The sequence below is a fragment of the Vigna unguiculata genome, chromosome 9, assembly GCF_004118075.2.
Source record: "Vigna unguiculata cultivar IT97K-499-35 chromosome 9, ASM411807v1, whole genome shotgun sequence".
Lineage (NCBI taxonomy): Eukaryota > Viridiplantae > Streptophyta > Magnoliopsida > Fabales > Fabaceae > Vigna > Vigna unguiculata.
Genome location: NC_040287.1, coordinates 31,200,121 through 31,272,021, shown reverse-complemented (window position 1 = coordinate 31,272,021; position 71,901 = coordinate 31,200,121). Strand labels below are relative to the sequence as shown.

At 32.3% G+C, this 71,901-nt stretch overlaps 8 protein-coding genes across 18 annotated transcripts in view; 5 read left to right on the top strand and 3 right to left on the bottom strand.

Annotated features, from left to right (window-relative positions):
• Positions 1-1,480: 1,480 nt before the first annotated feature.
• Positions 1,481-4,044, top strand: LOC114163797 (pentatricopeptide repeat-containing protein At3g49240, mitochondrial). 2 transcript variants are annotated; one of them, XM_028048122.1, is made up of 2 exons: positions 1,481-3,464; positions 3,629-4,044. In XM_028048122.1, exon 1 carries the CDS (start codon positions 1,554-1,556, stop codon positions 3,432-3,434), a length of 1,881 nt encoding a protein of 626 aa, XP_027903923.1. In that variant the 5' UTR covers positions 1,481-1,553; the 3' UTR covers positions 3,435-3,464; positions 3,629-4,044. The 2 variants fall into 2 exon arrangements, 1 of the variants encoding a protein (XP_027903923.1); XR_003599427.1 differs by having other exon boundaries at positions 1,482-3,499.
• An 817-nt stretch (positions 4,045-4,861) lies between these two features.
• On the bottom strand, positions 4,862-8,526 carry LOC114164221 (E3 ubiquitin-protein ligase SINAT5-like). Its single transcript, XM_028048807.1, has 3 exons — positions 8,001-8,526; positions 5,794-6,180; positions 4,862-5,396 (listed from the first exon to the last, which is right to left on the bottom strand). Exons 1-3 carry the CDS (start codon positions 8,223-8,225, stop codon positions 5,034-5,036), a joined length of 975 nt encoding a protein of 324 aa, XP_027904608.1. The 5' UTR covers positions 8,226-8,526; the 3' UTR covers positions 4,862-5,033.
• A 9,702-nt stretch (positions 8,527-18,228) lies between these two features.
• LOC114163922 (CLP protease regulatory subunit CLPX1, mitochondrial) lies at positions 18,229-24,787 on the bottom strand. The gene is made up of 15 exons (XM_028048313.1): positions 24,141-24,787; positions 23,980-24,044; positions 23,761-23,864; positions 23,333-23,412; positions 22,936-22,986; positions 22,266-22,340; positions 22,096-22,173; positions 21,909-21,965; positions 21,507-21,577; positions 21,313-21,412; positions 21,110-21,214; positions 20,720-20,782; positions 18,933-19,055; positions 18,636-18,791; positions 18,229-18,555 (listed from the first exon to the last, which is right to left on the bottom strand). Exons 1-15 carry the CDS (start codon positions 24,504-24,506, stop codon positions 18,487-18,489), a joined length of 1,563 nt encoding a protein of 520 aa, XP_027904114.1. The 5' UTR covers positions 24,507-24,787; the 3' UTR covers positions 18,229-18,486.
• Positions 24,788-26,076: 1,289 nt separating this feature from the next.
• On the bottom strand, positions 26,077-31,550 carry LOC114195872 (protein DEFECTIVE IN MERISTEM SILENCING 3-like). 8 transcript variants are annotated; one of them, XM_028086291.1, is made up of 9 exons: positions 31,370-31,547; positions 30,792-30,864; positions 30,463-30,636; positions 30,171-30,285; positions 29,522-29,759; positions 29,032-29,223; positions 28,617-28,937; positions 27,823-28,048; positions 26,077-26,545 (listed from the first exon to the last, which is right to left on the bottom strand). In XM_028086291.1, exons 2-9 carry the CDS (start codon positions 30,840-30,842, stop codon positions 26,510-26,512), a joined length of 1,353 nt encoding a protein of 450 aa, XP_027942092.1. In that variant the 5' UTR covers positions 30,843-30,864; positions 31,370-31,547; the 3' UTR covers positions 26,077-26,509. The 8 variants fall into 8 exon arrangements, with proteins under 8 accessions (XP_027942092.1, XP_027942097.1, XP_027942098.1 ...); XM_028086296.1 differs by having other exon boundaries at positions 30,752-30,864; positions 31,370-31,546; XM_028086297.1 differs by having other exon boundaries at positions 30,763-30,864; positions 31,370-31,546.
• An 11,195-nt stretch (positions 31,551-42,745) lies between these two features.
• LOC114196186 (protein IQ-DOMAIN 1-like) lies at positions 42,746-46,435 on the top strand. 3 transcript variants are annotated; one of them, XM_028086747.1, is made up of 4 exons: positions 42,746-43,185; positions 44,346-44,690; positions 45,000-45,371; positions 45,513-46,435. In XM_028086747.1, the coding sequence occupies exons 1-4, from the start codon at positions 43,096-43,098 to the stop codon at positions 46,134-46,136; spliced, it is 1,431 nt and encodes a 476-aa protein (XP_027942548.1). In that variant the 5' UTR covers positions 42,746-43,095; the 3' UTR covers positions 46,137-46,435. The 3 variants fall into 3 exon arrangements, with proteins under 3 accessions (XP_027942548.1, XP_027942547.1, XP_027942549.1); XM_028086746.1 differs by having other exon boundaries at positions 42,749-43,185; positions 45,510-46,435; XM_028086748.1 differs by having other exon boundaries at positions 42,750-43,185; positions 44,379-44,690; positions 45,510-46,435.
• Positions 46,436-47,682: 1,247 nt separating this feature from the next.
• On the top strand, positions 47,683-54,348 carry LOC114164096 (soluble starch synthase 1, chloroplastic/amyloplastic). Its single transcript, XM_028048611.1, has 15 exons — positions 47,683-48,123; positions 48,397-48,761; positions 48,893-48,970; positions 49,060-49,184; positions 50,005-50,086; positions 50,646-50,819; positions 51,018-51,099; positions 52,045-52,136; positions 52,218-52,280; positions 52,352-52,441; positions 52,748-52,872; positions 52,979-53,087; positions 53,162-53,217; positions 53,342-53,381; positions 53,867-54,348. Exons 1-15 carry the CDS (start codon positions 47,841-47,843, stop codon positions 54,020-54,022), a joined length of 1,920 nt encoding a protein of 639 aa, XP_027904412.1. The 5' UTR covers positions 47,683-47,840; the 3' UTR covers positions 54,023-54,348.
• Positions 54,349-55,798: 1,450 nt separating this feature from the next.
• On the top strand, positions 55,799-57,151 carry LOC114164837 (phytolongin Phyl2.2). Its single transcript, XM_028049608.1, has one exon. The coding sequence runs from the start codon at positions 56,182-56,184 to the stop codon at positions 56,836-56,838; it is 657 nt and encodes a 218-aa protein (XP_027905409.1). The 5' UTR covers positions 55,799-56,181; the 3' UTR covers positions 56,839-57,151.
• A 12,906-nt stretch (positions 57,152-70,057) lies between these two features.
• Positions 70,058-71,901, top strand: part of LOC114164501 (PP2A regulatory subunit TAP46) — a 4,326-nt gene continuing 2,482 nt past the window's right edge. Inside the window, exons 1-3 of the mRNA XM_028049199.1 lie at positions 70,058-70,290; positions 70,368-70,490; positions 71,824-71,901. The exon at positions 71,824-71,901 is cut by the window's right edge and continues 9 nt beyond it. Coding sequence (XP_027905000.1) covers positions 70,210-70,290; positions 70,368-70,490; positions 71,824-71,901 — 282 coding nt within the window. The 5' untranslated portion in view covers positions 70,058-70,209. The remainder of the gene's footprint in view (positions 70,291-70,367; positions 70,491-71,823) is intronic.

Here is a 71,901-nt window from a genome sequence, read left to right as displayed (position 1 = left end):
CTTTACTTATTTTCTCTATTATTAGCAATATTTTATAACAAAAACTTAATTAAACTTACATCTTATTAGAGTACTTTGTTGTTAAAAATATATTTTTGAAAAGAGTAATGAATAGAAAAAGTATTTTATCATTAAGTTATAGTATTAAGACTAATTCAAAATTTGCAGTCATTCAATATTTAAAATTATATTTTTAATTTTTGAAAAGACTAAATTGACAACGTTTGAAAAGTCAAGTTGATGATTTATCCATAATTATTTTTACCCGAGACACCTTGGATTGTCGATAAACAGAAAAATGGGTGACAAAGCAAGGATCATAAAATTTATTTATAATACCCCAACTAGCTTCAAACAATACTACAAAGGACCATTGATTTGCTTATTCCATCTTCTTGCTTCTATTTTTAATACAACACCCACTCAGACAAAACATCTACCATAAAAATATTATACATACGTAACATCAACACACAAATAAAAAGTTGCATATACACAACCTCTCTTATCAACACACTCATATTTGTCATACATACATATAAGTAGGGAAAAATGGGGAAACCTAGCCGTTTTCTCAACTCCATTCACCATCAATTCATTTCTTTTGTGTAAGACGTTTTTGTCTTTTTTTCAGTGGAATCAATACCAAAAGATAGAGATGTTGAACCCTTATTTTATACTCACACGTTTTTCTAAAAAAATTTAACTTTAATTAATGTCTAACTTTTAATTAAACGGTTATAGTATTTTTTTTTTCTCATCAGAAGAGTTTTAAAATACGTGTAAAGTTAGATTTTATATATGTGTATGAGAAAGGAGTAAGAAAATTACTCACCGCACTCCAACAAATTTCTTGTCTCACGAATGTTTGCTTTTTGAAAAATATTTTTCGGAATTATTTATTATATTTTAGAAAATAAATTCAAAAGATATGGGTGCGTGATGTGGTGCAGGAAGTAATTGCCAATAAGTAAATGTGGAAAATTTTCTCTCCTTCGGACCAGGTGATATAGCCCCTTAGGAGCATACAAGTTAGTACAAAGTTCTAACTTTTAAATTTCTCATCTCCTTTCTATGTTTTGCTATTACATTTTATTTTCTATTTTTTAAATTATATCTGTGTAGTTTAAAAATGAATATAGAATAGGACGTGCTAGATTACATTTTATTTAAAAAAATTAACCCATATTAAAGTTACTTTTAATTTTAGTTTAATGAATTACCAAACTCCTTAAAAAAAAAACAATTTAACACTTTATACAATCATGTGTCCGGAAGCGTAATATATAGTTCCGAAAAAAAAAAAATTCATAATATTATTTATGAGTATCTTCCGGAAAGATATTTCCGGAATCGGTGTAGTTCCAGAAAGTAAAATTTGGAAATTTACATGGGTGCAGGAAGAAAGAACTAGTTTCTTAAGGTTAAAAATAGACCAAAGCCCAAAGTTCAAAGCCCAATATTCCCCTTTCGTCATCTTCACCATCCTTCTAACCAAACTAAACCCTGTCTGAACCCTATCCAATTCCAAACCCTATCTCTCTCTGTCTAACATGGCTCTATTCAAAGCCTCATTCTTGACGCACATCAGAGCCGTGGCGAACCCTCGCCGGCGCCCTCCATTATGCGTCTCCACCCGTCTGCTCTCATTCTCCTCCCCGGAGGAAGCCGCGGCAGAGCGCCGCCGCCGAAAGCGGCAGCTCCGCATGGAACCCCCGCTCTCAGCCCTGAACCGCACACAAACCGCCCCAAAACCCCAACAACAGACCCCGTACTACCTGAACCCTAACAACCCGAAGCTACCCGAACACGTGTCCGCACTCACCGGCAACCGGCTCAACCTGCACAACCGCATTCTCACGCTCGTCCGCGAAAATGACCTCGACGAGGCCGCGCTCTACACGCGCCACTCCATCTACTCCAATTGCCGCCCCACCATATTCACCATCAATGCCGTCCTCGCCGCCCTCCTCCGCCAATCCCGCTATGCGGACCTCCTCTCCCTCCACCGCTTCATCACCCAGGCCGGCGTCGTGCCCAACATCATCACACATAACCTCATCTTCCAGACCTATCTGGATTGCCGCAAACCCGATACCGCTCTCGAACACTACAAGCAGTTCCTCAACGACGCCCCCATGAACCCTTCCCCAACGACTTACCGTATTCTTATCAAAGGCTTGGTCGATAACAACAAGCTTGAACGCGCCATGGAAATTAAAAGCGAAATGGATTCTAGAGGGTTTGCGCCTGACCCTCTTGTTTACCACTACTTGATGTTGGGTCACGCTAGGGTTTCTAATGGTGATGGCATTTTAGGGCTTTATGAGGAGCTGAGAGAGAGATTGGGTGGAGTTGTGGATGATGGGGTTGTTTTTGGGTGTTTGATGAAAGGTTATTTTATAAAGGGGATGGAGAAGGAGGCTATTGATTGTTATGAGGAGGCTTTAGGGAAGAAGATGAGTGCTGTAGGGTATAATTCGGTGCTTGATGCACTCTCTAAGAATGGGAGGTTTGATGAGGCGTTGAGGCTTTTTGATAGGATGATGAAGGAGCACGGTCCTCCCAAAAAGTTGAGTGTTAATTTGGGGAGCTTTAATGTGATTGTGGATGGGTATTGTGGTGAAGGGAGGTTCAAGGAAGCGATTGAGGTTTTTAGGAAGATGGGGGAGTATAGGTGTAGCCCGGATACTTTGTCGTTTAATAACTTGATTGAGAGGTTGTGTGATGATCGGAGGGTTGTGGAGGCTGAGGAGATTTATGGGGAAATGGAGGGGAAGGGGGTGAGTCCTGATGAGTTTACTTATGGGTTGTTGATGGATGCTTGTTTCAGAGAGAATAGGGCAGATGATGCAGCCGGATACTTTAGGAAAATGGTGGACTCAGGGTTGAGGCCTAATCTGTCTGTATACAATAGGTTGGTTGATGGGTTGGTTAAGGTGGGGAAGATTGATCAAGCCAAGGGTTTCTTTGAGTTAATGGTAAAGAAGCTCAAGATGGATGATGCTGGCTATCAGTTCATGATGAAGGTGCTGAGTGACGCGGGGAGGTTGGATGAGATGCTTCAGATTGTTGACACGTTACTGGATGACAATGGGGCTGATTTTGATGAGGAGTTCCAAGAGTTTGTTAAGGTGGAGTTGAGAAAAGAAGGGAGAGAAGAGGAGTTGACCAAGCTGATGGAAGAGAAAGAAAGGTTGAAAGCTGAAGCTAAGGCTAAGGAGGCCGAAGCAGCCGAAGCTGCCAAAAGAAGTGCAAGGGCTGCAGTAGCTTCCTTACTTCCATCCAAGTTGTTTGGAAACAAGGAAACGGATTCAGAATCCAAATCAGAGGGTGATATTCAAGCTCTCAATGAAGAGAGCTCTGATGGTACTGCTCCTGAGGCAGAGTTGGCAGAGAGAACGACTGAAAGTGAGGGTGATAAAGCAGCTTGAAGTTCCAATTTCTTGGTGCTTCATGTGGAGGTATAACAATAACTTAATGATACGTAGATGAGGAGGTATGATGTCTGTGTCTGCCAAAATAGTTTTGAATCATAAATTTATGTTACCAACATTTTGAGTCATACTATCTGTAATTAAATTTGTTGGAAAGGTTTACGCAATCTATGGTTTTCCCATTTTTACAGTGCCGTACTATTGGGGTGATGGTCCAAACCTTCTTCTAAGTTGAAACCCCCTGTACTGGGGAGCAACAAGATCAGCCATTGGAACTATGCCATGTTTTAATTGTAAAATGGAATAGTGTTTCTCTGGGAATTATGATGGATTTTCTTAAATTGCAAGTGAAGTAATATTGACATTGGGGTAGATGACATGTTAGAACTTCGAAGCAAGATGAAGCAACTTATTTTCTATTGTACACCGTAACCGCAGTGAGTTGGGAACATTATGGTGTGCGTAAAAAGCGTAGTTCTTTTCACTGCTTTGCAATGAGCTCGTTGGTTCAAGCAGTCCGCTTTTCCAAACATAACAAATGATGTTGAAACAAATCTAACAATTCAGTGTGGGTTGATTGGGATAGTTATAGTGATTATTTTAGTGATCCGTTATTGTCAGTCGTTATGATTAATTAGTGTATGTAAAAATAGTGTATGGTAAAGTCGTTTTATGAAAATATATTTTGTTTAGATTATCCTACATAACAAGCTTTTTATGCTGATATTATGAAAAATGGCATGCAGTTATTTTCGATGGTTAATTTTGCATATACATTGATCAATTGATTGGGTGGGGAGATAATATGGAAAATGCAGATAATACGAGAAATGACTATACCAAAAGAGGGTGTGTAGTATAACTGATACGGGCAATGTTTAACTAGAATGGGAAATTAAAACTGTAGCATTGGAGGAGAAAGAAGTTATGTATTATTGGCAAGGGAAAAAAAACGTATTTCCTATTTTTGGGTAAGCTTGATCTTTGTATTGTATTTTAAAATTGATGAATTAGTTTTCTAATTTTAAAATACATGGATTTAGTTTTGTTCATCTTTGTTTATTTTAGTTCACAACTGTGATAAGAAATACTATATTAATTACAGTATTGAAAAAATTAAAATTATGTATTTCTAAAAATTATAAGATTAATTCATCAGTTTAAATATACAAAATTCAAGATCAAATTTATACTAATATTAGGCTTTTGGCTGTAAGAGTCTTCTGATCAAAATGTCTTCTATTTAACACCTTTTTAAAATAGAACTGAATACTTGTATGATTTATTTTCATGCAGTTTGAACAGTAACCAACCAGATATATATATTTATCACCCTAAAAATGACAAAACTCTCTCATCTACATCCTAAAAAACCTAATGAAAAAACCCATTAAGCTAGTATAAGCCTTAGCTTGACTCAGATGTTCAGAGCAAGAGTTAATTGAAATTCCAATCAAACAAATTTCAGAGGAAGAAAATCTGGTTCATTACACAGTTTATGAAAACTGGACATTTCAGAGGCACTTGGATGGTATAAATATATAGCCTAAATGAGTGAAGAAACAGAACTGATAGAAATGCCCTTCAAATAACATGTCAACTACAGAGATTTGGCATGCACACACCAGCATCCGAATTCTGTTGCTCCTTCCATATTCTTCCTGTAACTCTGAGTTTCAGCTCCTTTCTGTCCCCACCAGAGAAAAATAGAGCCATATTTCTTTGAATGATGAGCCCATCATGGCTATCCCTCACTTTCCGGTGACTATCTCGAACACTTCGTGGCGTACCCTCCCAGATGAGTTTCCTACCATTGGCCCCAACCTCTAGGCTATAGCTATAATTCCGAGCCTCATTCTCATCACCCATAAAACGAAGGAATGCCATGTAAACAGGTGCCATGCCAAGCTGGAAAGCTTCAAAATGAAGGCAGAAATATTGACCAAAACAATGAAACACCTACCAAACAAAATGAGTATTCAAACAAAACAATCAGGAAATTATTAGTACAAGTTAAACTCAGATAAGATTACAGTTGCAGCAACATGATGAATTAAAATAAAAAGTTGTCATTAGCCATCACTCTTCAATATGGGAAAAGAAAATATTAATCGGATGGAACACACAAATTTCAGTCATGTAAGTGACAACAATTATCTTGAGCATTTAATATAAAGCAACTAGCCCACAGCATCAGTTCCCTAGGCTCTTTCCAAATCAGAAATTGAATCCCTACAAACAATTTTTGAACTGCAAATATATAATGAATGGGGAAAACAATCTCCCGCACCCCACCCTCTTCAATATTTCAAAAATGAGAGAAAAATCAGAAAAAGGATGTAATAGATACACTTACTGTGAGCATCCAGGTTGCATTCTCCACTTCACGCGGATTTGACTTCACGTAACGATGGTTGAATGTGCATCCTGTGTGCATGTCCACTTTATGATCGTCCCTTAAATGTGCAACAAGGAAGGGAATATCTCCCACGACAGAACACTCTGATCCAGCATAAGGGCAACTATATGGTCTATAATTGCATACTGTCTCATGCTTAAGCTTGCTGTAGTATGGAAAGATTTCTGAACATCCAAGGGAGAAGTACTTGCAAGGTAGCTCAAGTGATTCAGCCACCTTTTCCAGTGCCAAACACCTAATATCTCCAAGCTCTTGTCTACAAGTGGGACATCGGTTGTGCACCCTTGTTTTACAAGTGGAACAGAGCGTGTGGCCATTGTGACACTGTAAAAGTAAACTAATTTGTTACATGTTTCCCCCTTTAAGGCATATATACAACAATACACTTTTTTGCAGCTTCAATAATGACAAAATCAACTTTTAACTTGATGAAAAAATGAAAACAAGAATTGTAGAATGAGAGATTGGATCAAGTTTCAAATACGGGAAGAAACTCTCTAGCTTCATTTCTTATGCCTGAAGTTATCAAAATACAAAAGCATTGACTATTGAGCACCTATGGACCAAGAAGTGTGAAGAATAAACCTCATTATCTACCAGTATCTATTTCATATTCCAAGACGATTTGTATCCACCAAATTAAAAGATAATCTCATCTTTGCATATTCCAAGAGACAAACCAGATGTTGTTTGGATGAATTGAAAGATAATAGAAATGACTGGAAAGTAAAATAATTTTATTTGTTACTAATAATTTTATTTACTATTATTCATTATTTTTAATACTTTTGATTATTTATTATTACTATTATAGAAAACACAGACAAATTACACCCATATTTGATAATGGGTGTTCCTCTGTGGTTGGTCTGGTTTAATCAAGTCAACTGATTCACATGGAATACGAGGTGAGTTTTAACCGAGCTGATCGCTTGAGTCTATAGGGTACCTCTCCTATCCTCTTCTTTACCTTTATACTTCCTTCAAACCAGGCCAAGCCTTTAGTTTAAGTTAAGTCATTGTACTCTCATAACCGATTATGTATACAAATAACACTTCAAAATACCTACTGTCAAACTAATATAATCAATTTATGTTACATCTTCACTTACTAGCCACAAGTCAACCTGGTTTTTCTCTTCGTTTCTTCTAAAATCTCATCTCTTCAATCCAGAAATCATGGACTGCCACATAATATGCCCTCTACTTTCCTAGGTAATTTACCTGTTCCAAACCACCAAAATCACAACATTTTTACCCCTCTCCATCTGTAGTAGAACTCCCAAGTAACACTTACATTTAAAAAGGGGTGATGCATCTGTATTTATTTTATACCAATGATTACTTCCGCAGTTGAGCTTAACTTAGGTTGTAGCTGAAGAAAGGTTCATTAGGTATGAGAACATTATGCAACGAGGTTGGAGATCCTTTTTGAGTTGATGATCTGCTCTTTTGGTCTATGTTCTATTTGGCTGTTTTTTCCATTTCTAGTAATATTCTATCTACCCTATGAAATTCCTGATAAAATCTTCTGAGTTTTTCAGTCAGATATAATCACATAAAGACACACTGAATTAACCACTTTCAACATTATCAACAAATTTCAACAAAGGCAAAGCTTCTACTGGTGATAGTAGCATAACATGTGTTCTTCATTCTGAAGACAACGACATTGTGCAACCCCCAAATATATTCAACATGAAACATTTTTCACAGGACATAGGCCTTAAACGAAGGCTAGTTACAATATTGGGTCTTGCTCTCACTAGAAGAAAACGATAATTCTTTAAAGATCATAAAAATTCAAATACAACAGCATGCATACAAATGGAAACAATGAAAACTAATTTGTAATTTTGTATGCACTAAGCTGAAACAGGAAGTGTTAAACATTACAACGAAGCTCTCCGTAGCCATATACGAAGAACCAAAAGAAGATTAACATTTGACAACACAACAAATCCCTCTACATGACACCATATTACCAAGAATTGCAAGTAATGTCACAATTCCACAATCATCACTGAAGACTAAAACCAGTCAAAACCATATCTTGATTGTCCTTATCCGCTCACAAGAGCCACCAATCGAATTCACCAAAAGAAGCCAAAGACGAGATTAGAAAAATTGGAGAAAGAACATACCTGGTGGATTGGAGGGTACATTGAATTAGTACACACAGGACATTCCAGCAACTCATGGACGCTGGTTGCCGGAGGAAGAGCGGTGGACCCCACAGAATTAACGTTATTGGTGCCTCCATTGCGAGGCTTTGTGGAAGAAAACTCAGAGTGATGATGATTGGTGTGGATCTCATCCTCATCCATGCCATCCGAGGATGACACACACTCAACGCTTTCCAAGTCCATCAACTCAGAAAACCCCCCTTTCTCCCACTGAAGGTAAAAAGATGAAAAGAGAAACACCCAGTTATCAAAATAAAAAATTTAACAGAACCAATTACCTGGGTATTCCCCGTTCTCAATCTTCCTCCTTCAATTCTCTATGTTCTTCTTCTTTTTTTCTCAAAAGAAGAACAACAAGAACATGAACAAGAAAAAGAGAATAGGAGAAGGAAGACGGTGATGGACGTGGATCGGTGAATAAAGAGGATTGCTATAAAACCAAAGTCCATTCTGGTGACCAACGGGTTCTTTTCTTGTTGTCTCTCTCTTTCTCTCTCTACCGTGCTGTGAAGAGAGAGAAAGGGAACGAGGACCGTTAATTTCAGAAATTAGATAGTACATGCGTTCATCCAACGGTAACTAAATTTCTTCTATTTCTTTTACTAAAATAACAATCTCAATTTCACGTAATATATTTGTTATTAGTTATTTTGTTAGGTCACATGTTTGTTTTAAGAAAAAAAAGATAACTGACTCCCCTTCTACTTCACAATTTTTAATTTCATTTTTTCTACTCAATAACGTGTTTATAGTTCCTCTATTATTTAATTTTTATACCAATTATTTCCAATTCGAAGTGAAAACTTGGCATGCAATGGAAGAACTGAATTGGGTTATCCACTTCATATTTTTCTTCACCCAAACTTTACTCAACAATTTTCATCTAAAAGAATGAGAAAAAAAAGGTTATTTGATTCGAACTTCTTTTTATTTTTTTTAATTAGAAGCAATGATCATTATGTTGGTGGTGTACTCGATTATTTGTCCATTTCTTCTAAAATAAGTATACCGTACGTGCCTAAAAATAAAACAAGGCTAAGAAACAACAAAACCAAATGAAAATATTGTGGTTAAGTTACATTACACCTAATCAAGTTATTTTACAAAGCATTTTAAGAGTTAAGGGTTAATTAGCAAGTGTTAATACAATTGAAGTTTGAGAAATGGGGCAAAATAGAAGAGCAAAAGGAGATATCTCATTCGTGTGGATGCAAAGCCATAATCAGAGGGTGAAGATCCAATAGAAAGAGGTTGACACAACGAAAATGAAGTGGATTTACTTCTCAAGTTTTGCACTCTCACCCACTTTTTTGGAGTTTTTTTTTATAGAAACAATCGTATTTTGATAATTAAATTTTTAGTTTTAAAATATATAAAAGTTAAAAAATAAAAAATAAAAAAATATTTATAAGATATCATTTCAAATTATAAGAAAAAGTTGTTAAAATTTAAATTTTGTTTTGTTAAAAAAAAATTATTAAATAACACGGTGAGAGATAAAGACTTTGGCAGGAATGATGAAGCTTATAGGGTTTAGGTAGCGTTTCACAACTTGAATTGGGGGCACGTGGTGGCTTCGCTTGCTTTGGTGTTATATTATTATGTACTATGATTGATTCATATTGTGATAGCAAATAATACCAAATCATAATTCTAATAAATATGGGCATCATTAAACAATGAAAATAGTACAAAGAAAATAATGAAAGAGTCAATTATTTCGGAAGAAATATATGTTTACACTTTCTCATCTTTCTTTTTCTCCTTATTTTAAAATATGTGTTTTTCATAAGAGATATTAATGAGTAACACTTTGTGATTTTTTTAGTTTTTTTTTTTTTTTACGGTGGTAGATAATTATAGATGTTTCTTAGTGATATTTTTAATATCTTAATATTGGTTTTGGTGATTTTGAAGACAAAGTAATCTTATAAATGTATTTTTGAAATTAAGATTTCATTTGAAACCTTTATTGTGCTTTTAAGGACACGAAATTGACAACGAAAATTTCAAATGAACAAATAGTCGTATTGAAAATTATCACAAAAAATCTATATGATAGGATTTTTTGTTTTCGTGTAGTAGATCTGTTGGGATTTAATTATCTGAGTAGACCACGGATTTTTTTTGTTTTGTTTTGTTTTTGTTTTATCTCAATAGACTTAAATACTGTGTAAGAAATTCGGTTTAGATGATAATTTGTACAGATATTTATGGATTGATTTGTTGAAATTTGACTTTCCAGGAATATATGTTTTTTGTTTAAAAAAAATGTTATATACAAAAGATATATCAATAAAAATTTAACAAAAATAAAAACATAGAAATGTTTAAAATAGAAAAAAAATATATAATTTTTTTATTATTATAATAGGTAAAATTAAAATTTGAAAATAGATTTTAAAACATGGAATACTACATATAAAAAGAATAAATCACAATTCAAATTTTAAATAACTTAATTAATTAATTAAATTTTAAATCAATTAAAATAATGAAATGTAAATAAAAAATTTATATACAAGAATGAAATTTTAAAAATAATTGAAATTGGAGATATTCATTATTTTGTTTTTTGAGAAAAAAATTAATTTATAAAGTATTAACTTGAAATTTGTCCTGACATAGCATGAATTGCTTTTTATTAAATAGTATATTTTGAAATGAATGTCATTATTTTTATTGTATTTGAATATTTAAATGTAAAAATAAATTTAAAATCAATTTTAGAAGTTGATTAATAATATTGATGAAATATACTTAAAGAGATGCACAAGAAATAACTTCGTAGAATAAAATTCAATTGGTTTGAGACAGATAAAAAATTTAAAAACTATGTGAGGTTAAATGAAAAATATGTAGTACCAAATATAAGATGATATATATATATATATATATATATATATATATATATATATATATATATATATATATATATATATATATATATATTGTAAGACGTAAATAATTTTTAAAATTTTATTTAATTAATTTCAAGTAAATAAAATAAAAATTTGTTTGTAAGAATACAACTAAAAAGTATGTTAAAATATTAGTTTAGTCTTTATTTTTGTTTCATTTTGTCAAATTCTTAGAAAAAATAGATCCTATTAGTTATCAAATTTTCTTAACTCATTTTCTTTATGTTCTTTTAAAATTTGTTATGTATTCCAATTAAGAAAATATATTTTTAACCATTCACATGTAATAACACGGTACAATTAAAAGATAACGTTATATTTAACATAATACTTGTGAAGATTATGGAGAGAGAAGGTCAAAGAATCGAGATACACACAAATTTCGCCTTTAAAAACCATTTGGATTGAAGTTAGTTACTACTTGTGAATAGGGATGGCAACGAGGCGGGACGGGTTTCGTTATCCCATACCCATCCTCGCATAAAAAATTCATCTTCATTCCTATACCCAAACTCAACGGGTATCAAACTTTTGTCTCATCCCCATCCCCACCGAGTAACGGGTATAATCTCGTACCAATACCCGTACCTGTGTTCTAACTACTTAATATTAATTTTTATAAAAAAAAAATTACGGTAAAGAAAACATAATATTATCAAATATTCAATATTAGAAGGATGATTGTTTCTTCCATATCAGATACTTTGAAATAAATTATAATTGTCTAAATTTTAGATTAGAATACCAAATAAAATTTCATGAGAACCAAAACATTTATTAAATTTGCAAACTACAACATTGATTAACTTAGTTGATAAAATTAAAAAATATTTCAAAAAAATATAAAAGGAAAACAAATATTCAAATTAAAATATATTTTAAATGTTTTTTTACTTCAATTTTTTAAATTCTAATGAATCTCTTTTTTATACACTAATAAAAGTTATAATACATCACTTGATCAAAATGACACAAAGAACAAATAATAAACATAATAATAAAATTTTGACATAGATTTTGTATCTTTTGAACTTCCATATATGTTGGATAGTGACAAAAAAAATATTCATAGTAATTACATTAAATTTTTATATTGTAGTAAATAAAAGTTATTTATACAATTAAAGTGAAAAAATTACAGTATGATTAATAATGAGTTATAAAATAATAAATAATTAGATAGAATATATCAAAATATTATTCTATATAATGAAAATAAATAATAAATAAAAATATTAAAAAACTAACAAATGTGTGTTTACAAATAATTTGAGAGACTATTGAAAGAAATCGCACAAAGAAAACCAAATGTATGATTAAGGTATGATAAGATGAAAAATACCTTAGAGAACTAATTATTAAATTATGTTTGAAGTAGTTAAAATTAAATAGAAATATCATTAGTGACCAAAAAAATTGTCATTAAATTACAAATAAATTAGTAATTAAATTGGTCACTAAATCAAGTACTGATTCGATCATTGAATCGGTCACTAATTTAATCATTGATTCAGAAAATAAATCAATTACTACCACAAATGACGAAAAATAGTGACTGATATGGGTTACTGACTAAATCAGTCACTATTTCATGTTTTTCTTGTAGTGAATTATTATATTTATTCCTAAATATCATTATATATATATATATATATATATATATATATATATTATTTTAACCACACATAATTTAAAGTGAAAAAATTACAGTATGATTAATAATGAGTTATAAAATAAAAAATAATTAGATAGAATATATCAAAATATTATTCTACATGATGAAAATAAAAACAATAAATAAAAATATTAAAAAACTAACAAATGTGTGTTTTAGAAATAATTTGAGAGACTATCGAAAGAAATCGCACAAAGGAAATCAAGTGTATAATTAAGGTATGATAAGATGAAAAATATCTTAGAGAACTAAGAAAACTTTTCAAATATCAACATATATACTTAATGGTTGAAAAATAACGAAAATTATTTTAATGAAACAAAAGAGTTCTTCAAATTAAAGAATTTTTTTTATATTACCTTAAATTAAGAGTATAAACATTCTCATGTGAAAGGAAAATATATAATAAATAAAAATATTAAAAAAATAATAGAAATATTCAAATGTGAGGCATAATTTTTTTTTTAATTAACATACATCATTTTAACATAATTACATAAAGGTTATGATAAGATAAAAAATATATTGGAGATGCGAATGAGCTTCAAATAATTAAAATAAATAAAAAATAGAATATATATATATATATATATATATATATATATATATATATATATATAAGGTTACTTAATTAATTGTGAATATTTTAATAATTTAAACGAGAATGGAGATATGGCGGGAACGAGTATTATGGCGGGGATATGTACATCTCATCCCATCCCCATACCCAACTGAAAAAGTCGGGGATTCTCCATACCCATACCCAGTCAATGCGGGAATTCTCCATCAAAACGGGGACGGATTCGGACAATACCCACGGAGACGGATTTATTTACCATCTCTACTTGTTAATTAGAAGAAAAAAATAAAAAAATTATCCTCATTTCTTTCAGTCAAAATAAAAACAAAATTTCTTGACGAAATTTTTATTAATGGAGAAAATTGTAACAAAAAAAATCATAATGCAATACTTTTAATATACAACGTATTTCCTTTATAATTTTTTTTATTTAATATATATATATATATATATATATATATATATATATTACTAGAAATAATAGTAGACATAAGAGATAAAAGAAGAAATTATAAATAGTAAAAATGATAATAACAGTACTAGTAGAATAATGATAACAAAAAATCAAATAGAATAATATAAATATGTTAACAAAATAATATGAATATTTAGATATTGTATATAATGTATCTATTATAATAAATTATGAATATATAAATATAACAATTATAAATATACGAGGAATCAAAACTAATTAAGTATTTATAATTAAAATAATTATGATAAAAATATTACTACAAAATAATATATTTCAAATAATAAAATAAGTTATAATATTTATAACATAATACATGTATATATAAAATTACTAATAAGTAGGCTATTTCACAGTTAAAACAATCCTATCTATCTTTGAAATTAAACTATATTTTATACTTAAAAAATTTTATGGTCAATGACTTACATTAGGCAACAAGTGAGAACATTCCATTAAATGAGATAGTTGTACAAATAGTTTTAATCATTATATTTGAAGGTAGAATAATTTGAAGGTAAGTAAGGATAATAGTAAAAATAAATAAATAAAAAAAAAGAAAAAGAGTGTTACAAGAGGAGGGAATATGACTAGGGATGTCAATGGGGTGGGTAGGGTACAGGTAGTAGCTCTCCTGCACCCTATCCGTTGGATAAATATTTGCTCCGTACCCGTATCCATATCCGTCGGGTATCCGTTATGCGGGTATCCGTTTATTTTTTTCATATCGGGTATCCACGAGTACCCGCGGATATTTACAAAATTATTTAAAAAATAAATATTTAATCATAAATTCAAATAAAATAAAATAAAATACATCATTGTCATAAATTTTAAATAAAGTTCAAACAAACTCAAGTCCATACATGTCCAAATAATCATAAAAATAAATATAAAATGGCATTCAACACAATGAAAATTCTTTAATTAGTGCTTTGATCAACAAGCCCACTTTTTCCGATTGATTATTGAGAAAAAAACATATCAAAATATTTTTTACTAATATATATATATATATATATATATATATATATATAGAGTATTTTTGTGAATTAAAGTTTAGCGGGTCGAGTATCACGGATACGGATACTATGATATCCATACCCGTCCCGTTAACATGCGGGTGTCAAAAATACTCGTACATGCGGGTAGTGGGTATCCATTTTTAATATCCGTTTCCTACCCATTGCGGGTTTTATCCCTAAATATGACAAACACTTACCTCAAACTACCTATTCCAATTAAGGATTATGATATTTTAATTCATTTTTTATCCACTTTTAACTCATCACTTTAATCACCACTAAATTATCTATTTTGATTTTTTTTATAATGTGATGTAATAATCTAATAGTGATTGAAATAATAGGTTAAAAGTGGATCAAAAGAAATAGATCAAAATATTATTATCCTACAATTAATTCTTATATTTGCAAGTGAATTTCAAGAGATATTACTTACAAGCATTAAAGGCAACATAAAAAGGAACCAAAACTTAATTATTCCACAATGTAACCATGCTATTACAAATAGATGGAGTGAAAAGTGAAAAGAAAATAGGAATTGAATTACTGGCAGAGAAAACAATAGAAAATAGAAACAAAGAGAAGAAGACAGATTAAGGTGTCATACAAAGGTTAGATTGGATAAGATTTGACCCAGATGTGCATTGGGTAGATGAGTTGGCTTAGGACATGTGTCAACAATTGGATATGCGCTCTTCCACCTAGACAAGACTTGTAAATTTTATTGGGTAAGTGTTTCACTTAGGAATTCGATGGGATAAAACTTGATCCTAACATGCATTAAGTGGATGGGATAACTAAGAACACAAGTCAATAATTGGAGATGCACTTTGTCACAAAGACTTGCCAACTTGATTAGTTAAGCTTGTCACATAGATATCACATGTAATCTTGACAAACATAATAACTTTTACCCTTCAACCATAAGCTACCATAATACACCTCGTAATAAATCCAACCAATCTATTTTCACTTGTCAAACATTGAAACTCATCACCTTTACATGGAACACTTCACCATCGCAGAGATGGAGAGTTGTTCCAATTCCTACCTCGTCACTTTATTTGCAAATGGTGAAATCTAGAAATATGAAGACAGTGTGCAATTTTAAGGTGATTCTCTAAAATTCTCTGGGATGCCATACAACTACACCTTTACGCTTCCAAAAGACAAAAGTCTCCATAAGTTTGGAACTTTTAAACATCACATCGTTCAATAAGTTGTACTTTCAAAAACCAAACAAAGATGTGATTAAGTATGATGTTGCTCAAATATCAATAAATTTTGATGTCTTAGAAATGTAAATATGAATTTTCTTTTAATACTACCATTGAATTGTATGCTAAGGTCTACAGAACAAATGCTTAGTCTTCTGAATCCACCTCCTACAACCTTTTCTATAAACCTAAACCCCATCCAGTTTACACAACCAATAGTCCACTTTGGAGAACCTATCCAAAGGGCCACCAGTATTGAAAGTCCAATGGATTACGATCTTACCTTTAAATCTAACCCCTAAGAATAATGTCAATCCAACATAACTACATGTTTAATTAATTCTTACAAAACATAACCTAATTTATAAAGTATGGAGACCATAAACAAGTAAAAATCACTGAAGTAAATTATTATCACAGTAAAAATTGTTAATAATCAAATTATGCATGATTCAATTCAAATCAAACCTGATACACAAATGACCTGAGAGTTGGAAAAAAGCCCAACTTCAACCACTAATCGTGCAACGTGATGACACGTGGAATACCATTGAAACAATAAATTACGCCCATCAACCTTTCAGGAACAATTTCAAGACTTGGAAGACTGACATGCTATATCAACCAACACGCCATCAGAAATTCTAAAAAATTATTTTAATGTATTCGTTTAATTTCATTTTTATTAATGATCGCCCAATTAAATTTATTTCCTTTGCAATTATTAATATCAAATTCGTTCCACCATTATGTAGTCCTACTTTATTTCTTTCTAAAAAGTTTTACATTATATTATATTATATATATATATATATATATAACTATTAATAAAAATAATTACATGATCAAATAATAAATCATCTTCACATTTAAATATTTAAATAGAGTAAAAATATTCAAATACATTATTTACAAAAATTACAACTAATCATATTAGTAAAAAAATAATAATATTTCCCAAATAACTAAATATTTTTTAGATCAATTCCCTTGAGTCATCCTCTTCTTCATTCTTATTTTACTAAAAATGTATTACTACCTTAAACAAAATTAGAACTACATAAAATCATATTCCTAATTTTTAACTTTACATTAATTTTTTTAAAATAATTTTACCTCCATGTTAATATTTAACTTCATTTTTCTAACTCATTACACAAATCTTCCCTTTTCAAATTTAATATAAAAAAAAACAACTGTACTTACAATATATTATTATCACAATTTTTTCTATTATTATCAAATCATCTTATTTAGTATTTTTATTCCTAATTTTTACTCGTGACTAACTTTTAAATATTAAATTAAATATATTTTCTAATTTTAAATTTACATACACTATTAAAATTTTAAATATATAATAAATTATTTTTAATAAATAAATATACAGTTAAACAAAATTATTTCAAAATAAGCAAGAAAAAATTAATTCTCCAATTTCTTAAAATTAAAAAAATAGAAGAAAAAAACGAAACGAGTTTCCGCGATCAACTAGTTTAATACATAGAAAGCAAGGTATAATTTCATTTCATCGCGGATCAAAGTAAAATGGTGTATATCAACAGTAAATCATTTGCATTGAGGTCTACCAGTGAAAACTAACTTAAAAATGATCAAAATTTGCGTTCACCATAATAATAATTAAAAAAGTTATATTTTTTTATTTTAAAAATTTTCAACTAAATTTCAATATTTTAATTTTAAAATTTTTTATTTTCATATTTTTCTACATAAAAAACTATCTATTTTTTTAAAACATATATACCTGCTTAGAATTCAGATTCCGATGAGCCAAATTCCAACAGGCCAATCCATAAACTTTTATACAAATTATCATCCAATTTCAGATCTTCGGTAACCAAATTTCTACGTGCACAGTATTTTGATCTATCAAGATAAATAAAAAACCGGAGATAAATCTAATTCTCTTTATTTTTTAAAGGAAAAGAGTCCATATCTTCAAATAAGATGGGGGAGAATTGCTTTTAATATACTTGTTTATTTATTTTTCCAAGGAGCATAAACAAATGAAAATTAATGTGAATCAATATGCATAAGTAACATCATTTAATTCAATTACATTGCTACAAATAGAGAGCTACTAGTTGTATTTGCTGAACACACATTCTAGAGTTTGACATGAGAGGGTGATTCACATTGGCTTATTCGATATAAGTGATTTGAAATGGATTTGTTTTACCATGCTTCACAATTGCTTTCCTGTGTTTGCAATGGGTTCACAACAAGTTTTTCTGTACTATTGAACTAAACGAAACATTAAATACTCAAAATGTTAAGTTGAACGACCGATGTCTATAACAAAAATAGGAATGAACCTGAATAATTTCATTTAACGATACACATTTTGGTTCCACCAATAATGCCACTGAAAATTTACATATGAATCAGGTATTGCACACTTACATGTATGTGGCATTTAGTTTAGCTCTATGATCAGTGGAAACGAAACTACCCACCTTATAATTTATATTATTCAACAATTGCATCAACTATATGTACAAAAATAACAAACAGTAATATTTGCAACATGTTACATGCTGGCAACAATGGAAGGAAGTTCTGCGTCTGCTTCATGATCTGTGGCTGATGTTTCCAGGGTCTATGCAGAAACAAAAGCATGATTAGGAAGTAATTTGATAGAAGCAGAGAGAAAAATAATGCATTACAAATTATGCACACCTCTGAATCCTTTTTCTGCTCCGTGAGATAACGATCCAATGCACCCTTACCATAAAGAATTTTAGCCCCTCTCCCACCACACCCCACATTTCCAACAGCCTCTTCATCGACGACAGCAGCATCAATAACATCGTCGCCTGTTCTAACATCAGGAATCTGCACGAAATGTTAAATAAGCATGCTAAATACTCTACGCATTTAATGTTATGAACCCCCACTAATTCTATAAGCAACACCTGAACTCCATGTCACATAGTACAAACAAATTACTTATCCAAAAGAAAAGTTATGTCATACCTCATACATAGCATCTACCAACACATTCTCTAAGATTGATCGTAATCCCCGAGCACCAGTATTTTTAGATATTGCTTTTTTGGCAATTGATCTCAGAGCGCTTTCTGTATAATGTAGCTTTACCTGAAATTACATAATTTTTTGTCAAAACAGTCATTTCCATTCCAACAAAGCATACATTCAAAATTCAATCGAGATAAGGACCAAATATTGATATACTTATATGTAATGATAATGACAGTAGTAGTGATGGTGGTGACAATGATTACCATGATGACGACAATAATAAAATGATAACAATAATGATGGTGAAAGTGATGATAAAGGTGACAATGATGACAAAGTAATTCTTAGAAATAGGATTTTAAACCCAACTCAACCTTACAAATCTAACCTGCAAGATGAGGTATGTGTCCACTCCTATACTATTGTTAGAATAAATAGAATTCATTATAAAGGTGTTATGTGCTTTGTACTGCAGCTAGTTCCTAGATATATCTTTTCATATTCTCTTCTATCCCCTTTCGTACATTGTATCTTGTGTATCTAAAGTCAGTTATAATATGAGATCCTAAAAGAGAGAAATTAATTCACTAAACTTCATTCTAATTCCTTTGTATTATTCTCAAGTTGGTATAAGAGCCTATCCTAACGAGGTTTGTTGAACCTATTGTAACACCCGTTATCGGACCACCCACAAATATCTAGTCACACGCACTTGATATCAGTACCTCGGCGTGAAGGCAGTGTTGGAGATTCCACATCGACTAGAGATAAGAACAATTTACAGTATATAAATAAATGCAAACCTTACCTTACAAACCAGTTTTATGATTATGAGTTTAGCTTAAACTCACTTCTTAATATATGGTATTAGAGCTTGGCACATACAATTTGTATGCTCTAGCTTCGGGTGTTGAGTGCTTTGTGCTGCACCTAGTTCCTAGATATATCTTTTTAGATTATCTTCATACATTGTATTTGATGTATCTAAAGTTGTTGTAAATACAAGATCCTAAGAGAGGAAAACTAACTCTCTAAATTTCATTATAATTCCTTTGTATTATTCTCAAGTACTATAATTTAGTTATAATTATTAGAGATAGGGCTTTAAGCCTAACTAAGTCTCACAAATTCGGCCAAAAAGAAGAGTTTTACATCCACTTATATATTATAATTTAGTTATATATTTAGTTATTGTAATATCTTCAAGACACTCTCAAGCATGAGACTAGATATTCGTGGATAGTCGAAAAGCAAGTGACACAATAAGTCCCACAAACTTTGCTAGGCTAGGAGAGACTCACATCATCTTAGAAAGTGAGTTTAGGCCTAATTTTACCCTGCAAAATTGACTTGTAAGATAAGGTTTGTACCCACTTATACATCATAATTAAGCCTAATACCTCTAGTTGATGTAGGATCTCCAACGGAAATAAAGAAATGATGGTGATGATAACGAAGATGATGAGAGTCATAACAATAACGACGGAAGTAGTAACAATTGTTATGACAGCAAGGGTGACATTGACAATAATGATGACATTAGTGGTGAAACTAATGATAGTAGTGATAGTATAATGATAGTTCTTACAATAGAGATTACATGGTGATAGTGATAACAACAATGGTAAAAATGTTGACAAGTTTTGACAACAATAGTAGAAGTGATGGTGGTTGCCAAAACCATAGTGGTGCTAATAGTGGCACAGGTAAAAACCATTGGAAACAAAACATGTCATCTATAAAATATACAAGGGAATAGAATGGCGTTGGTAATAACTTACCCCATTCATTTGGAACATCTTCTTGTATTGCTTACCTAGAGCATTCTTTGGTTCTGTGAGAACCTATAGAAAGTTAAAATCATTAATGGCTTTAGGTAGCAAGAAAAATGACCTTGTAAGGTTTAAGAGAAAGAGCAATTAAGGTATACCACACAATTTTATTAACTTATGAGGAAAAAGAAAAAAGTCAAAACAGTGCCATATCAGTCTATACTTTTAGTCGTGAGAATGCCAGTCCTTCTAACCACTTTCCATCCAATTATTTAATCAATCAATAGATACCAAATCTACTACATGATACATCATTCAGTTGTGAACACGGCCAAATGAGAGCATTACAGGTACAACTTTTCTGAGCAACTAAGTTGAATCGTTACACATAAAGAATACCTGAATGAGTTGATTTTCAGTTAAAGCTGACAAACTGACAAGGATAGGAAACCGCCCAACAAATTCAGGTATTAAACCATAAGCAATAAGATCACTACTTTCAACCTGCAAAATAATAATTTGAAAAATGTAAAGATCTAAGTTGAATCTAGTTGGGTTAATAAAAGCCGTTATCCTTGAAAGGTCTGCCTCATGAAACTTACAGTTTCTAATAAGGATGATGCAACGGCAGCTTCTGTGACTTTACCAGTCCTCATGTTTGCACGTATAGGCGCCCCAAATCCAATAGAAGAATCATGTCGCCTGAAAGGGAATCAAAAGTTACTGGTTAGATACAGCAACGCCAGATACTCCATGTTATCAATGTCATAACTGTTAATTTTCAGGATGTGTGAACCTTTCTGAGATTGTTTTCTCTAAGTCGACGAAGGCTCCTCCACAAATGAAAAGTATATTCTTTGTATCAATCTGTGAAGAAACACAGATGGATCAACAGTTATATAAATAAAATGAAGACTACAGAAGCCTCTTAAGTATTATAGAAGGATATCAGAAATTTGAATTCAGCCAAGCCATAGTGCATGTATAAACATTTGAACAAACTGGAGAATGAAGAGAGAAAAAGAACAAGATAGATCAGATCAGTTAAGCTCTCTCATAGGTTTTAGAACAAAGAACACTCTTAAATGTTGAAATGTCATTGCACGCATGGACCAGCACATTAAATATATCTGATAAGTCCCAGCAAGCATATAAATACCTAAAATTGTAAAGCACAAAAATACTAATACACACATACCTGAATATTGTCACCTCTGGGATGCTTTCGGGCTCCCTTCTCAGGAACATTGACAATCTTGATTTGGAAGAGTGCAACAGGGTCAATATAAGAGAATTGCTAAAATACAAAATTAGAAAGAAAAAAGAAAACCAGCTTTGTTAACTATCCACTGGCTCTCAATGTTGATCACATGAAAATAACTAACCGTTCCCTCAAGCATCTTTAGTAATGCCTGCTGAACACCTTCACCAGAAACATCTCTACTGATATTAAGGCTCTCCGCCTGAAATGTAAAGAGTAGATATAGAAAACAGCAGACAAACATTTGGTTTTGAAATTTGGCAGATGGAGGAAAAATTAAAAGCAAGGAGGAACCTTTTTGGTAATCTTATCAACTTCATCGATGTAAATAATGCCTTGTTGTGCAGCTGCAACATTATAATCTGCAACCTGGAAATAAACTCATGCAATGTTGATTCAGACTACAATTCGTAACACTATGTTCATTTATGACACTTTCATCAAATTTCAACCACTCTATTTGACAAAAGAAGCAATAAAAATCTTAAAGATTAATAAACCATGGAGAAAACCATAATACAATAAAAACAGAAGGGAGTTGAAGATTGAAGAAAATAATTCCCATTAACAGAAAATTTTTAAAAAGTTTGCACAACAATAAATATTACATGCAAAAACTCGTTGGGCCAGCAGAAATCACAATATCTTGAGAGGGAAAAGTCTCTTGCTAAGTAGGTTACTGGAAACACACGGAAGGATCCAAAAAAATCATAAAAATACAAGAACTGAAACTTTATTATGACCTAGCAGAGGTAGAACTACACGTCAAACACTTTAAACCCATTTTACATTTGATTTCTCGTGGATAAGGCTTTGAAATATTAAAATTTACATTTCTTTTTTCCAAATACCAAATTAATCCCTCAGAGATTGCACATAGAATCGTTGATCTTGTTCAATCTATCAAAAGATCCCAAAATTACTTTGTATTAAAAACACAGACATCATTAACCAGAGTATTTACCATGAGGAGCTTGTATAAAATGGACTCCACATCCTCTCCAACATAACCAGCCTGTTCAAAGGTGACATCGGGTTAGACACGTAAGATAAACATGTCACTTCCACAGAAAAAAAAAATCAGGATGAAGATGTTTGTGATAATGGAACAAGACATAATAAACACAAGAATTATCACAGTAGAAAAAGGAAAAAAAAAATGATTCCCAAAATACCTTCAGGTCACATTGAATTTGATAAATGGAAATGTTTTGGACATAGAGGGGAGCTTAACAAGTCTTTGAAAAGAATAAGCCTCCACACATGAACAATTTCATTCCCGGTCCCCACCCCTCTACTTTTATTTTACTTCACTAGACCCAAAAATAATAAGAAAACAAGAATAAAAATCACAAACTTGCCTGAGTGAGTGAAGTTGCATCTGCAATAACAAAGGGAACATTTACAAACCGAGCCAAAGTTTTGGCAAGTAATGTTTTCCCTGTCCTTGAAAAAGCATCAAAGAAAAACAAGTTACACTAGTAACCAGGAGTAAAAAGGAATTAATGAAATGTTCACAGAAACAAAGATGAAAAAAACAAAACAAAAAAGGTCCGAATCGAGCCCAATTATTAAAAAATATGATTTCGTGGTAGTATATAGCTATATACCAAAAGATCTCACCACAAAAATCTAATATATTAGCTAAGAATAATCTATTCTCCATTCTCTAAATCAATTTGTTGTTCCAAAACGGAAGCAACAAACATCATATTATACACTATAATTTATACAAAACTAGAGGAATATAAACACTAAACACTGAAATAGAAGGCAAAAACTGATTTACCAGATCCTGTTGGCCCCATTAGAAGGATATTGCTTTTCTCAAGCTCGACTCTATCATCTTCAACAGCATCAGCCTTCACATTATCATCCGAATCTCCTGCAGGCCTAACAATCCAAATAGTAAGAACATGTAAAAATCAATTTACACACACATACACAATACAATCAATCCACACAATTAAAAGAAACGTAAAGTTCAGTAAAGAATAATAACACTAACCACTTGGGTAAAGAAGACTCGTTAAATATCCTCTTATAGTGATTATAAACCGCCACGGAAAGCACCTGAAAAATGCAATTGAAACACAATTAATAACAACAACAACACCATCAAAACTCCCAGAGGAAAAAAAGTGTCGAAAAAGAGTGACAAACAAATACCTTTTTGGCCCTCTCTTGTCCAATAACGAACTTGTCGAGCCCCTTGCAAATCTCCTTGGGCGTTGGGAAATTGTTCCCTAAATTGGAGCCCCCCCAACACCCCTCTTTCGAATCGCTGGAGTTGGGGGCGCCGCTAGCAACTTCAAAGTTAGAATTCCCGGGACGAACGACGATCCCGCCGCCGGACCACACCTCAGGCGGGTCCCCCAACGAGGCAACCACGTTGTAGCCTCTGGAAACCCCGAAGGTGGCGCGTGGAGGGCAGCGAGAGCTCCCGGCGCGTGTGAAGTTGAAGAGCAAGTGGTTGAAGTGGACGAGTGCGAGGGTCGCTGTTTCCCTGCAAGGCTTGGATCGAAACGCGAGCATGGTTTGCGTTTGGTGGAGGAGATTGAATTGGAAAGTTAAGATTTTTGGTGTGTGAGGGGAATCGAAGAGAGAGAATAAGACATTGAGTGTGGGAGGAGCAGAATTGAGGTTGCCGGAAAGTGATTTGATAATTTTGATGATGTTGTTGTGAGTATAACGCCACGCCACGCCACTCTATCGAACTCCTCCAAAATCTTATTCCTTCAACCCACTACCAAACACTTCGAGAAAGTGAAGTGAGAAGAACCGTAACAGTTGACGAACTAGAGTAAGATACGTCTCATGGACTCAATTTTTTTAAGAAAAATAAAATAAATCTACCTTCTTTTAAATATCTTATCATTTCAAAGATTTTTCTCATCTTCAACTACGTTTTAGATAATTAGTTTTTATTTTCGTGTCAGGCATGGATTTATACACACTTAATTCAACTAAAAATTATAGCTTGCAATATTAGTCAAAACAAAAATTAAGTGCGGATATTTATCGTGTCAAAAAAAATTATATCGTTTATAACTCTCTGTGTCTACATTTTAAAATTATAAAAAATTAAATATATTTTTATCACGGACGTGAAGATACGCGTAAGAGTATTATTTATCATATTAACAAATTTTTAATATTATTTGGTCTTGAGTATGTATTAAGAAAATTTATGGATAAAAATGAAAAATGGAATATAGATAAAATTCAATTTTATTGTTAAAGAACTAAAAATATATTTAATGTTAGCCATTATACAAATAGCTGCTAATTAGTTCTTTTAAACACTAATTAAGAAATTTAAAATATTTTTTTTGGAAATCCTAATAGATGTGCCTTAATGTTATTTTATTTAGCATGTGGTATTTTGTATTCTTGAATCGCTTCCAAATTTGCTATATTTAGTGCAATCATTGCACGCCATGCTCTAAGGAAGGTAAGCAACTCCATGAAGAATGTGGAGGTTTAGACTTGAGGACAGAAAACAAGTCGGAGAAGATTTGGTGATGGATCCTTTATATCTTCTCACTGTGTTGCTCTCACACACTTTTCTATATTGTTCTGTCTCTTTTCAGAACCTTTAGTAAACCTTTTACAAAAAGAGTTCAGACCCAAGCCCAGTACTGAAGAAAAATGCAGCTTTTATCTCCTATTTAAAGCATTTGTAGGTAGAAATTTGTGATGGCAAAATAGTGACATTCCTATCACCTATGTATTATCGTTATATTTCATATGCTTATTATATATTGACATTTTATTTATATTTTCCCTTCGATGGCCTGGTTGACCAAACAAGTTTATGTTTCTCTCATTTTCTTCTCTTAATACCAAACTAGATAAAGAAACCCCTCTTTACATTCCCTCCACTCCTTTGGACACTTCATGCAGGATGAACTTTTGGATTGATAGGCCACGCATTCCCATCCATTTTTGTCAAAACATGTTATTCGATCTAAATTTTCCACGAAAGTTATTCCATCCCACTTTAAATGATTCATACATTTTTAAAGAATCAATCGATTACTCGGCGAGGAGAAAGAAAGGGAGATTGAGGAGGTTCTCCACCCTCCAGAAACTGCAGAAAAAGAATGAAAAACGAAGAGCTACAGTTAAATGATTTCTTAAAAACTAAAAGGGTAGATGTATAATGTTCAGAGCCTGTAATCAACAGTCAATAATGGAGTACAATGAGTATAGAAGGAACCAAGAAGAGGTTGTCCTGGCAAGTATTTTTGGTCTTGAAGGGAAACTAGGCATAGCAGTGTCGTGTTGGCTAATCTGAATTTTCTTCGCAAGAACTCGCACAAAAATAAAGCCTTAAACTATCTCCAGCTTCAGAAACCAATCTTCTTGTTTTACTATTCAAAATTTTTATCTTCCAATTTTAGAAACCAGAATGGGAACATTCTCCTTCCAGAGCAAGATTACAAAACGGGTATAGGTACAAGATCAAGAACAAAACAGGTTGCCCGGCACAGCCTCTTTTCTTCGTTGTATGCAGTCAGCCTTAATTCAATCAATCATCTACTTACGAATCTGTCAGAAGCAGTTTGAGCCTGATGGTGCCATTCATTAAAGAAACATTACAACGGTTAGTTATGTCACAGTTCAAGATTAAATTTAAAGTCAGATATGGAAAGCTCCCATCAATTGAGACACTATGTGAACTTGAAATTTAATAAGCTTGCAATTACATAATTTAGCATGTGCATGCATCAGTATCAAGAGACTCTTTTTGTTGAAATTAATAGGAATAGTCAACAACCATTGCTGACTTTGATAGCATCTTAGGGTATAACTTTCCACTAAACAATATCGGAAAGCTAGGAGCTGAAAATTATATAATGCTAAGTGCTTTGTAAAATTATTTCTTAAAGTCACTAATAAATATATAATGACAAATATAAGCATGCTTATATGATATTTTATATAAATTTTAACTATATTTAATGGCTAAAATGTATTTTGGGGTAATTATAATTTTATTTATTGGTTAATTTGAAACTCTTGTAATTTTTTATTTGTAGATAAATTATTTTAATTACAATGCTTAGTTTATTGTTATATATATTACTATTAATCTTATATCTTAAAATTCACAACCAAATTTAAAATAAAACCGATCTTAACATACACTTAAGCAAATGTCATACTTTCAGTATGCTGATTAATGTAACAGTTAAATCATATTGAAGTGTAATGCTAAAGGGCACAAATACACAGGTTAAAACCTCACAAAATTGGCTCATATATATATATATATATATATATATATATATATATATCGTGTTAATGATATCATACGTTCACACCTAATTCATCAAGCATGTGAATCGAGAGGGGGCCAATAGTGATTACCATGATAGGCCTAACAAACTCAACCTAGGATATATTCCAAATGACTCTAATACCATATTAAATAATTTAGTTTAAGCCTAACCTATTCTCACAAAGTCAGTTTAATAAGATGAAATTTGTCAAACTATTATATATATATATATATATATATATATATATATATATATATATATATATATATATATATATATATAATTTGGTTATATTTCTAAGTTGATGTATTACGTCTTGAAAAACACGAATTAGCATGTAAAAGAAGCCTATAGAATACTAAAAAAAGTCAGTTTATTAGAACTTCCGGTAAGCTTTCCAGCTTGGACAACAAACTAGAAGCTGACTAAAAGTTCTTGTAAAAACATAGCCTTAGTAGAAATAACTTAAACCGTTCTAAAACAATCAAAATGACTTGCGTTAGATCAAAACAACATATGAATAAATTCCCTAGAATTACATATCAAACTTCCAGATAGATTACCTGAGTTGCATTTGAGGAACTTTCCGCCAAATACTTAAGATAATCACCCTTCGTTTTGTTGAAATTGAGCCTTGCCTCGTCCAACAACGCCTGCACCCTTTTTACATCCCCCATAATATTTTCTTTCTTCTGTTTGACTTCCATCAACTGTCTGGCAATTTCACCGTGATGGTTATCAAGCTCTTTTGATCTTTCTGGTCGGGGGAATCTTACATCAATATCTTCCCTGCAAATTGCCCAGATTTTTTGACTTGGCGCATTTAACGATTGTATTCTTTTGAAAACAGATTACACCAACCAGCAGTTCAAAATGAAACTTACTTTATTAAGAAAAAAAAAAAAGGTTCTGAATTGAAAAACATAAAGCAGTTCTTTATCAGTGAACACAAAAAAAATGTATCAGCTCAAGAACCTGAAAAACCTTAAATTCACAGACTCAATGACCATACTGTTGAGGTTCCATGTTGTGTGATAACGTATCAAGTCTTCCATAGTTCTTATCATGAGTTTGTATATAAATTACAGAGAAAGATAGAGATAATAGACATTGTTGGACCTTATTATGGATGGCATTATTATTGTATACAGCAGTTAATCCATCTGAACCACCTACACTTTGGAAATTGAAAAGTTTTCTGTGGTATACAATGGCAAGATAGATTATCCTTCTGTCATTATCTTGTGTTTTAGACCTGCCATATAATTCTAAAAAGATATCTATATATATATATATATATATATATATATATATATATATAGAGAGAGAGAGAGAGAGAGATTACACATAATGTTACCTATTGCCCAAGGTAAATACACCACAACTCCTAATTATCCCTCCATCCAAAGAAAGAGCTCCTTCACTTATGCATGGAAGTGCTTGTATCATTTCAGCCCTTGTCTTATATACTTGTAGACGAGAAAAGAGATTATAAAACAAAGTTTCTCTGAGACCATAACCATTGGGAGTTACAAAAAATAGGTTTGAGCTGTCTATATTAATCATATTCACTGCAAAGCCAAGAAACCCAGCTGGGCACTCCCCATTAGGCAATCTTGGGTTTAAAATATCCAGCTTCCGTTGTGCATCATCAACCACATGATTACCAGCATAAGGCCTAGAACATACAAAATGAAAAAATTAAAATAAAAAACTAATTTATCCAAAACAACAAATTAAAGGCATAAACACGAGACTCTAGGAAGTCATACCTCAGAGATTCAAGACATATGACTAGAAATCGACCATCCAAAGCCCTTCCAATAGAGGCACCTAGCCCATGAAGTCCATAATTTTTGTTTATGCAGCCTTCTGTATCATACATTTCAATAGCTTGAACCCCTTCATAAGTTTTACAAACAATTGCCAGCATAGTCTCCACTCCCAAATACTCTGAGAAAAGTCTGCAACCAAATAAGTAAGGTGAAACTACCTGCGTGTTCTCACATATTCATAAATAATAGTGACAACAACATGAGCATTCTCATTACTTGAGGTTGTATCACACAACATCATTTGACTAGGGTGAAAACCAAATCTTCTAAGAAATTAATTAGCAAATGATGTGAAATACATTATTTTTCATCATGTTTAAAGATAACATAAACACTCCAGAGACTAAGAAAAAGAAGCTATTACAAGTTTCATATACGTGCAAACCGTCACACAAGCCAGAAAGAAAATATCTTTTGCCAAATATACCTGCTAAGATTGTCATCCTCAACTTTTCCCAATGTAGCAACAACACCCACAACATCCTTTGTCGATGTTAGATGAGAAGTCTGAGCTCCATGATGAATCTTCAGCTCGCACAAGATACCAGCTGCAGATTTTTCATGTTGCAATATTTGTTTATTTACTTCCTCGTCATTTGTAGAGTGTGGATTGTCCATATTACCAGCTGTGGCCATACTTGAAGACTCTGATTTCCCAATAATAACTAAGAATACAAAAAGAAAAAAACATAAATGATACTTGAAAGTTTATTACATCCTAAACAGAAAATGACTGCTTTTCATATATGCACCTTAATTTTGAGTCAATACAAATTGTAAGATGTAATGCAATACGACTAACATCAACACTGCTCCATTTATAACCAAAAGTGCTGATGTTTAAATAAGCAGATAAACCAGTGATCCACTGACCAGCAACAATATAACTGAACTGAGATTTTACATTTTTATCAATGGAATACCTACTTTGTGATTGCATGCAGCCATATAAAAGCTTACAACACCGGTTCAGTTGATGCACCTTACAGAACAGGATCATAAATATTTTCTCTAAGTATCCTCTTGTCAACCAGCCAAACAGAGAACAAAACCCTTAAAATGAACTACAAATGTACCTTGCAAATGAAGAATGGAGTCGTCATATTTGCTTTTTTCAGAGTTCAAGTGATTTATTTTGTTCTCATGCTCCTTAATTCGTTCCCCTAACTTGCGTAGTTCATCTTCTAGTTTCTGCAAGTATTAAGAGGAATGAGGTAAGTTTGTATAAAGCATTGTCACTCAATTGAAACCCAGAGCATAACAAAAAAATGCACCTGACATAAAGTTGGATAAAACAAGTTGCATACACACCAAGAATTACAATGAAACTATTTTCTTAACATGCAATTAGTAGAAGAAAAGAGTAACCTTTATGTTAATAAAAATAGCATAAGCAACCTGGGTGTTTCGCATGATGGATTGTGCTAGTAGAATTTCTCCATTCTGCATTTCCTTTGCATCGACAGTATCTTCATTCAAATCCACTTGCATCATTGCTGAAGAAGCCCCTTTGATGGATAGTGCATTTGTACGAGCAGAAAGCTACACAAATAAAGGTAAATACAGACGGACAATGCTAACATGCAATAAAAAGCAGCAAATCAAGGACACTCCAATGTATCTAATTTGCAACCAGTAAAGGAAAAACAGACCTAACCTAAATATTACCGCATAAACATGCCCTGAAGGAATCTTACTATTTCTATCTTCTCTGTTGCAAAATCATCACCACCAACAATGTGTCTCATAACTTTCTACCTCAATTTTATCCTTGGACATACAAGCAGGGAGCGATGCATGTAAGAAGCAATAGACTGGGAAAACAATGTAGGGCATCTAACCTAAATTAAATAATTTGAAACACCCATTTTATCTTATTTTCAATTCTATACTTCATGAAGAGCAGGTATGAACAAAGATAACAACTCATGAATACAAAGTTCAGTCAACGTCATATAAGAGCAACATGCAACATGAATGCAAGTGTTAAAAAATGCAGGTTGTGCTTTAGAAATTTAATTTCACCTTTACAGACGAGGAATAATTATAGTTGTAATCATTACCATAAAAACCTAAAATTAAATAAGAAGAGATTGATTGTGACCACAAGACACTGCCAGAACAAAATTGCCCGGTCCATAATCTTCCAAACCCTTCTAAACATTGGGCTTGAGTTTTGAAAACAGAAAACTAGGTTGTGTATTGACAGAAAGAGTAGTTTATTTTACATTAACAGGAAAAGGAAAATTGGTGGAGAATGCATAGATAAACTAACCTTTTTGGAAGCAGTGGGTGTGGGTGGTTGAAACATGACTGAGCGAAAGAAAGTGCAGAATGTGAAGTTTAGAAATGGAAGAGAGAAGGAGAGAAAGAATCTCTCTTTCTTCTTCTGTCTGCTTTTTCAATTGTACTGTTGATTCTTCCCTCACTCATGAACTGAACCACCACTCAGACTGTTTCAAATTTATTCTAAATACTAATTTTCAATTTCAATAATTAACAATTCATTATTATACAAAAATTGTATTTATGCGATTTTTTTTTCAACAGATTAAAATAGGCATCGATCTCAATTATTTATCTAAATATGTCCACATTAACTGATACTAATTCTCAATTTCATTAATTAACAATTCATTATTATACAAAAATTGTATTTATGCGATTTTTTTTTTCTACAGATTAAAATAGGCATAGGTCTCAATTATTTATCTAAATATGTCTACATTAACTAATACTAATTCTCAATTTCATTAATTAACAATTCATTATTATACAAAAATTGTATTTATGCGATTTTTTTTCAACAGATTAAAATAGGCATCGGTCTCAATTATTTATCTAAATATGTCTACATTAACTATATACATACTTAAGGCAATATTAATATTAATATGAAATTTAATATTATTGATTTTTTATTCTTACAAATATGCAAATAACAAACTTTTTTAATGCAATATGAGATAATTTTGTTATTAAGTTAATGGTTTTAAAACTTATTCGCAAAACAGGTTTTTAAACATCAAAAACAAAATAATGTTGGCATAATATAATATATAAAAATGGACTATATATATGAAATGTATATTGACATGGTAAGTTGGAGTTAAAAAACACTTGTATTATGATTAATGTAATTAATAATATATATATATATATATATATATATATATATATATATATATATATATTTAATGATAATAAAAAAATAAATATTCGTTATGTAATAAGAATAAGAATAAAATTGATAAGAAAATATGTAAAAGAATAGTTATATATATATATATATATATATATAAATAAAAATAATAAATTTAAATACATTTTGATTATATAATTCCGTGAATGTGCAGTTTTCGTTCCTATAAAAGTTAGTTTAATCATATATGTAATTCTTTAACTTTTTAAAATTACCCAATCGTATGCATTGGTAATATGTTTTTAATTTTTACCAGAAAATGATGATGTGTTGGAAATGATAACAAAATCAATTACTCTATGTGATAGCAATATTAATAATAACCATAAGCTTTAACATTGTTAAAATGTAAAATAAATTATTTATTTACTAACCACGATGAATGTGTTATGTTATACTAAAATTCCGTAATTTTGAAAACTTAAAAAAATTAAAGATTTCATTAAATATGTAGAGAAATTAAAATTGTACATTAAATACATGTAGAACTAAATATTTATTTAAATCAACTTTATATATAACTAATAATAATAAAAATAATAAAATTATTGCTATTATTATAATTATAAAATTAAATATAAATATTTTTTATATATAATATTATTTTATTTATATATATATTTTTTCTCACTTCTCTTGCTTTTAATCACTAAAATATTTTAATTTATAATCAATAAAAGATATTTAATTTAAACTTAAAGAAATGGTAAAATTAATAAAATAATTATCTTAATTTTAAAATAAATTTTTAAAGCATAAAAATATAATGACAAAAAAGTCTCTCTCCTCCTCTATATATATACAAAATAAAAGTATTTATAAATAACATTTAAAAGAAATTAAAAGATACATAGCAGAAAATAACTTAAGAGAAAAACATTAATGTTTAACTAATGTTTTTTGCGCGTGTTTATGTAACTTTTTTTTATAAATACTCTATAATTATGTTATTTGATTAAAATTTTAAAAACTATTTTGTAAAACATATTTAAAAAATATTAAATGTATATTTGCACAATATATAATATTTGACAACAATATAGTAATTATCTTTTAATTCGTTGCACTTAAATTAATAACTTCAATATCAAATACTATTTTTGAATATTTACATGAAAAAAATTATATAAAAATAATTAAAAAAAAATTAAAAATTTAACGTTTTTTCACTAATCAAAATAATCAGAAAATTATATAAAATTTCAATTTATTCTTAAAGTGTATCCAAAACTTTCATAAAAATATTTATCTTATATCAAATTTTAAATCCAAAACTGTAAATACTTTACTTAGTATATTAATTATGATACTTCTTATATCTCCAAATTTCAAGATAAAAAAAGAAATCTCCCTGAGTTTGTAATTTTTTATTTTGTTGTTAAAACAAAAGAAAAAGTTGTATTGAAATTTTTTATTATTACAAATGAAAACATATTTTAATTTTAATTGCTCTTTTGGATGAAATACAAATATAAATTTTGTCTAAGTTTTCACTATGATTAGAGTGTATTTTTTTTAAAACACATATTTTCATTATATATTGTCAAAATATATATATATATATGTACAGCTAATCAATAGAACATGTTTCTTCACGATGGCGATTGCGCGGCACTTGAATAGTAATATGGGGGTGCCCATAGTAGAATGCTATAAGTTAGTTATCAAGATTCTAAGACAAAAGAGAGAAGAACACTGAAACATAAGAAAATATATGGATTGTTCTTCCTGCACCTCTACAATATCTATAAACCCCAAATTTTTATTAAAATTCTAATAAAAAGATGAAAGGTATCTTGCGCCTCTTCATTTTGAATGCATTTTGTAATTTTGAATTTAATTATAAATCCAGAAGCATATTTCAAATTATATCATTTAAAATATATTTTAAAATATAAATTCAATTTGTATAAGTCAAAATATATTTTAAAATATATAATCTAAAATAAAAGATGAAAATATAAAACTGTATTTATACGAAATACAAAATTATATTTTAAATTGTGTAATTTAAAATACATTTTTATTTTAATTTATGCAATTCAAAATATATTTTTTATTTTATATCAACCTAAGCACGTGTTACTAAATATGTATATGTATGTCTTTTTAAAATATTTAAGCATTATTCAAATTTTAAAATAAATAATTAAATAATAAAATTGAAAAAAAAGTGTATAGATATTATTATAATATTTTATATTTCATGGGATTTTTATTGTAAATTTATTGAAAAAAATTATAAGAGAAAACTTTTTTTTGGCGATTCTTTTTAATAATTTTTATTGACAGTTTCTTTTTAAATAATTATTTCTTACAAAATTTTTAAATTCTTAAGTACTATAAATTTTTTTGCGAAAATTATTTTATAAAAAAAATTTGAACAAAAATTAATAGCAATTTCTTACAATTTTTTATAATAAAATTTGTAAATATTTTTTAAAAAAATTAATACAAAATTGTTTTTACGTAGTGATAGGTATAGATATATAGTTATAGATAAAATAAATATCAGTTATTAAAATAAAAAATATTATAAGTAATATTGTGTATAAAATATTATGAATAATTATTTAAATTTGAAAAAGTAATCAGTTAGAATTATTTTATAATGAGTAATTACGGATGAACTTAAAAAAAATATTACTAAAATAATAAAATTGAAAAATAATTTATTTTATTATGAATAATTATTTAAAATTAAAAAGTAGTAATTAATAGGGTAAAATTAAAAAAACAAAAGATTTATATATATCTCTCTACATATGGTTATTAATTTTGGAATATATAATTTAAAATGTAAAAGGTTGTGTTTTGAATTATAAATTTTGAAATAAAATAAATTATCCGGATGCAAATTAAAATTATGAAAATACATGGCTCATAGCAAATTTATGAAGGTAATACTAACCTAATTAGTTAATTAATATAATGTAATCCAAGGTACATCAAGCTTAAACTCATTGATTAGTAAAGGAGCAGAATGTAAATGTGAAAGGTGCATCTCACCAAACTTAATCATAACTATATCAGATGCATCAAAAAAAGAGGACACATAAATAAGACAACTAGCTTTCCCAATGCAAACCTTTTATCTTGTTCCCTTTCAATGCAAGCAAACAAATGTAACCAATATCTTCCATGCCCTAAGCCTTTTCTGTTACTAAATTTAGTTTCTTTTTTCTTTCTCTCTCTATCAACCAATAAATAAAGGTTAACATCGTCACACCCCAACAAAACAAAAAACAGAGAAAGATACACTTATGAGTTTTTAAGTAGTTTTTGCTATTCCTACAATATAATATTCTTTTTTACCATCACTTAATATGTCTTTTTTTTTTTTTCAAGTCTTACAAATATAATATTTTTTATAACTAGTTTAGATATATTTTTTGTTTTGATCCTAAAAATATATAATTTATGGTAGGCTACTTTAAAATTGTTATATAAGTAGTGTAGTGTAAAAGTAGCTCCTATATTTATGGTATTCTGGCCATGGTTGTTAAGTCCGTGAATTCTCTCTAGCACTGCGATTTGTTTGTTTTCTCTGGCACATATAATTCACACGTAAAAACAAATACAACAAAATTTAATATAAGATAAAATACAAAAGATTTAAAACTAACGTGGACAAATTGACACTTCTAACTTTGAATAATGAAAAATTCAACATTTAATAAATTGTAAAATTTTAATTTCTTTTCTTTTTGAATAAATTTTAAATTTTACAAAAATAAAATTTTTTAAAATAAATGAATTATTCTCTTAAATAATTTCATCTAACCACGTCATCAAGATGTATATGTAAAGATAAAATAACCTATATATGAAGGTGTAGGGATGGCAACGGGGCGGGGCGGGGCGGGGACGGGTTTCGCTATCCCATACTCATCCCCACATAAAAAATTCATCCCCATCCCCATACCCAAACCCAACGGGTATCAAACTTTTTTCCCATCCCCATCCCCACCGGGTAACGGGTATAATCTCGTACCCATACCCGTACTCGTGTTCTAACTACTTCAATATTAATTTTTATAAAAGAAAAAAAATTACGGTAAAAAAAACATAATATTATGAAATATTCAATATTAGGAGGATTTTCTTCGATGCCAAATACCTTAAAATAAATTATAATTGTTTATATTTTATATTAGAATACCAAATAAAATTTCATGTGAACCAAAACATTTATTAAATTTGCAAACTACTAACATTGATGAACTTAGTTGATAAAATTAAAAAATATTTCAAAAAAATATAAAAGAAAAACAAATATTCAAATTAAAATATATTTTAAATGTTTGTTTACTTCAATTTTTTAAATTCTAATGAATCTCTTTTTATACACTAATAAAAGTTATAATATATCACTTGATCAAAATGACACAAAGAACAAATAATAAACATAATAATAAAAGGAAAACAAATATTCAAATTAAAATATATTTTAAATGTTTGTTTACTTCAATTTTTTAAATTATAATAAATCTTTTTTTATACACTAATAAAAGTTATAATACATCACTTGATCAAAATGACACAAAGAACAAATAATAAACATAATAATAAAATTTTGACATAGATTTTGTATCTTTTGAACTTCAATATATGTTAGATAGTGAAAAAAAAAATATTCATAGCAATTACATTAAATTTTTATATTGCAGTAAATAAAAGTTATTTATACAATTAAAGTGAAAAAAATTACAGTATGATTAATAGTGAGTTATAAAATAACAAATAATTAGATAGAATATATCGAAATATTATTCTACATGATGAAAATAAACAATAAATAAAAATATTAAAAAACTAACAAATGTGTGTTTTAGAAATAATTTGAGAGACTATTGAAAGAAATCGCACAAAGGAAATCAAATGTATAATTAAGGTATGATAAAATGAAAAATACCTTAGAGAACTAATTATTAAATTACGTTTGAAGTGGTTAAAATTAAATAGAAATATCATTAGTGACCAAAAAATTTGTTAAATTACAAATAAATTAGTAATTAAATTGGTCACTAAATCAAGTATCGATTCGATCATTGAATCAGTCACTAATTTAGTCATTGATTCAAACAATAAATCAACTACTACCACCAATGACGAAAAATAGTGACTGATATGGATTACTGACTAAATCAATCACCATTTCATGTTTTTCTTGTAGTGAATTATCATATACTATTCCTAAATATCATTATATATATATATATATATATATATATATAATTTTAACCACTTCAAACAGAATTTAAAGTGAAAAAATTACATTATGATTAATAATGAGTTATAAAATAAAAAATAATTAGATAGAATATATCGAAATGTTATTCTACATGATAAAAATAAAAAACAATAAATAAAAATATTAAAAAACTAACAAATGTGTGTTTTAGAAATAATTTAAGAGACTATCGAAAAAAATCACACAAAGGAAATCAAATGTATAACTAAGGTATGATAAGACGAAAAATATCTTAGAGAACTAAGAAAACTTTTCAAATATCAACATATATACTTAATGGTTGAAAAATAACGAAAATTATTTTAATGAAACAAAAGAGTTCTTTAAATTAAACAAAAATTAATAATAATAATAATAATAATAATAATAATAAGTAAAGAATTTTTTATATTACCTTAAATTGAGAGTATAAACATTCTCATGTGAAAGGAAAATTTATAATAAATAAAAATATTAAAAAATAATATAAATATTCAAATGTGAGGCATAATATTTTTTTTTATTAACATACATCATTTTAACATAATTACATAAAGGTTATGATAAGATAAAAAAATATATTGGAGATGAGAATGCGTTTCATGACAAATGAAATAATTAAAAGAAAAAAAAATAGAAAAAAAAAAAATATATATATATATATATATATATATATATATATATATATAGGAGTTACTTGATTAATTGTGAATATTTTAATAATTTAAACGAGAATGGAGATATGACGGGGACGGGTATTATGGCGGGTATATGTACATCCCCATACCCATCCCCATATCCAATTAAAAAAGTCGGGGATTCCCCGTACCCATACCCATACCCAGTCAATACGGGAATTCCCCGTCAAAACGGGGACGGGTTCGGGCAATACCCACGGAGACGGGTTTATTTGCCATCTCTATGAAGGTGAGTTCATAATACCATCAAAATAACACATTAAAAGCTAACCATACTGGTACAACTATTACTAGATTTTGTCTCATATTGAATTAATATTAAATTAACATCATTGCATTGTCCGGTACAATCAAAATTTCTTAATAATTTTCAATACTATAATTTATAATATGGACAACATTACATTAACAGTAAAACTAAAAAGTAATTCAATCTTTGATCTCTTATAATAAACAATAATTACTTTCGAAAAACACAAATAAAAAACCATATCAATCAATCTATGTATGCGTTTTTTATAATAAAAAAATTAAAATTATTTTTGTAACAAATAAATATCACTGTCAATTTCTTCATAAAATCCATAGTAGTTGTTGATGAATCCCACATAAAATATAATACCATATTAATTTTAAATATATAATATAAAACATACTATAGCATATTGATTTTAAATATGTGACAAAGTATGAAAAAGACTTTAAACTATTATCTCCAAGTTAAAAAAAGAGTACAACATAATTCTTTTTTAGATATTTAATAATTTTTTTTTTAAATAGAGAATTGTCTACCTCATGTACACTAGGTAGGTTCGTGCACCATCATGTGTAAAACTTTGTTTCTTCTGTAATTGTAATTCACATTCATTGGTTACTATAATAAGGTGTATTTGACACATTCTATATACCTCATTTTTCTCCTCTCACTTGGCCACAAGAAAGGACTTGTACCTTCATGTCATTACATTTTTACTTACCTTATTTATGTCCACCATCTTTCACATTCATTTGCATTGGAATTTATAGTTGAAGATAATCAAAATAGATTTATAAAAACATGTACAAAATACTTTTGAAAATTATTTATTCATGATATTTCAAGCAAGTTCCTTATAGTACAATGGTAATTTCTCATGAAGCTTTGAAATTGTAGAGCACTAAATACATTACCGAGAAACAAAAAAATGTTTTTTTTTCCTCAGCAGGGTAATTCAAGTTCTCCAAATACATATAATAGTTAAGTATATATAATATTAGTGCAAATTTTAGATTCTATGACCCATTTTAACGATTGTTGGAAGACAAAAGAAAAAACGCGATGACACACTTTTGTAAATAAATGTAACTTTTGATGACGATTAACCTAGAGCAGTCATTAAAAGTTAAAAATCGACAAGCAATATGTTTCTTATTATACGACTATGAAAAACGATTAAATAAAATATAATTATTTACTACTTAACAAAAAAAAATCAATGTTATTAATTAATATATAATCAACGAAGTTAGAAATTTTTATTCACCAAGAGATATATCCGTCTAAAAAATAAAAACCCTCGATACTTAACAATATGAAAAATATATTATTCCGGTATATTCGATAGTCTCACGTCCGTTAGAAATTAAAGTTAAACGTAATTTAAATCTTTATTCATCTCTTCATCCTCTGAAACATCTTTTAAAGATGAAATTAGTAATGAAACTCCACACTCCAAAATAGATAATACTTAAAAAATACGATGTACATTTTTACTTTTTATTCCTTAAAACCTACTTACATCCCATCTAAAGAGTGAATTTTCTAACCCGCCTACAACCCAATCTTAAAGTATGTCACCTTTTGATATCACGTGCATGAATATGATCCAATGTATAAATTCGTTTTTTCTTCAAAGATTCTCAAGAGTAGACCCAGAAAGACACTAATTACTTTTTTGGTTATTATATAGTAAATTATAAGCTTAGGAGAAAGAAATGATAATATTACATATTGGATATTGGTGTCCATTCATTTTCACCTACCACTTCTTGTAATCTGTGTCTCCTTTGTGATTACTGAAATGGGAAAACTAGTTTTGGTTTGCATTTTAATCTGTGTGGTTTGGCAGATTTTTCATTAAATTGCGTGGGACCAATTGTCGAAGATGCAGAAAAAGAATGGACAAGCCAGCGTTCATGACGTGCGAGAAAGGGTTCATGCTCGTGACTAGTGACCTACTTCTCAATCACATGAACAACTACAAAAATAAATATATTAATTCATTCTTATTCACCTAAATATATATATTAGTATAAATGTATGTTACTATTATTGATGATTTCAACTCATGTGAAACTTTTTTTTTTAAATTTTCTACTATTTAATGTTGAATTCTTAATCAAGTTTCGTAGTAGCCAAATTATTGTGATATGATAAAGAAACAAAGTAGGTGCATGGATTATGAAATGCCTTCTCTAGAGAGAGAAATTTATATTCTCAAACAACAACAAAAAAAGTTTGCTGTCCTAATATACTCATATTTATTTTAAGTATAATTAAGGTTTTTCTATTTATATATTGGATATTCAATAAATTTAATCAATTTAGTCTGAGTTCTTTCTTATTTGTCTCAATTCTACAACTCATGTTTGTCAAGTTAAAACATGTGTAAAGTAACTTGAATGTTAATGAAGGATGTGTATTGAGTGTGTTTTTGTTTACTTGTACTAATAAGATACATCCCTATATGTTAAAAAAACATATAGCTTGTCATAATATAAAATAGGTTAAGATACCAAATAAAGATTTAAAAATGTTTTAAAGATCATATAAAATATTGAACACGAACAAAATATAAATAATTATTGTTTTAGAAATTTAAACTGAAATTTTATAATTTAGATATCCAACTTTTGTAAAAAATATTGGCTATTCAAAGTAAAAGTCGCGGTCATTTGAAATTTATTTTTTGTAAAAAAGTATCATCAATTAAAAATTTAGACTAATAAATTTAAATTGATTCATAAATTAATTAAACAAACAAGTAAATGAATATGGCAATGTTTTAATTAGCTTTATACATTGAATTAACTCGTGGTTTTTAGTTTGGAGACTAAATATGAACAAGACTTAACTTGTCTATTAACCTAATCAAATTTAAAGCTAATTTGAACACATTTAAAGTTTGAAATTAAACTCAATAGCACTTTTAAAAATGGGTTTGAGTTATGTTTAGATAATTTTAAGTTGGTTTAATCTCTTACATTTTTTTTAAAATACAATTTTTAATTTTGTATTCATAATAAAGTAGCATTTAATAGATAATATTTTATATTTATCAATGTTTTGAAAATTAAATTAAAGGAATTCATCGAACTAAAAAGTTTAATTGAACTAACAACAAATATAAAGAGATAAAGTAATTGACTCAGATAAATAAGTTGAACATATCATGATAAAGAAGATCCATAAAATTATTGTTTTAAAGTTTATGTGAGTTAAGTTCAGGTTTTTATTGGTATTGTCTCTCGATGATCTCTAGAAAAATTCATTAGTGGTATCAAATCTTGTTTGTCTTGGTGAGTGACTATACATGTACAATATGAATGAGTCGATGTTATAAGGGGAATGTGTCGATGTTAAAGGGATCCACCCTTGTGAAAGAGATTGTTGAAAATTAAAGTGAGTTTAAATCACATATCTTGTATGAATGAAAAAGTTGAGTATCTTGTAAGAAATAAAATCTATTAATACATTGTCTTAAGATTTTGAGTTAAAAATCATGTTTATATTTTACATAGATTAGATTCAAGACTCATTGTCATTCTCAATAAATTTCTTTTAAAAGATTCATCAAAATTTGAAATAATAAAAAATTGAATATAATACGATTTAAACCAATATAAAATTTGTCCAAAAAAATATTATTTAAATTTTTTCTTAAAAAATAACATCAACCTAAAATAATTTTAACATGAATAAAAATAACAATAATAATTTTGATGTTATTGTTAAAACGTTGATTTAAACTTATGAATGTAATTAAACATGAAATATTTTTAATTTGTAATTATTTTCTATTTAAACTTTGTATGTTTAATATGATTTCATATATTAATTTCTAATTATTTATTCATTAATATAGATTCATTTATATATTTGAGACCATTACACTGTAAATAAGTGTTATGAAGAGTTAAGTAAATAGCACGATTCTAAAACAGTGAATTTAATGAATAAATGTGACGTATTGCAAAAATGAATTTTCTGTATTAGTAAGTAAACATTGACCGCAAACCATTTATTTAATAGTTGATTAAGATTCTAATATATAAATTAAGAAAAATATTTACTTTTTTGATCATTTTAATATAATTTTAAAATGAAAATAAAGACAAAATAAAAAAAATAAAAAGATAAAAAAGTTTAATTATTCAGACAGCATTAAATGAAGTAGCTTGTTTGTAAATCGAGGAGGAGAAAGTTGAATTAATAACATTAATTAAGATTATAAATCCCATCTTATTTTTTCTGCTCCTACCTAGATTCTCTTTTCTCTCCCACTTTAGTGAATACGGTTACTAACAATCTGTCTCTTTCACTCACACAATCCCTTCTTTCTTTTTTTTCCTCTCAGCTCTTCTGAATCACAACCACTCCTCTCTCATGAATCTCAAAAAGCCCAAGTATTGTCCAAACACCACTTCATAACATAACACCCCGCGTAACGTGTCGTGTCCTAGGATGTTTTTGGTTGTTCCATTCAAAACTTAGGATGGAAACAAATCACTCTGTGATGTTCCTTCCGGCGTGTCTGAATTTGTAATGCACGTGATGATTATGATGATGCTGCCTCTGGCGGCTTAAGAACCAGATCCTTTCCTCGACCATGGGGAAGAAAGGAGCCAGCTGGTTTTCCTCCGTCAAAAAAGTTTTCAAATCCTCTTCCAATAAGGACTCGCCGCTGCCGGAGAAGAAGGTTACCCGTTCCCTCTCTTTTCTCACAATTATTTTCTATTCGCAGTTTTTATCACATTGTACTTTTCTATTCTTTCTGTTTTCTTCTTTTTCATTCGTCTCTAAACTGGTTTTTCTGAACTACGATTCTCGATTTTCATTGGAGTTCCATAAGTATAATGAAGCACTCGCCATGCCTCTTCCTTTTTTTTTTCAAAAGAATCATTACCATTTTTCACTGTTTGTTTGAAGATTTCCAGAATCAATTACAATGGATTTTTTTTTGAAAGATTATGATATCATGTTTGTTGCCTTTTATCGCGATGGAAGACAGAGGGTGGGAGTTAACCAACTGATTCTATTTTATTTTTCTTTTTCCAACAACATTATTTGAAGACTAGTTTAAGGTATTGATTATCATACGATGAAATTCTAAGAATGTTTCATTCTTCCTAGAGGAGACTTTTTCATCTGATGTTATGTTAAAAACTAATCTGGTTAACTTTGATGAATATGTGTGCATCCGATTACCGTAATAAGATTGTTCTAATTTATTAATCCGTAGTTTTAAAACTATTAGGTCTTAATTAGGTTAATCATTTATAATTATATAAAAACACAGTGGTTAACCTTGGAGGGATTATTTATTGTATCTTAAATAGGTGGAGTTAATTGTGTGTATTAGGTCATTAATAGCGATTGAGCTTCGAAGTTATTGAATAAGTCACGCACGAGTCATGATCATGACCTTTTACTCAATCCCCAACAAACATAGAAGAAAGTAGAAACTGCATAACTGCAGCATAATTAATGCTATCACTGCGTTCTACCTTTCACATTGAAGGCTAATAGCTCCTTCGTATGTATAGTAAGCGGAATTCTTAGTTGTTGCTGTTGTCTTTTGTGCTTCCACATAAAAGGGGTGAGCGACCTGGTCCTTAGGACCATCGACCCTATACAGTGTGTAATTATGCGCATATATGGTCCCCTGTCATGTGAACATGTATCAAATAATTTTACTAGTATTCGTGTCACATACTTATCATATCACCCAACCCATCACATCATCCATCTCCACCCTCATGTGCTTCCCATGTCAGATCTCCATCATGTTAATTGAGTGCACACATTCTGTTTGATGTTTTGTTACTCCCTGATTTTTTCCAAATGATTGCTAATTAGGACACGGTTGATGTTGGGATTTTCCACTTTCAGAAAGACAACAAGAAGGAAGACCAATGGCGGCAGCAGCAGCAGCAGGAGGAGGCGCCAGAGGAGGTGTCCCTGGAGCATTTTCCCGCCGAGAGTTCTCCTGATATTACCTATGAAGGGAGTGCCACGTCAACACCGGTGACTGAAGACAGAACCCATGCTATTGCCTTTGCAGCAGCAACTGCCGCCGCTGCCGAAGCCGCCGTAGCAGCTGCTCAAGCGGCCGCTAGAGTTGTGAGATTGGCCGGTTATGGACGCCAATCCACGGAAGAAAGAGCTGCGATACTCATTCAATCATACTACAGAGGTTACCTAGTATGTCCTCCTTTGTCTTTCTCTTACAAACCGCGTAATTAGTTCTTGTCTACTTTGGGTGAAGTTCATGTTAATTGTTTCATATCAGAGTGTAGCAGGTGACTTAATTGGTTTGGTATGGACCACAGATACGCCACCCACCCCTTATAATTGCATGAATGACACTTGCAGTACAATATGATCGCATTCCTCTACTAAAACATCGAAGTTCTCGCTGATTTATGATTATAAATGATGAACTTATTGAGATATTAATTGAATTCAGTGTAGCAGAAAACTAAAGAAAACACAAAATTATGAATTGTGCAGGCTCGACGTGCTTTGCGGGCTTTGAAGGGATTGGTGAGGCTGCAGGCGCTTGTGAGGGGACACAATGTGAGAAAGCAAGCGCAGATGACAATGCGATGCATGCATGCGTTAGTCCGAGTACAGGCAAGAGTAAGAGCTCGAAGACTCCAGTTGACTCAAGAGAAGTTTCAGAGAAGAGTTGAGGAACAGGTGCAAAGAGGACTAGAGGAACAACAACAACCTAATTCTCTTTTGAGCCCCATCAAAATGTTAGACATGGATACATGGGACAACAGGCGCCAAAGTAGCCAACAGATTAAGGAGGATAATTTGAGGAAACATGAAGCTGCAATGAAGAGGGAGAGGGCTCTGGCTTACGCTTTCAACTGCCAGGTATTCACTTTTGTCCTTCCAAGAGAGCACATAACCCACATGCACCAAAATTATGAAGTAGTTTTGTTCGATCTTTAAGGAACATGTATCTAAGTTTTTCAATAATGTACCATGATGTCTTGATGATTTTGTATGCAGCAGCAGAAGCAAAATCCAAATGATGATGATATTGGAAGCTATGGCAATGAGCGTGAAAGAGCCCAAATGGATTGGAACTGGTTGGAACGCTGGATGTTATCACAATCACAGAACTCAAGGCACTTTGGGTCACGGGAGAGCCTTTATAGAACTCTTGCTACTGCAACTTCCACCACTGATGAAATGTCTGAAGAGAAAACAGTAGAAATTGACATGGCTGCAACTCTGGATTCAGCTCATGCTAACATGGGTCTCATCCACCGAGAATCTTTTGACACAAGCCCCATATCCAATAGGTACCACCAGCGCCACCACAGTGCAGGTGTACCTAGCTACATGGCCCCAACTCAGTCTGCAAAGGCCAAGGCCCGTAATCAAGGCCTGTTTAAGCATAGGGGCTCACCTGGGCCTCACTGGAACTCGTCCACGACGAGAAGTTCTGCTCTTGGGCTGGGCTGTGACTCATCTAGCTCTGGTGGGCCCACTGCAGCTCATGGGTTCCCAAGAAGTCCAACCCCAAAAATTAATGAAATTCGCCTCCAATCTAGACGGATTTCAAGTAGCAGCCCGGATAATGTTCACATTGAGGATTGGGCCCTTCCCCTTGGAACCGGTGGTTGGACTTGACCTTGTTAATTAATTTATTTTTCTAAGATCCTAATAATTAATAGCATGTTTTTCTAAATAATAGCATGCTCTGAACTTTGGTCTTTGACATGCAATGGTGCTTTAATGTGTCGTGTTGTTGTCGTGTCATGAACAATATAATCCCTCATCCTGAAACACCCCAAAACTGGGATTGTAATGTCTAGGAACCCATGTTGTTAAGAAAATGTTTGAATTTTGTTCTACCTAAAGGGAACTAATATATTTGCATGAGTGTTCTGTTTTCACTGAAAAAATGTACGCTATTTATTTGTGTTGAATACTACCATACTGGTTCTTCATAAGTCCATTGGATTAACAATCATTGTCTGAATGAAAACTAAAACGACAGTTGCATATTTCCAGAATAAAAAGCACTTTCACTTTTGTTTCTCTCGCCTTTTATTTCTTTCTTTCTCTTATTTTCAATCATTTGATAAAGAATAATTTTCACACACCCTACACCGCCAGTGCAATTTTTTTCTTATCTAGTTGCATTGGGAATGAAACTTACGTTTCGCCTGCAAAGTTATTAGATAAGGGTGGAAGATTGAATGGATGAAGTATATCACAATAAATTAGAAGTAATTCACCAACATATACATTATGATATTATAAATATTATTTGTTATATATAATATACATAAGTAATTATTATTACAATATACTTTTTATCCCCAGAATTATTATTACAATATAAACAAATTTAAATATTAAAAGAATTAAAAAACATAAAATTTAACTTTTTAAGATGCAATACCCATTTAATTAAAGAGTAATGATAGACAAACACTAACTTTTATTCAACATCTATCCAATCCAATACTAATAAAATAATATTTTATTTTAAAATATAAACTAATTTAGAACGAATGAACTTAAAGAATAAAAAGTTTTTTTTTCAGTGTGAATTTCCTTAATAAAAACCAATTCAATGAATGATGTAGACGTTACAATATTCTAAGTGGTTAGAGTCTTCGCGCATATTATGTTTCGATGTTCCAAGAGATGAAAAAGTCAGAAAAACAAAAATAGAAAAACAACTATTAAAATTAAAACTAATTAAAACATAGGTATAACTACATTTTTAACGTAGTTTTAGATTGTGATTATATGTGTGAAGACTAATAATATTTTAACACAGGTTACATTCATTTAACAATATAAATAAAACAATCATAAAAAATAATTAATAATAAAGAATAATTTCAAATGGCTATAAAATTTTTTCTACCTATCAAAGTATCATTATTCACGTGAAGTAAGGATACTTTAACATACATTGCATTTATTTGATAATACATATGTAAAATAATTATAAAAAAACTTTAATATTTATAATAATAATAATAATAATAATAAATGATAGAGTTAAATAAATGTAACAAATTTCTCTTTATTAAAATATAATTAACCTAAAAGTAGTGATAATTTATCACACGTTACTCATGTTTACTCGTGTAAAATGGAAAAAAAGGAAATCGTCCACGGTTGTTTATGGGTTTTTGGCGCTTTTTCTGGATCTGACTCGTCGTATCGTATCGTATGTTCCCTCTTTCCAAGCCTAAGTTGCACGTCATGTGATGAAGTGTGTGTAGTGTTTCAGAGCCTCTTTTTGTTCTTTTCTCCGCCAACTTTCCTTTGTGGTTCACGATCCCTTCCCTCTTGCATCAGACTTCTCTTCTCATGGACTCTCTGCAACTCCATGCTCTTCCACTTCTCCATCCACGCCCATCATCACCATCAATAACCCAACTGCGTTTCCCTCCTCCGTTAATACCAAATTCTAGAAATCTCAACTTCCGATCGTTTTCTGCTCACACCGGTGGTGCCGCTGCTTCGCAAGACGGACCCTTCGCCTTTGAAGAGAAAATTGTCACTGCCCCCAAAGATGATAGAGGTCTCGTGCTGGCCAAAGAAACCGACGATTTTGGCTATCTCGTTGGCTTCCGCTTGCTTCCTGAGACTGGTTTGATACCTTTCTTTCTTTCATTACTTTTTCATTCCCATATTAAAAAAGATTTCTTTTTTACTCATATTTTCATTTCATGCACGGGAAAATCTCTCTGGGCTTGTTCTAATTCCATTAAGTTAGTTAAACTCCCCTGCTTTTTAATGGGATTGGGAATATGGTGTATCAGTGTTATGTTACGATGACAATTGAAGAATAGTGTTGCATCCATCTAGTTTCATTTAGGGGATGTTATTTTTTGGTCTTGAAGAGTTTTTGAAACTGTCACAGGTCTTGACGAGTTTATGAGTGTGTCACACGAAAAGTCTATTAGCGACGTTGAAATACCTGGGATTAAGGAAACAGGTGGAGAGGAACCTGAGACTAGAGTGTGCTACAGCATTGTTTTTGTGACTGCTGAAGCTGCGCCATATTCCAAGACAGGTGGTCTTGCTGATGTTTGTGGCTCTTTGCCAATTGCTCTGGCGGCTCGCGGGCACCGTGTGATGGTTGTCACGCCCAGATATATTCATGGTACTTCTGCAGATGCTAAGTTTGCTGGGGCAGTCGATCTGGGTCGACGCACCAAAGTGTCGTGCTTTGGAGGTGCTCATGAAGTTGGCTTTTTCCACGAGTATAGGGAAGGGGTTGATTGGGTATGATGTCTAGAATTTTTGGTTTTAGGCTTTTGTTACTATTGAGTTGTCCATAACCATTTGACTTCTTACATCCTAGGATCTACTCTGTTTCTTAGTCGACGATGCTTAGAGTTGCAACCTTGTTTCAGGTATTTGTGGATCACCCCTCGTTCCAGAGACCAGGGAATCCGTATGGAGACATGTTTGGGACTTTTGGGGATAATCAGGTTTGTTCTTGTTAATTCTAGCTTTGATGCTATATTACCATTATACATTCAAGAATAATGATTAACTTCTTTCTTATTTGGTTTTACAGTTTCGGTTCACATTACTTTCCCATGCAGCATGTGAAGCGCCATTGGTGCTTCCATTAGGGGGGTTCACTTATGGAGAAAAATGTTTATTCCTTGCTAATGATTGGCATGCCAGCCTAGTTCCAGTGTATGCATTCCTAACTTTATCCACCGTTTTACCAGTCTCTCTTTTTCTCCCCCTCTCTATTCTTTTGCAAATGAAGAAATACAATGTGTTTTTCCCCAACCATATTATTTCTGTCAATGTTTTTCTTTGTTAAAAAAATAAAAGAGCAAATACACTTGCCTTGTTCAAGACTATCTTTCTTTCAATGGCTCCACTAAAGTCATGCAATTTGGTCTTTATTTTGGAAATTTTCATTTCCCTTTCTATAATTAGATGAATTATGGTCTCCTCTCATCACAGATGCTTCAATTGCACTACCTTCAAGAGATCAAGATGTGCCATACTTTAATCCATTCAGTTGTAATGTAAACAAACTTCTTAGGGACCCTTTTTCCCTCTGGGATTCTCAGCATCATAAAAAACCATTACAGGGATGTCTAAAACTTCATTTCATCTTATAAAAACCTAAAAGTAATTAGAGTTTTCTTCGTAACTAGCTTTCTGTGCCACTGAAAGTTGAATAGGAAAGAAAATGTCCTTAGAAGGCTTGTTCATAGTTGCTCACAGTCACTAAGAAGGTTGCTTATGTTAAAATGAACTAAAGTGTAGCTTGTTTCGTCACTCAAGGAGGGAAAGTACAATTTTTAAAATTATGGGAGTGGGAAAAGTAGTTTAAGCATCCCTTAGGTGGTGAGTGTAATTTGTCCATTTAGTTATAATTACGCTTCATTATGGCATGTGGCTTTCACATTTTAAAGTTTCCATTGGTGCTTCTTGTGATTTATCCAAGAAAATATTATTGTCTTACTGAGGATGAGACTAGTACTTGATTCTGGTGCAGACTTTTGGCAGCGAAGTATCGTCCACATGGGGTATATAAGGATGCTCGCAGTATATTAGTGATACACAATATAGCACATCAGGTAAGTTGTTTCGTTTTATTTTACTAGATAGAGATATTACTAAGAGCAGCGCAATAACATCATGCTTTAATCTCTCTGTTTTCAAAATGACATTTCAATTGTCACCAACAAAACAAGGGTCTCTATAAGTTCTATTTTATACTTACCATCTAGATGACAGATTGGCTGCCTCTTATCAGTGTTCATTAAGTCACATGCTAGAAATACGAAAGATGGACCCTGAATAGCCAATAATGATAAGTTCGTTGTTAAAAACTGAGATTATTACTTGTATCTAGGTGTAAGGACTTTATTAACATGTAAAATACAGTTTTGTTGGTTGTTGTCACATTGAAATGAATGATTTGAACATGATTGTGGCAGTGTGCATGCAAATCAAAGATGCTAATTTGTGTTGTGGACAGTCTTGGAAAATATTGTAGTCTTTGATATGTAATGCTACAAATAGGTTCCACAATGCTTTGTCAATTATAATGTATATTGATATTAATTCCGGAAGATTGTAATGTAATGTTTAGTCATTTATATCTGCAAAGAGGCTGATAAAATCATATGTCAGGGAGTGGAACCTGCAATTACATACGGTAATTTGGGGCTACCTGCAGAATGGTATGGAGCACTGGAATGGGTGTTCCCTAATTGGGCAAGGACGCATGCTCTTGACACAGGTGAAGCTGTCAACTTTCTAAAAGGTGCTGTTGTTACAGCTGACCGGATTGTGACAGTGAGCAAGGTCCTAATTCCGCAAACTACATATTCTGCTCTCTTCTGTTTTATCGTGTCAAATATTGGGTATTTCTTTACCACCCACCCTGAAGTTAAAACCACACATCAGCATGATATCTAACAAATTAACAATATAGAAAGACAAGTGTCTCGTATTTACTAGGTAATGATATGCAATGCATAAAGATCTGCCTCTCTTTTCCAGGGCTATTCCTGGGAGATAACTACCGGTGAAGGTGGATATGGTCTACATGACATATTAAATAGTCGAAAAAGTATTCTCAATGGTATGTTTTTTTAACATTATCTTTCTTATGGCATAAATTCTGAAGCTCATCCTTTGAAAGATTTAATTATGACTGAAATTTTAGAGTCGGTAACATGTGGTTTATACTCCCAAAGCAACACTAATTCTATGAGAAAGTTAAACCCAAGCTTGGGCCAAATAATTATATTCAGTGCAAATTTTATCTCCTATGAAGTTTCATATTGCATATTTTATAAGCTTAACCTCAACGTTGCTGACAGTTTGACACTCATAAAAGTAGCTTTATTTCAATGTCTTAAGAAAACTAATTAATAGGGTGGTTAGTAAATTTTGCTATTCCTGTTAAACAGGAACCTTTTGATCCTCTCAATTTTACAAGCAATGCATATCTTAAGTATTTTTTTTTCTCTGTTTTGAATCAAATTCTATTCGAAAGCTCAAAGCAGTATTTTATGTTTACTCGATTTGATGGCAAATAACTAGTATCACAAGGCACTGATGTGACTAGAAGTTTTCTACTGAGTTGATTAGTATATCTAATGCAGGAATTTTTTGTTTGGCAAATGCTAATTTGTACTCACAAAGTTGAGTTTTCGTTTATTTGTTTGGCAATGTTTTGTCTTGATTTGTGCCATAGAATCTGTTGTAATGATACTGGCCTGTATTTTGAATAGGAAATTGTTGAAAGTAGCTCTAATCTATTGTCATAATAATATCACAATTTGATTTCACAAATTTATAATATCAGTAGAAAAGGAATTGTTATTTTCCTAAACACCACAAAGTCCAGAAGCTTCTTTTGTCATTATTCTTTTTTTTTTTCATGATGTTTAATGCTTTCAGCTGTGCAAGTAGTTCTGAGTCAATGCATGTGAATTCGAAAGCAAAACAAACTATATTGTCAATTCCTTACTCAATAATGTGCCCTGATGCTCAAACTCATTACAATTCTATTATTGACTAGGGATCACAAATGGAATTGATGTCACTGAATGGGATCCAACATGTGATAAACATATTGCTTTCAACTACTCTGTTGATGACCTTTCCGGGAAGGTATTACATTTTCCCTTTGTCACCCTTCCTTTGTATCTTATTAGCTGAAATTGTTTTATCATAATTATTTGTAATGTACAGGCCAAATGCAAGTTTGCTTTGCAGCAGGAATTGGGTCTTCCAGTGAGGCTTGATTGTCCATTGGTAAGTTTGTTATCTGCCATGAATAATTAGTGCTCAGTCTTTCTGGTATTGACTATTGCTGAAACTTGCAGATTGGGTTCATTGGAAGACTGGACTACCAGAAAGGTATCGACTTGATCCGCTCGGCAATGCCAGAGCTCATGGAAGCTGATGTTCAATTTGTAAGTTATTTTATCTGTTCTATGAACACATGTTGTGGCAAATAGGCGTGGTGATATCTAAATGATAGGCTGTTTACTTGTAGAGTATAAAATATATCTTGAGACATTGCAGAATGTACAAACTAAAATTTTAACATCTTGATACTTGTCATAAAATAAATACTTGTAGAGTATTGATCATTTTTCAAATACAACCTCAATAATTTCATTTGAGATAAGTTGAGGCCATAACTTGTGAGTTATGGGGAATTGTTGTATGTTTGTGATCCTCCTATATGGTTGACAGTCTCTTGTTATTTATCGCAGGTAATGCTTGGTTCAGGAAACCCTATTTATGAAGATTGGATGAGAGCAACAGAGTCAACTTATAGAGATAAATTTCGGGGTTGGGTGGGATTTAATGTTCCAATATCTCATAAAATAACTGCAGGGTAATCAAAATATTTATGAATCCTTTATACAAAAATTTGAGGCCATTACAATTTTCCATACTGAATCTACATCAATATGCTTCTTAATGTATTCCTGGTTTGTCAGCTGTGATATCTTGCTAATGCCATCTGCATTCGAGCCCTGTGGACTGAATCAGTTGTATGCAATGAGATATGGAACTATACCCGTGGTTCATGAAACTGGGGGCCTAAGAGTAAGTCAAGAAAATATAAGAAATTGACTAGTTCAACATGATTTCTTTGCCTTAACGCCTTTCTCTTTATTCAGGACACTGTTCACAATTTTAATCCGTTTACTGAAGAGGGCAAAGCTGAAAGCACTGGGTATGTTGTCTATGAGCTTTGATGTTTTGTTCTTCTAATATCCATTGCAATGTTTTCTTAATAATACAAAAAATGAATATGCTCATCATATATTGTTTGACTTTATTTTGAACTTCACTGACAGGTGGACATTTTCTCCACTAACAAAGGAGAGCATGTTAACGGTAAGCTTGATTTCCTGCCATTCAAATTCATTGTTTTTATATTAAGCATACTTTAACAGCATCTTAATATTTAATCTTGATGATTCTATGTAATGTCTTTTGCACATTGTATATGTATGGATAATCATTATTTCTATCAAAACCTATGTAAACTTGTCTGAGCTCATCTGGTTCCTACCCTTGGTCTACTGAGAATCATGGCATGCTGCTTGGTCTAGTTTACTATAGCTGATGAAATGGTTCTTGGTAGGGATCATGAATCTGTATTTGGCATTCCTATCATTGGGTTGGTTTTCTGAATCTTGTGTCGGCCTCTAGATGTTAAAAACAGCCATATGAAGTTACTAAAACATCAAGGAATCTGTACCATGGTGGACATGTTGGAACGTGGAACTATTTGCTAACTTTTCTTATTTTTTTGTTCTGACAACATTGTTTCACCTGTTTTGTGACCATGATGTTAACTTTTTTACTACTTTTGGCAGGCTCTAAGATATGCCATTCAAACATACAAAGAACACAAGTCTTCGTGGCAGGGATTGATGATAAGAGGCATGACAAAAGACTACACATGGGTAAATGCTGCTACTCAGTATGAACAGATCATTGAGTGGGCATTCATCGACCCTCCCTATTGCTGAAATGAAGATGAATAAATGATCCACGCAAGGATTTCTTCAATACCAGGCTACTTAGAGGATTATGATGCTCATAATTAAGTGATAAAGGGTACATAAAGTCACTAGTTAGGTATGGAGGACTTTTTTTACACTGATCGAAACTCTAATTTGTAACCACGCCAATGGATAGTGCTGCTATAAGTTTTTGACCTTTTTGTTTTTGTACTACAAAAGGGTTGTAGAACAGGTGATGGGACACATTGGAATGTATGCCACGTGAGAATGTGTGTTTATTGGCACTGGTTAAAAGTGTGAAAAATTACGAGTGACCGACATGATTTGTAAGATGCGTCAAACTGTGTCTTGTGCATGCATCTATTCGGTATCATCCAGAAGCTGACCCACTTTTGCGTTAGAATCGTTTAGGCAAATCCCTAGTGGCCTGCAACCTAGTCATTTATGGAATATTTTTGTCTAATTCATTTGGCAATTATCCAAAGGGTTGAAGTTAAAACTTTAAGATATACGTTAGTCATATATAACTGGTTTTTGCAACGAAACTTGTGGGGATTGAAGATATCTAATATTTTTTGGTTTAGTTAAGGTTTAAATATCTCATAAATTTGATTATTTTAATTAAGTATTTGTTAATTTTTGTTGTACATTTGGTATTTAAGATTTTTATATAACTTAATTAAATTTATGAATTTTTTTTTAATTTCATATTGTTTTAATGTGTGTGTGTGTAAACATTTAAACTTAATTAAAAATATGCAAAGTTATGATTTTAGCATTGAGAAATAGTATGAACAAGATAAATAATGACAACATTCATGTTGGATTTTATTGGATATGAAATGTAAAACTTCATTTTGGGCGTTATGAGTATAAACGAATAACTTAAATTTAAACTTTAAAATTATTAAAATTTGGTTTCTTTATGTTTTTTAGATTTATATTTTTTCAGATTCATATTCTATTTGTAACAGGAATGAATTGCTTATTGTATTTAAATATAACATTATATATTTTGAATTAGTTAAGCAACTAAAAAACATACATGAGTATAATTTGTAAAGGTTGTTTTACTTTTATTATAGTTTTTAACTATTATAATTTATTTATATATTTGAAAAGAGAATTCAAATTATGAATATGATAATAATTATTAAAAAACAATTATTCATTCAACAAATTTTTTCTCAAATATTTTTCTTAAAAAAATAACAATTTTTAAGTAAAAAAAATTTCAAAGATCAATTGAAACTGAAAAAAAAATTGATTTGGGTTAGATTTATATTGAATTGAATTTAAACATTTAATTTGAGTGATTTAAAAAAATGAATCAAAACTAGTTGCAGACATTCACAATTTTATTCATCCATAATTTATGCATATAAAACCTAATCTAATCCAATATACTGTGAAGAGGTGTGTAACCAAACAATAGAACCATAGTTATTCTCTTATCTTCAAATCCCATAAATCTAAAATTGGTCCAACATCATTTATTCTATATTTAAATTCCTTTCTAAAAGTAGAACAGGTGTAGTTCTCTCTAAAAATAAAATATATACGCGACGAGAGAGAGACAGAGAGAACAAGAACTATTTTTGAACACAAAAGTTTTACTTGCTCTCATGCGAGCGGTTATTTGGGAACAAACAAGTGTGTGTTAATACTTAGTCATTGCATTGAAAGGAAATTGGTATTATACATTTACTATTTTGTTGAATATGGTAACACTGGAATCGTGATGGTGAAACATGTGACATAGTTGTTTATTGTTATTATTATTAAATGATAATGTAAATTGGTTTTGAAAGATTGGCGTAGTAGGGGGTAGTTTATGTTTATGTGCAGTTGATTTAGGTGTTCGATGATGGTAGATATAAAAAATAGAGAGAAGTGGAAAAGAGAAAGAAACGAAAGAAGGTGGGACAAGAGAGGAGAAGGAGAAGTTGGTAATTTAGAGGTTAGGAGAAGGACAGTTCGGTATGCGGTGTGGTTGGGCGCGGTGCATCGCATCATCGCCTACCCTCGCCACTCCTCATTTTTAGTAACCTCCATGCCCAAACCAAAACCCTAATCATTCAGATTCTAAGAAAAAAATAAATTAAATTAAAAAAAAAAAATTAAATCAAAATTCTTGATCCCAGCCTCAGAAGAATTGAATTGCCATGATTTCGAATCCGGAATTGATCCACTACGCCTGCATTGCTCGATCGGACACCATTCTGGCCCAGCACCAGAGCGAGAAGGAGCCGAACATGGAAGCCCTAGCGGCCCAATGCGTGGCCCAAGCCCCGCCCAACCACACCATCTACTCCCACACCGTCAACAACCGCAGCTACACCTTCCTCATCGACCCTCCCTTCGTCTTCTTCGTCATCTCCCACCACACCCTCCTCAAATCCCAAACCCTCCCCTTCCTCCACCGCATCCGCTCCTCCTTCCGCCAAACCCTACCCTCCTCCGCCCAACCCCACCTCCACTTCACCCCTCTCTCCTTTCAGCCCCACTTTCATTCCATCTTCGACCACGCCCTCACCAACGACTCCCAAGACCGCGGCCTCAGATCGGAACCCCCGCTCAACCCTCCTCCCCAGGGCCTCAAGAAGAAGAAGAGGCCCAACGATGCCCCCGCCACGCTCGATGTCTCCGACGACGTTACCCTCTCCCCGCCGCTCAAGCACCAGCCCCTCGACCGCCACTCCAAGGCCAAACACGTCTGGAAGAAACACGTATGGGTCCTCCTCCTCCTCGATTTGTTCGTCTGTGCCGTCCTCTTCCTCATCTGGTTGTGGGTCTGTAGCGGCTTCAAGTGCATGACCTAGTCAAACAAATTAAAAAAAAAAGGTTCTCCTTCTTGTTCTTGTTCTCGTTCTCCTTTCGGCTTCGGTTTTTTTGTCCCTTACTTGGGGATTCTTAGCTTCTTGTTTTTTTCTTTTTAATTCACACTTGACAAAGTTGCAGACTGCAGGGCATAAACATGCATGCATACCTGTTATGTATATGTATGTAACTGGGGGGTTCTGTTTGTTTCTTTCCTTCTTTTTTTTTTTCCACTTTGGGAATTTCCTTCTTTTTCTTAATGGGATTTGCATATCAATTATGAAGATCATCTTAACTTATCACCGGCGTGCTCAATTGTGCAAGATCACATATTCCAGGTGTTGGTTATCATATACCTTTTTTTTTACTTGCTTAACATTGTTGTTACTTTAGCTTCAGCTTCAGCTTCGTTTAAGGTTTATCTCTTCAATTATTTGCTCTGAGATTTGGTAGATGTGATTGTTTCATGTGGAGGATGTAAATCTGTTTTAGAAATTGCAGAAGAGTGTAAATCTCATGTATCTCCTACCAATTTAGGGATCTATGATCGTCTCAGTTGTCAGAGGGTTAATTTCTCTGCAAGATCAGTTCTGTGATTTGTAAAAGGGTCAACAATTAAAATTGTAAAAAATATTGGGAAATGTCTGATTGGTGAGTTTAAGCACATGTTAAGGTTGGGTTAGGTTAGGTTGGGATTCTATACGTAGCTTTCATAGCATAGTGAGATAGAGCAGAAACAAAGAAATCTTTTTGTGGTAGAAAAACTGAAAGTTTGAGCTCTCCTGAACCAACCCAAATGAGATGAGGAAAGGAAAAGTTTAGCTATGGGGTCGGTGTGGTGGGACTGGGGAGTGAGAATTTCTGTGCTGGCACATTCATGTGTCCAACTATGGACATCTTTTAGGAAGTGTTCTTACATTGGTCCATGATCCACAAATGGGTTCAGTTTCAGGTGCCGTCACATTGACAAATGGGTTCGGTTTCTGGTGCCATCACATGGCTATCCAACACGTTGCAAGCGGATCCAAGCTTGGTTAAATTACTAATTATCTAACAAATCCTTAGGAAAAGAAATAAAAAAAATCTCAATTATTGCGCCAAGTTGGCACCCCAATGAACATTACACATTACCGTCTGAGCCATACCATGATCTGATTAACTTTTGCAGTGTTGTGTAAATACCCTTTTCCTTATTGATGAAGTCTTATGTTTGACATCAGTATCTAATCTCAATCTAACTTTATCTTTTCTTCATTTTTCTTTCATGTTAATGCCTGTAATATTATGCAGATCGCTTAAAATATATAATCAACTAACTAATCATGCATCATTTGGTGCTTATGGTACCAATTTCCAAGAGAGGGAAATGATTTTTCTCCTCCGATATGGAAAAACTAAACTTGTACACATATGCTGTTATTGTTCTCTAATCAAGTGGAAAAATTTTAAGATGGTAATCTACAAAACAAAATCCAGGATGTGATAATAATTGTATGACAAATTTATTTAGTTAGCTTTATTATATTTTTTTTATCTACTTTTTTTTTCACTGTATTTTGTATTTATTATTTTGTTTCTGTTCATTTTATTTATTATCGGTCGTTTTCCTTCCACAAAATAGATCCATGGTGTAAAGTTTTTGTTTATTCTTCCTAGATTTAAAAGGGATGTAACATATATCTACTATCTTTTACAAGTACGTTAACAACTTATAGCTGCGACGATGTTAAAATATATTCAAAGTGTAGTTTGCCGACACCTTGTTCTCTAATTAAGGAATGATATGTTAACAAACAATAACTATAAATCATTAGGAAATCGCAATTTATAATGCACGAAAATAATTGAATGTGTGATTTGAAAGTATGGGCTGTGGGAAAAAAAAGCAGCAAAACTAGTTATTTTCTTCATTTGTTCATCCACAATATTAAAGTAATGATTAAAAGATAGCAAGAAAAATGCGTTTTTTCATTAAACGAAACAGATGAGTTAATTTTTTTAAAGTATGTACGCGTATATCTTAATGCTACCTAACTTCTTCGTATCCTGTGTTTAAATGACAACACCATTGATACTGCTTCATTTCATTGTGTTGCGTGCGACCACATCTTATTTAGCATATAAATTTCCGCAAATAATATCATACAAAATTAATAGCAATCGTATCTAAACTTCATCTTAATAATAGACAATAGGTTGTCTCGTAATTCTGATTTTTTTTTCTTTCTATGAATTGTCAAATAAAACTTTAGGACTATAGTTTGAGAGAGACTTTGGTTGAAATTATTGTGTTTTAGTGAGCGTACACCGACATTAACTATTTCTATTGAATTCTAATAATTTAATTCCTATAATAAATATTTGACTCTTTTTTTGTGGACATCGTTCTCAAGTAACCATCTTCTCTTTTTTCTTTTCAAATTCCTCTAATTGGTCAAACCTAAAGTCTACAAACTTCTCTCCACCTCCGAGTTCCTCAAGACATCCTTATTGTCTTAGGTTACATGATTTTAACCTTGAATGAACCTTAACATCACACACAACAAAAGTGAATGGGTTGACAAATTCTAGAAACAAATTTGACTACAACAATTTCATTCCTCAACGTCAAATCAATTTCTCTTTCATGTCTTAATAATTATGCATAGCCAATTTGCAACAAAGAAAATGGATCGTAGGACGATTAAATTGTGTAAAATAGTTGGTATTGTAGGTTTGAAGGAAATGAAGAACTCTGATAATCGATGTGAAGATGCTTTATAGGATTATAGATGTAGTGTTGGTAGAGGTCAAAATGAGACTATTTACAAAAAAGAAGTCAAAAGAGGAACGTTCTTAGTGAAACCTATAATAATTACATTTTGTATGAAATTTGTGTTGATTGTTTATGTTTTGAATTATATGCTTGTGTATTTTGTAATTGCAATATCTATACTTTTAATACAATAGTTAAGAGCACTCTTTACTATTTTTATATATTTTATAATAATATTATTTATCAAACAATTTTGAATTCGAGGTTTCTTCAATATAAGCATGCGAAGGGATGATCTGAATTTGATATTTAAATGATCGTCATCCCCTCTTCTTCAATGGAATTCACCTTTTTTTAATATAAAATATTCACCGATTCATCTCCACCATACAATATTAATTTAGGCAAAAATAAAAAGAACGAAAGAAATCAACTTGTTAGACAAATGTGATTATTTAAGTGATGCAAAACCCAGTCATATAAACATATTTAAATTTAAGTGCATGGCAATATTTTGAAACCAAACTTTCATTGTCATTCTTCCATGTAAGTTATAAATCTTTCACGAACAAATGTTCAAATTAAGAAATTCATGAATTCTAAAACAAAACATTGATTACCATTCTACCATATAAGTTATAAGACGTAGTATATTATTCCATGAAAAAGAATGAAAAATAAGAAATGAATAAACATGCAAATTAAGAAATAATATAAATATTGAAGATTCACATTCTCAATTTCATTAAAAAAAAAACAAGTGATTGATGTAATACGTACTTAAAATAGTTTGGACTTTGCGTCTTAAATCACAAAAAAGAAGTACTCCAAATAAGTGGAACAAAAATACCAAGTTGTCATCCTTAACATAATCCAACAACCATGTTGATAAATATTTTCAAAGCTTAATATTACAGATATATGTGATTTAGCAAATGCTATTATAACTTACAAAAAATAATAAATTTCTCTTTAACAAAATTCAAGAACCTCACTGTTGATAAATATTTTCAAACTTAATATTAGTTAAGAGATATATGTGGTTTAATGAATGCTATTGTAACTTGATACACAACAATCATAATATTAAGATATGATTTTGCATAGAGCTGTCAAAATGAGTTGGAACCTGCGAGTCAATTCAGCTCATCACGGCTTCGAATCGGATTGAGTTGAAATATTTTTACAAATTTCAATACGTGTTGATTTTTGATTTGGCTCACTTATGGTGAGCCAGGTAGGCTCACCAACGCGCAAATAAAAGATCACGGACGTATTTTTTATTAAGTTAGACTTTGCATTTTGGTCATGTTAAAGTTATTTTTTGTAATCAATACAAAAATAATTTGTAATTTTGTAATTTTTTGTAGTTAACACATATATATTTTATTTTAGAGAGCAGTAAATACAACGATGAAAGTTACTTAAAAATAAAAAATCTTATTAATATTTAATTTGTGAATAATAACAAATAAAACAAACAATAACAAAACAACAAAAAATGAAAAAAAAAATCATCAAATAATGACCAAACTGCAAAATAAATCCTACAAAAGACCTGAAATACTTTAATCTGGATCCAAACATTCTGTTCTAAATAACCTTGTAAGCTTCTTCAATTTGAAACTTGAAAGGTTGGACAAGGAAGTTTAATTTTTAATTAATTAATAATAGTAAATATTATTACATAATCAATTCTAAATATATAAATAATGGTTATCATGAAGTTTTTAAAAAATTAGTTTACTAGAAATAGAATGGATATGAATTATTTAACAATGAAAAATTAATAGTTATATGATAGTTATGTTTTAGATTTTTTAATGTAAGAAACAATTCCTGGGTTGTTAGTTAGCATTCCATATGTCCTAACAAAACATTCACTTAATAGTGTTAACGGTAAGACCTACTTTTTTGTATGCCCTTTGTTTTAAAAGGCTGTCCCAAACTATTGGTCTTAGGGCTGGCCGAAAAAGAGGAAAACAGACCTAAGTCTACCCTAGCTATAACGTCCTAAACGGAAATTACTTATAAAATAAATACAAATAAAATTTAACTAAACAACCTCATTTATTAGGAACAAATTCCTAAATGCGGGAAGAAATTTAAACTTAAAGTCCAACGCACCAAATCAATTAATCATAAAGCGCGGCAAAACCGAAATGTAATATAGGTGTCTATAAAAATTATTACATTAAATCCATAAAATGACAAAAATAAAAATCAGTAAAACTCCCAAAGGGGTCCTCTCTCCGTCTCTATGTCTCAGTCTGCCCACCTGCATCAACATATGCTCCCATGTAACAAGTTACATGATCATCGCCACACACATACAGATAGGGTGAGCTCATTTTAAAATAAACCAAACTAACAACAATAACAATTAAATACAACATCTAAACATTTTAAACCCGGGTTAGTATACTTCTCTCTTTATCCCTGTCTTCTCCATTTCCAACACTTGCATTAGGCGTCTATCCTTTCTATACCCTTTGAGAGAGATCAATGATCGATTTTTGCTGCACAAGTGTCTACTCACCCCTCCGACTAGACTACAGGCCACCACCTGATAGTCCACACGTGGGAATAACTTTGCCACAGCATCTCACTATGACACCAAGTGGAGTTCCCCAAAACAAACATAAGTTTGTAGTTGTTCCCAAACTACCAAATCTCTATCAGAATCCTCTGAAGAGGGCAATCATCCGAAACCTCGTCGTACGAGCCACAACCCACACATTTCACTGGACTTCCTAAACCACCAGGCTACAACCTAGAGTGGTCATGTGTTACCCCAATACAAGATGCACTCGTAACTAGGCCCCCAGCCAAAGCATCACATCATGATCATACCTTAAAGCGGTATAGAAAACTTTCCTCGCGCACCATCACTGGACCAAAACTGCCTAGTGCGCATCTCACGTCGCTAGGCGGAATTTAGCTCCAGACCGCCTGGCGAGCATCTCACACCGCTAGGTGCCAAGCACTAGCACAATATCACAGTGTTCCGTCACCGCCTGGCGCTTCCAACTCGCGCCGCCAGGCGCCCATCGCCTTCCAGGCCTCTTGCTTCCTTGCCCCGCTTGGCGAAACTCACCCTACCGCCAGGCGCCCTGCGCGCCAGTGACCACTGTCGCTGTTTGAGACTCTACCGCCTGGCGGCTCGCTCCGTCGCCAGGCGCCATACCAGTAGCGCAAGGCTACTGGTTTTTGACACTTTCAACAGATATCAAAGATCCTAATTCATACCACACACCAATGTATTGCTCAAGTGTCACACCAAGCACAATTCTATACCATATTATCATCCACACCATCCAATCATGCAAATAATAACTACCAATGTTGCACACACACTTCTTAAGATAACACAAACAATGTAGCATATTAGCCACACCCCCAATAAACATAAGTTTCATGTATCCAGACCTGTTTACTAAACCTAATTTGCACTTTACCTTTCATATAAGTCATTTTATTATTTGACCCAAATCTATAATCATCCAATTCCCTCTTATAGTGTCCAAATCATTGATTCTCCTGTACATGCATTCCTTATCCTATTCCAACATACAATTCTTATAGAGTTTAATGCTTATATCCCCATTATCACATAATTGGACCCAAATCAGTTTACCCCTTCAACAATTATAGTCAATTCCCTCATCTGTCAAGTTTTATTCTCACGTTCCATGTAATATCCCGGTCGGATATTACTAATTTAAGTAATAAAAAAAATATGATGAAAACCTCATTTATCATACTTCGTTTCCCAAAAATGCGGGAAATTTTAAAACATTTATTGATCGAAAGTTATCCAAAAATCCATAATTTATGAAACTTCGATATAGTATCCAAATTCACAAATCAGTAAAATACTGTTTACAAAGTTCATAAAAACAATAATGATAAAATGCTAGTAAAAGTTTTTCCCAGCTAACCCTCTCTCTGATTCTATGCCTCACCAGCACCACCTACAACATCATCTGCTCCCATGTAACGCATTACACGATCATCGTCAAACACAAGCAGAAAGGGTGAGCTCATAAACAGTTAACATAAAAGTTAATAAAAAAAAATAAGATACACCCATCTGTTTTATTCTAGTTAATTTTAGGCCAAGACCTTAATCCTTAATGCTTTTCAACCTTCACAACACATAAATAGTTAGTCTCGGATTCAGGGTTTATGATGCTCACACGAACTTGCACGCTCGTGGTCCTGCCTCTACGAATCTCCCCGTTCGTAGTCCTGCTCTACGAACCTCCCCGCTCGTAGTCCTGCTCTACGGACCTACCCGCCCGTAGTCTAACACACGTGATCCACCAGCTACGTACCTCCCCGCACGCAGCATCTCTTAAGTGTGAGCACGGAACATACGAACCTACCTCGCTTGTATCCCCACATGAGAGTAATAGGATATGAACCTCCCCGCTCATATCATCATGTGTTCACCACCATCCATGAACCTACCCGCTCATGGCACAACATCCCCTAATCCAAGTCTCACATCACAACATGATAACGAAAACAAGAAAAGCACACTACGTTACACAAGGTACATACTCAAGCTGGTCTTAGGGATTCCAATGCTTCCACGAACATGCCCGCTCGTGGTCCAACTCTACGAACATCCTCGCTCGTAGTCCAACTCTACGGACCTACCCGCCCGTAGTCCAACATACGTGATCCACCAACTACGTACCTCCCTGCACGCAACATCTCTCAAGTGTGAGCACGAAACATACGAACCTACCTCGCTCGTATTTCCACACGAGAGTAATAGGATATGAACCTCCCCGCTCATATCATTACGTGTTTATCATCAGTCATGAACCTACCCACTCATGACAACATCAAGCATATCCCAGACGAGGACCAACACAACAAACCATGCAAAACATATCATAATGCACCCTGCCACTACACTATCGCCTAACATAGCATAAGTGCCACTAGGCGAAATGACAATACAGACCACCTGGCGGTTCCACATCACCGCCGGGCGCCACAACGTACAAGACATTCCTGTTTCATTATCGCCTGGCGGTTCAGTCTACAGCACTAGGCGCTACACCAGTAATGTGACACTACTGGTTTTAGGTACTCTAATTCATTTCCTAGAATTCAACCATTTAATTCTCAAACATCCAGAAATCAACATACACATTAATATATTCCAAATAACAACATCACAACACATATGCATCTTTCAAGTATAAGCACACATTCCTCTCTTTTATAATTCATATATACTTACCTCTTAAATCAATTCCAACACACACTCTATTTTCCCCTTCTCATTTTCCCAACCCTTTGCATGCTTACAATTCATATACCCCACAAAAGACACAATGAAAGTTATATACTTATTCTACATGCCCTCGCAATTCCATTACATTTAAAGTATAATTATCATGTTCCCATACTTTCCCAAAACCCGTCATGATCATACAACACTCGGTCATAATGATATCATCAATAGTGGCCTTATTCTCACACTTATAACATCTTACATTCGCTAACATATATAGGTTCATATATTTAACATGTCTCAGCAAGCACTACCAAAAACATACTCATTAATCATGCATATATATATATATATATATATATATATATATATATATATATATATATATATATATATATATATATATATATATACACACACACACACACACACACACACACATTCACCAATCAAAGTCATACCAGCACTTGATCACATTTAATCATCAATTAGTAATCATATTATTAGGGAATTCAACAACCAATCATGAGTGACGTATATCTCCCTCTTCAGACATCCAATTCAAATCTCCACCGTTCAAAGTGAAGAACAACATATTGTGAAACACCTTCCAAAATTTCACCTAAATCGGACGGTTAACAAAGCGGGAAATGCAATTTTACAAAAACTGCGCAGACCAGAAAAAATCGGTGGCGCCTGGCGGCATGAAACTAGCGCCGGGGGGTTCTTATTCCATGAAAAGTACCAAAAATAGCGTTTTTCGTGAATCAGAGCACCACGCCTCACTGGTATGGCACCTAGCGGCCAATGGGTTGCCGCCAGGCGGTTCCTGTTGTTCCAGGAACCCAGAAATCTTCCTCGCACCTACGAACTTTATTCCAATCCCTACAATTCTGATTCCCTTCGATGTTAGACTCCATACTCACAGCTCAAGTGTTTAGATTTGCAATTTATTTCATACAACTTCTAATTCCATTCCGATTACAACACATAATAGTCACATACAATGCATACCAACAAATTTCTAAAAATGGTGATGACTCTTATGCCAAACAACATAAACAACCAAGAACAACTTCACACCGCCTGGCGGAAATACATGGCCCGCCAAGCGGTTCATAACAGAACCCAGTAATTAGGTCACTCCTGATGCGTCGCCTAGCGGCATCCTCATGTCCGCCAGGCGGTTTTTGGGCGAAAACCCAGAAAATTACGAAAAACAGTGCAAAAGCAAGGGAAAATCCATGCAATCATATTATGGCAAGGCACATTCTTTCATACACATTACAAAATACCCAAAGTAGCTCCCCTTACCTGAAATTCACGCTCCAATTGGTCCTCTAGCCCTGGTCCTTATGATGTCCAAGAGTTTCCTTTTTCTTCTTCACACAAAACTCAATTCTACCTCTCCCAAAACGCCAATGACTCCTCTGCAATCCTCTCTTGCCAGTACTCTCAACTGCAGTCCCGTTTTCCAATTATGGCTATTCTCTACCTTTCTTGGCTGCCACTTTTGCAGCTAGGGTTTATATGTCTTTTCATTACCATGCAAAAAGAGAAACTTAGCCAAAAAGGAATTTAATTTTGTTCTTAGCCAGGTTTGAACCCACAACCACTCAATTGTCAAGTCAAGTGTTCAACCAAATTAATCAATCATGTTTCATGATAATTCTTAAAATTTTAGGATTACATTATCACGTCTCACATTCAAATATATATTAAAATAATACACAAGTTAAAATAACATACAAATGGCATATATAAGACTTGAACCCAAGTCCTCTCACATAATAAAATAATCTCAACCACTTGAGCTAGGACTTTTCCACATCATAATACTCCGTATTAAATATCTTAAAAACTCCTATTACCCGCATTTAATAAATAATTATTTAATTAATTATTTAAATTTCTCGGGTCTTACATTCCATATTTACCTACATAATTTTACATGCTATAGGTGCAATTAACTACATACTAAAGTCCTACTCGAAATAAAAACATGTGGTTCCTGCCTCTGCGATGTTGCCTGGCAGTAGTCATGGTACCGCCAGGCAGCGCATACTAATTCCAAGGCTGTCCAGGTTTCCCACCCTCATCGTGACCCCATCTAATCCCATACACACCATACAACATTGTTCATATTTAATTTCAATTGCACACCTTGTAAAGAGTTCATACTTGATCATATTGACATCAATTTTAATAAACAATGCATTCTCCATAGACATGCTTCAACCTAAACATTCCCAATTTTCCCAGCATGAATCATAACCCTAATATCATACAAGGCAACGAAATTCCATCAATTGAAACATTAAGAACCAATCACATTAAGCCAAACATACACATACGTTAACAATTCGATACAGACCTCCTCACGTCACTAACAATCCAACCAAAATTGAGAAAAATAGCAGCAACATCTACAGCGCCTGGCGGGTCACTCCCGGCCGCCAGGCAATTCATAATCCAGAAAATGTGAACCAGACCCAAATTCAAATATTTAACAGTTCCAACATGACCCATAACACATTTTCATATGAATCATAAATAAAACATGCAGTCAAAACCCTCCTCACTATCCTCAATTGCCATTCAATTTGCTATTCTATTTGATTTTCCAGCACCCTCCTCACTATCCTCAATTGCCATTCAATTTGCTATTCTATTTGATTTTCCAGCACCCTTGACTGCTCCTCTAGCTAGGGTTTCTCTTGCCCCTTCACATTCTTACCAAAACTAGAATTGATAAAAAGAAAGTTTATTGTCTTGTCCAAGCCAAGGTTTGAACCCATCACCACACAATTGCAATTCAAGTGCACAACCATTTCAACTAAGTCATCTTTCATGATAAAATTCATACTTCAAAGATTATATCCTACTTATCACGCTCCAATCACATCATCAGAACGAAAATAATAAAATAAAATAACACAAATGGCATACACAAGACTTGAACCCAAGTCCTCTCATACAATCAAAGTACTCTCAACCAATTAAGCTAGTACTTTTCCACGTTATAAAGGTTAACATTTATTGTCATAAAGGCTTCCTTTACCCGCATTTATTAAATAATTATTTATTTAATTATTTAAATTTAGTGGGTCTTACACTAGCTCACTTGTCTCTTGTACTTTCAGAAAAAAATCAGCCGTCATCCTCCCCTTTGCACTTAAAATTGAGCTCTGCTAGGGTTTAGCTTCCGCTCGTTCGTACTAGCTTAAGAGTTCGCTCCATCTCACGTAAGTTGGTCTTGAACCTTGATTTCCTTTCCGAGTTGATTTTCATGAGTTCAGTTAAAGTTCACGTGGTAACCCTATTATCCTTTTGTTCCACTGTTTTCCAGCTCCTAAGCCTCTACTCAGAGTTGTTGTGCTCTACGTTACTTGTCCAATCTTGTATTAAACCCTTCCAGGTAAGGGAAGCTAGAAGTAAGGGAAGCTAGAACCCTCCTGATTGTTTGGGGTGATTGTGGTTGTTTGGTGTAGATTTCGTGATTGATTGAGTTTTGCATGATGTTATGGATGTATGAAATAGTTGGATCATTGTTTGGGTATGCCAATATGTCTACTGCAGGTGAAAACAGTGGCGAGAACTGATAAACTCGCCCAAGCGAGCATGTCTCGCCTAGGCGAGATTAACAGGGGCTCGCCTAAGTTAATTTCCACTACGTTTTTGAGCGAGCGAACGTCTCGCTTAGGCGAGGAGAGTCTCGCCTAAGCGAGAATGCGTGCAAGGCCACTGTACTGGGAGTCGAGCTCTCGCCTAGGCGAAGGGAGCTCGCCTGAGCGAGAGTCCCTCTCGCCTAGGCGAGACCCTTCTGCCTGAGCGAGAAGCTGGGCGAGAATTGGCTAGCCCTAATGTTTTCCTTGATCTCAAATGTTGACAATATGCTTGTATGGGTATTATCTTTAAGAATATGAATTGAATGACCTTTATGAATGGGATGGTGTATGAGTGTGATTCATGAGTTTTAACAAGATGTGAGTATGATATTTGTGTGAGATGATTCATGGAATTGTAATGATGAGTTTGGTATGAGTTCGACATGAGACATGAAAGGGTTGGTATCAATGTGGCATGGTAATGATATGGGATGGAGTTCCATATTCATAGTTCGAGAATAATGAGTTGATATGGTTTGGCTGGTAATACGAAAGAAGTGAATCATGAGGAACTTGTATGTGATGTATATGTATATATGTGTGTATGCATGCTAAATCCGTTTGATTGATTAAGAATGATTGGTCCGTGTCAGTGCGTAATTCCTTGGAGTCTCTAGGTGGGACTTTTAGGATCGCGCTTCAGTGGTCGGGACGTAATCCCATGGCCCCTATTAGTGGGTGTCCATGGTGGTGCCCCATCTATATGGTCTGGTAGGATTTAAGGTAAGGTTGCATCCTGATGCTCTAAGGAGTTAGTTAGTCTCACTTAGAGCGGACTGACTCCTGCGGTGAGAGTAGCAGGAGGCTTGAAACTCATTAAGGGTTAACCTTGTGTGTGAGGGAAATTGATTCATTGTAACACTTGTAACACTTAGCTCGGGAGTGAGCCTAGGTATCCACCACAAGTGCAAGCATCCGCTGAATTCGACCAAGCTATCTGTATCTGGATGAGTTGAGTCGAGTCTTAGTGTATTGATTGAAAGGTTATCACATGCTTGGGTGGTAGATGTATATTGTATATGTATATTGAACTATGAAGGTACATTTGATTGCATGATAAAAATATAGTTGGCTCTAGCTTACCCTTCTCTTGTTGGTTGTTTTGTATGTTGTTCCTCTACCTTTGCGATGATCATCAATTTATTGATGAGAGCATATGCGAGAGGTAACCGTGGTCAAGGGGAGAGACGATTCCGCTGTATAGTCCACTTGGGCTGGACTGGAAGTTTCTTGTTGGACTTTTCTTTAAGGCTACGGCCCATGTATCAATTTGACTCTTGTTTTTTTTTATGTTCCCCTTAAATTTTATAACTTGTTTTCTTATGACTGCCTTGAGTTGTAAGGAGTTAAGTCCAAAACTTCCAGATTGCGTTATTATGTTACCTTGTGCGACGTTGTTGATAAAATAGTACGTCACATTAACTTATATTGATTTTTTTTCTAAGGATCAAGTTAAATTTTTTAAAATTAATAAATAAAATTTTAAAAAAAAAATATTGCGAGAATATTATATATCTGAAATGACGAGGTTTTACTCGTGTACCCTTCCACATACAACACAACAAAGAGAGAAAGTTCCCTTCTTTCTTTCTCGTTCTCGATATTTCTCCATAGTTCTATTTTTCTCCTTAAACTCTGTTTCAGATTTGCAAATAACACAAACAACCATCGGAGGGAATCCAAATCCTGCCGCATAATGGAGGACTTGCCGTTGCCGGCGCTCTTCGAGCAAGCTCGCAAGATCCACGCCGCCGCCACCGAGTCCGCCGTCGACCAGGTACGCTATTTGCACGCCCCTTTGTTCTGTTTCTGATTTTTGTTCTTTACTCGACATGCTTCGTTTTTGGGGTTCAGGAGGTTGTGAAGAAGGGGTGCCAGGCCCTGCATAGATGCGAGGACATGGTGAATAATCTAGGTTTGTTCTCTTCCAACGAGACCAAAGAGGATATCAGTACCGCCAATCTCAAGTACATTCTGGTTCGTACTTCTCATTATTCTCTCCCAAACCTAATTTTAATGGTTGCTTCCTTCCCTTGATTCTTTTTCTTCTTCTCCTTTTATATGTTTTAGTTTAGGTATGTCAAGTTTTAATTCAAGCGATTGTTTAATATATTCGTGGAAAATAGTGGCAGCATGAATTATCTAGTTCGTGTTTGGAAGAGTAAAGCAGGCTGTAGTGGTTTGGAGTTGTTTTTGCTTCTTAGCCAAAGAGCCGTCTGTTTAGGAGTGTTTTGGCTAATAGAATGGATTTTCTTGGACGGCCCGAATCATATTCAGTTTTTCAAACTCCTAGAGTCGTAGAAATTAAGTACATTGAGAGTGGTTAAACAATCCATCAAAACATGTGGGTTGAGGTTGATTAACTTTATTATGCTTTTAGAGTGAAATACAAGTCACTGAGCATGCTATGTAATAATTTCTCGTAACGTAATAAACTATTATACTTTTTGTTTTTCCCTATCTTTCTGCATGAGGTCCACCTTGACATTTTTAAATCTATACCCACTCCATTATAAAATATCGATTTGCAGTGCCCAAACAGTGCAGACAGTACTTTCCAATGCATTATACTTCATTGTGAAGCATCCTACTCTACTGATCTCAAAACTTGTTAAACGATAATTTATGTGTTTAACTACAACTGATTCGTACTGAGAATGTGTTAACAACATATCCAAAATGGAGGAAAATGATTAGTGAAGTTTCTTTCATTACCATCATCGAAAGTTAAAAATAATTTTTGTTGTGCCTCTATTTAAAGTTCTTGTTTTGAATGGTTTGGAATTTGTATTGCATTCTCTATTGAAGGTAGATTTCATGCAAGGTATTCTGTCAGTTTAGTAATTTAGGACAGTATTTACTCTCTGATAGAATGTAGTTGCTTTTTATAAAGTGCATTTGATAATGAAAATGTCTTCTTTTTGCAAAAAGCACTCTGCTCAAAATCTATTCAGCTTGTAGAAGGATTTAGTGGTGAATTTTCTAATGGAAAAAGTTTCATCATGGGAATGGTTGTTTACACTGTTTCCTGCTGTGCTTTACATAAAGGAATTTGCAACAATTACTAATGGAAAAGTGGTTAGTGGTTGGTTAGAAAGAAATCTATCATCACTATGCATTTCTTCAACTGATTAGTTGAATCGAGCATAATAGTATGTATAATGTGGTAAGGCTGGACGCATGCACTGCCCATGGGATATTTACTTCAAGTGTTTTAACTTCTAATTAGTACTGATTGTTAAACATAACTCAGCAGTTGAAATTGATAGCCTTTTACTATTCTTTTAATTTCATGTCATAATTTTCTCAGGTGCCATTTTATCTTGCGGAGTTGATGGAAAAAATAGCACAGGAGGACAGGTTACAGATTCTAAAGGCTTCCCAGGCA

Coding starts and splice junctions, on each gene's coding strand:
- LOC114163797 (XM_028048122.1), top strand. CDS start 1,554: ATGGCTCTATTCAAAGCCTCATTCTTGACGCACATCAGAGCCGTGGCG.
- LOC114164221 (XM_028048807.1), bottom strand. CDS start 8,225: ATGGACTTGGAAAGCGTTGAGTGTGTGTCATCCTCGGATGGCATGGAT. Junction 6,181..8,000: donor TGTACCCTCCAATCCACCAG/GTATGTTCTTTC, acceptor TTACTTTTACAG/TGTCACAATGGCCACACGCT. Junction 5,397..5,793: donor ATGCAACCTGGATGCTCACA/GTAAGTGTATCT, acceptor TTTGTTTGGTAG/GTGTTTCATTGTTTTGGTCA.
- LOC114163922 (XM_028048313.1), bottom strand. CDS start 24,506: ATGCTCGCGTTTCGATCCAAGCCTTGCAGGGAAACAGCGACCCTCGCA. Junction 24,045..24,140: donor GACAAGAGAGGGCCAAAAAG/GTATTTGTTTGT, acceptor TGCATTTTTCAG/GTGCTTTCCGTGGCGGTTTA. Junction 22,341..22,935: donor TTTTATACAAGCTCCTCATG/GTAAATACTCTG, acceptor GTTTATTTCCAG/GTTGCAGATTATAATGTTGC.
- LOC114195872 (XM_028086291.1), bottom strand. CDS start 30,842: ATGAGACACATTGTTGGTGGTGATGATTTTGCAACAGAGAAGATAGAA. Junction 30,286..30,462: donor CTATTTTTATTAACATAAAG/GTTACTCTTTTC, acceptor TAATACTTGCAG/AAACTAGAAGATGAACTACG. Junction 29,760..30,170: donor CTCCATTCTTCATTTGCAAG/GTACATTTGTAG, acceptor TTGTATTCTTAG/TTATTATTGGGAAATCAGAG.
- LOC114196186 (XM_028086746.1), top strand. CDS start 43,096: ATGGGGAAGAAAGGAGCCAGCTGGTTTTCCTCCGTCAAAAAAGTTTTC. Junction 44,691..44,999: donor CATACTACAGAGGTTACCTA/GTATGTCCTCCT, acceptor TGAATTGTGCAG/GCTCGACGTGCTTTGCGGGC. Junction 45,372..45,509: donor CTTACGCTTTCAACTGCCAG/GTATTCACTTTT, acceptor TTTTGTATGCAG/CAGCAGAAGCAAAATCCAAA.
- LOC114164096 (XM_028048611.1), top strand. CDS start 47,841: ATGGACTCTCTGCAACTCCATGCTCTTCCACTTCTCCATCCACGCCCA. Junction 51,100..52,044: donor TCGAAAAAGTATTCTCAATG/GTATGTTTTTTT, acceptor ATTATTGACTAG/GGATCACAAATGGAATTGAT. Junction 52,442..52,747: donor TGGAAGCTGATGTTCAATTT/GTAAGTTATTTT, acceptor TATTTATCGCAG/GTAATGCTTGGTTCAGGAAA.
- LOC114164837 (XM_028049608.1), top strand. CDS start 56,182: ATGATTTCGAATCCGGAATTGATCCACTACGCCTGCATTGCTCGATCG.